Genomic DNA, 72,089 nt, shown 5'->3' with positions numbered 1-72,089 from the left:
CTATCCCTCTGGGTTGTCCTAGAGCACTAGCTTTGGGTGCCCTGCTTCATGCATCAAACTTGCACTAGTCATTTATTTTTACATATGGTGATATACATGTTTCAATGTTATTCTCTCATCTCATCTCACCCTCACCTTCTTCCACAAAGACCAAAAGTCTGTTATTTACATCTGTGTATCTTTTGTTGTCTTGCATATAGGGTCATCATTACCGCCTTTCTAAATTCCATATATATGAGTTAATATACTCTATTGGTGTTTTTCTTCTGCCTTACTTCACTCTGTATAATAGACTTCATCCACCTCATAGTTTCATTCACCTCATTAGAACCGACTAAAATGTGTTCTTTTTTATAGCTGAATAATATTCCAATGGGTATATGTACTGCAACTTCCTTATCCACTCATCTGTCAATGGACATCTAAGTTGCTTCCATGTCCCAGCTATTGTAAACAGTGCTGCAATGAACATTGGGGTACACTTGTCTCTTGCAATTCTGGTTTCCTCAGTGTGTGTGCCCAAAAGTAAGGTTTCTGGGTCATATGGCAGTTCTATTTCTATTTAAGGAATCTCTACACTGTTCTCCATAATGGCTGTACTAGTTTGCATTCCCACCAACAGTGTAAGAGTGTTCCCTTTCCTCCACATGCTCTCCAGCATTTATTTGTTGACTTTTTGATGGCAGCCATTCTGACCAGCATGAGATGGTACTTCATTGTGGTTTTGATTTGCATTTATCTGATAATGAGTGATGTTGAGCATCTTTTCATGTGTTTGTTAGCTATCTGTATGTCTTTTTTGGAGAAATGTCTGTTTAGTTCTTTGGCCCATTTGTTGATTGGGTCTTTTTTTTTTTATTATTCGTATTGAGCTGCATGAGCTGCTTGTATATCTTGGAAATTAATTATCAGTTGCTTCATTTGCTATTATTTTGTCCCATTCTGAAGACTGCCTTTTCACCTTGCTTATAGTTTTCTTTGTTGTTCCTGTCAGCTTTTGAACAGGGGTAAGCCAGAGCTACTTTCAATCCATCCCTGGAAGGAAAACCTATAAAATCCCATGTTTCAGGCTTTCTATTCCATACCTGGTTTACTCTGTTGACATGCTTCACTACACTAGTCACAGCCTCCACATAACTCTGGTACTCACAGCTTCCAACTAAAAATTAACAGAATGGGAACAAAAAATAAGGAAGAACAAAAAGCTATTTCTTTGAAATTTGCTGATTTTTTTTTAACTTGGGCAATTTGGGTACTAGCTCCTTTATTCCCTGGGTTAACTTAACCTATGCCTAGCTTGGCTTAGTTTTTGGTGGGGAAAATTAGTGAAGACGGAGATTTAAAAGGAATACATTGAATTTTCTGTACCTGGAGAAATTGGATGTTAAGAAAAGATAAATCACAGTCTGGAGGTATTCTCATACTGTTGCTTCAGAACTTGGGGGCAAAAAGTGAGATTTTAATTCACTCATGGAAATTCAGCTTATGCTATATCCATTCTAAACTGTGTGTCACTACCAGCTTCCTTATTCCAGGTGATGATGGGGTAATTCTCTCTGATACCACTCAATGATAACTCTAATTGAGAGGAAAGTTATTCTTTATGTTGAGGTGATAAAATCTATATTTCTTATGGCTTTCTAAAGTCTCCCTCTGAGAATACACAGAAAATATTTGTCTCTCCCACCTAAATATGCATCAAAAGGCAAATGGATAAACAAGATGTGGTATAAACATACAAAGGGGTATTATTCAGCCTTGTCACATGTTACATCATTGATGAAGCTTGAGGACGTTATACTAAGTGAAATATGTCAGTCACAAAAAGACAAATACTATGATTCCATTTAAATGGAATATCTAAAGTAGTCTAATTCATAGAGACAGAAGGTAGTATGGTAGTTCCTGGCATCTGGAGAAAGGGGGAAAAGAGTTGATGTTTAGTGGGGATAGAGTTCAGATTTGCAAGATGAAAAAGAACTAGTTATCTTTTTGCAACACTAACAAATTTATAAACTTTAAAATAAAAAAAGTGATAGCCTTCCAGAAATTTGCTGTCTAAGACTAAGTTCACCTAATTCTTCTCAAAAACAAATAACCACATAAACTTCAACTGTTCTTCATTAGATTTTCCTAACTACTCCTGAATGTATCCTCTCAGACTTCAAATACTGAAGCTCCACTGTGGCTATATTGAGATTAAGAAAGCAATTAAAGTTTAAGTGTGGGGGCTTGACAAAATAGGGTTAATATTCTTTTAAGAGGTCTCTCTCTCTCTCTCCCTATCTCTCTCCCTCCCTCCATTCTCCCTCTTTCACTCTCTCTCCCTGTGTGTACACACTAAGTAATGGCCATGTATGACCATTTACAATCTGGGAAGACAGGTCTCATCAGAATCAAATTGATTATGGACCCTGATCATGGACTTCTAGCTCCCACAACTGTGCAAAAATAAATTTATGGTGTTTCAGCCATTCAGTTTGTGGTATTTTGTTATAGCAGACTAAACAGACTAATACACCTTACCAGACTTGTCTCACTGCCATTTGGACAGGATTCAGTTTGTTTGTGTCCCTTTTCATGTGTGGGGTCAAGAGCTATTATGCTGATATGAACCTGATCAGTAGAAAATAGATCCAAATTAACAATATTTGTAATTAACTGCCTTTGGTATTTTGTTTTTACTTGATTCACAGTCATCTCTCTTTATACAATCCAGTCTGCCCTGTATGCCTCTCAGAGTAACCCCACCCTGATCCAAGGACACTGATTCTTAAAGCAGTTAGCCTTTCCCCCTTTCTGCTCTACTACTGTATTAAGTTATTCAATAAATAATTACTATACTGTATATTGTTGAGTTCATTTATTAAGAACAGTTTTATATTCACAGCAACAACGGTATGAAAGTACATAGATTTCTGATATATGCCCTTCTTCCCCAACACACAAAGCCTCCTTCATTATCAGCAGATGTACCAGAGTGGTATATATATATATATATATATATATATATATATATATATATATATATATATATTTCACAATTGATGAACTTCCATTGACACATCCTAATCACTGAATATTCATAGTTTACACTAGGGGTCACTCTCGGTGTTTTACTTATAAGGGTTTGAACAAATCTATAATGTCATAGTAAAAAAAAAAAAAACAAAACAGTGTATTAAAAAGCAGAGACACAACTTTGCTTACAAAGGTCCGTATAGTCAAAGCTATGGTTTTTCCAGTGGTCATGTATGGATGTGAGAGTTGGACCATAAAGAAGGCTGAGTGCCAAAGAATTGATACTTTCAAACTGTGGTGCTGGAGAGAACTATTGAGAGTCCCTTGAACAGCAAGGAGATCAGACTAGTCAATCCTAACAGAAATCAACCTTGAATATTCATTGGAAAGACTGATGCTGAAGCTGCAATAATTTGGCCACCTGATGAGAAAAGCCAATTCATTAGAAAAAACTTTGATTCTGGGAACTATTGAGGGGAAGAGGAGAAGTGGGTGACAGAGGATGAGACAGTTGGATGGCATCATCAACTCAACGGACATGACTATGAGCAAACTTGGGGAGATAGTGAAGGACAGGGATGCCTGGCATGCTGCAGTCTGTGTGTCATAAAGAGTTGGACACGACTGAGAAACTGAAGAACAGCATAATGACATGTATCTATCATTACAGTACTTCGTAGTATTTCAGCTGCAGCAAAAGTCCTCTATGCTTCACCTATTCATCCCTTCCCCCACCCTAATCTCTGGTAACCATTGATCTTTTTATTAACTTTGTTGTTTTGCCTTTTCCAGAATGTCATATATTGGAATCATGTAGTATGTAGCCTTCTAAGATTGGTTTATTTCACCAATCAGTTTCATAAGATTGGACCTTGTGAATTTAAAGTCCTGCCATGGGAGGCGGTCCTAAGATGGTGGAGGAATAGGATGGGGAGACCACTTTCTCCCCAACAAATACAACAAAAGAACATTCAAACGATGAGTAAATTCCACAAAACAACTTCTGAATGCCGGCAGAGGATATCAGGCAGCCAGAAAAGCAGCCCATTGTCTTCAAAAGGAGGTAGGAAAAAATATAAAAGGCAAAAAAAGAGACATAAGAGGTAGGGACAGAGCTCTGTCCTGGGAAGGGAGTCTTAAAAAGAGAGAAGTTTCCAAACACCAGGAAACACTCTCACTGCTGAGACTGTGGTGAGCCTTGGAAGCACAGAGGGCAACATAACTGGGAGGAAAAATAAAAATTAAAACCCACACATTACAAGCCCAACAGTAATTCCTCCAGCGGAGAAGCAGCGCAGATGTCTGCACCCGCCACTACCAAGCGGGGGCTGGGCAGGGAGGTGCAGGCTGCATTGCTTAGAGTAAGGATCTGGCCTGAATATCCCGAGGACAATCTGAGCGAACTAACTTGTGTTAGCAAACCAGACTGTGGGATAACTACCACGTGAAAAGCCAGCCCTAACCTAAGACACTGCCAGGCCCGCACACAGAACAAAGGACTGAACAGAGATAGCCGGCTGCAGACCATCCCCTTCTGGTGACAGGCAGCCAGAGCCAGAATGGGGCAATCGCAGCCCCCAGAGAGACATTATCTACAAAACTTAAGCAGGCTTCCTTGCTAACTAAGACTTCTTGGGGTTCTGGACAGTCAACATCCATCTGAGAAGGTGAGCCGGTTGTACACCCAGAAAACTGAGTAGCAGGGATGGGGGAGGTGATAAGTCGCAGCGACTGCATTCACCAAACACCTCATCACCTGAGCTGCTCGGACCTGGGACGGGCACAAAACGCAGGCCCAACCGAGTCTGCACCTCTGAGGAAAACCCGAGTGCCTGAACCTGAGCAGCTTAGACCTGGGAGGTGCATGCATCCCTGGGCTGGCCTCAGATGGTTCCCAGCAGAGCAACCTAGAGCCTGAGCTGTGTGGGCAGGGAGGGCACACGCCCCGTGAGAGAGGGCAGGTCCAGTGTGGCTGAGCCACTGCTAGAACATGCCAGTGTTATTTGTTTGCAGTGTCCCTCCCTCCCCACAGCGTGACTGAACAAGTGAGCCTAAAAAAATTGTCCACCACCACCCTTTTGTGTCAGGGTGGAAATCAGACACTGAGGAGATGAGCAATCAGAAGAAGTTAAAACAGAGGGAACCACCTTGGAAGTGACAGGTGCAATAGATTAAAACCGTGTTGTTAGTACCAACTACATAGGAAGGGGCCTATAGATCTTGAGAAATATAAGCTGGAACAAGGAACTATCCAAAAATGAACTGACCCCACACTGCCTACAACAACACCAGAGAAAGTCCTAGATATATTTTTACTATCATTCTTTTTTTATTTTTATTTTTTTACTTTTTAAGTCTCTATTACTCCATATGATTATCTCAATAGATGCAGAGAAAGCCTTTGACAAAATTCAACATTCATTTATGATAAAAACTCTCCAGAAAGCAGGAATAGAAGGAACATACCTCAACATAATAAAAGCTATATATGACAAACCCACAGCAAACATTATCCTCAATGGTGAAAAATTGAAAGCATTTCCTCTAACGTCAGGAACAAGACAAGGGTGCCCACTTTCACCATACTATTCAACATAGTTTTGGAAGTTTTGGCCACAGCAATCAGAGCAGAAAAAGAAATAAAAGGAATCCAAATTGGAAAAGAAGAAGTAAAACTCTCACTGATTGCAGATGATATGATCCTCTACATAGAAAACCCTAAAGACTCCACCAGAAAATTACTAGAGTTAATCAATGAATATAGTAAAGTTGCAGGATATAAAGTCAACACACAGAAATCCCTTGCATTCCTATAATCTAATAATGAGAAAATAGCGAAATGAAGGAAAGAGCTCCTTTCACCATTACAACGTAAGGAATAAAATATTTAGGAATATATCTACCTAAAGACCTATATATAGAAAACTATAAAATACTGGTGAAAGAAATCAAATAGGACATTAATAGATGGAGAAATATACCATGTTCATGGATCAGAAGAATCAGTATACTGAAAATGAGTATACTACCCAAAGCAAATAATTTCACAATTTGTATGGAAATACAAAAAACCTTGAATAGCCAAAGCAATCTTGAGAAAGAGGAATGGAACTGGAGGAATAAACCTGACTGATTTCAGGCTCTACTACAAAGCCACAGTCATCAAGATAGTTTGGTACTGCCACAAAGACAGAAATATAGATCAACGGAACAAAATAGAAAACCCAGAGATAAATCCACACACCTTTGGACACCTTATCTTTGACAAAGGAGGCAAGAATATACAATGGAGAAAAGACAATCTCTATAACAAGTGGTGCTGGGGAAACTGGTCAACCACTTGTAACAAAATGAAACTAGAATACTTTCTAACACCATAGACAAAAATAAAATTAAAATGGATTAAAGATCTAAATGTAAGACCAGAAACTATAAAACTCCTAGAGGAGAACATAGGCAAAACACTCTCAGACATACATCACAGCAGGATCTTCTATGACCCACCTCCCACCATATCGGAAATAAAAGCAAAAATAAACAAATGGGACCTAACTGAAATTAAAATCTTCTGCACAACAAAGGAAACTATAAGCAAGTTGAAAAGACAGCCTTTGGAATGGGAGAAAATCATAGCACATGAAGTAATGGACAAACAACTAATCTCAAAAATATACAAGCATTTCCTGCAGCTCAGTTCCAGAAAAATAAATGACCCAATCAAAAAATGGGCCAAAGCACTAAACATATATTTCTCCAAAGAAGACATAAGGATGGCTAACAAACACATGAAAAGATGCTCAACATCACTCATTATCAGAGAAATGCAAATCAAAACCACAATGAGGTACCATTTCATGCCAGTCAGAATGGCTGTGATCCAAAAGTCTACAAGCAATAAATGCTGGAGAGCGTGTGGAGAAAAGGGAACCCTCTTACACTGTTGGTAGGAATGCAAACTAGTACAACCACTATGGAGAACAGTGTGGAGACTCCTTCAGTTCAGTTCAGTCGCTCAGTCATGTCCGACTCTTTGCGACCCCATGAATCGCAGCACGCCAGGCCTCCCTGTTCATCACCAACTCCCGGAGTTCACTCAGACTCATGTCCATCGAGGCTGTGATGCCATCCAGCCATCTCATCCTAGGTCGTCCCCTTCCCCTCCTGCTCCCAATCCCTCCCAGCATCAGTTTTTTCCAGTGAGTGAACGCTTCTCATGAGGTGGCCAAAGTACTGGAGTTTCAGCTTTAGCATCATTCCTTCCAAAGAAATCCCAGGGTTGATCTCCTTCAGAATGGACTGGTTGGATCTCCTTGCAGTCCAAGGGACTCTCAAGAGTCTTCTCCAACACCACAGTTCAAAAGCATCCATTCTCCAGTGCTCAGCCTTCTTCACAGTCCGACTCTCACATCCATACATGACCACAGGAAAAACCATAGCCTTGACTAGACGGACCTTAGTTGGCAAAGTAATGTCTCTGCTTTTGAATATACTATCTAGGTTGATCATAACTTTTCTTCCAAGGAATAAGCGTCTTTTAATTTCATGGCTGCAGTCACCATCTGCAGTGATTTTGGAGCCCCAAAACATAAAGTCTGACACTGTTTCCACTGTTTCCCCATCTATTTCCCATGAAGTCATGGGACCGGATGCCATGGTCTTTGTTTTTTGAATGTTGAGCTTTAAGCCAACTTTTTCACTCTCCTCTTTCACTTTCTTCAAGAGGCTTTTTAGCTCCTCTTCACTTTCTGCCATATGGGTGATGTCGTTAAAAAACTGGAAATTGAACTGTCTTATGACCCAGCAACCCCACTACTGGGCACACACAGTGAGGAAACCAGAATTGAAAGAGACACATGTACCCCAATATTCATCACAGCACTGTTTATAATAGCCAGGACATGGAAACAACCTAGATGTCCATCAGCAGACAAAGGGATAAGAAAGCTGTGGTACATATACACAATGGAGTATTACTCAGCCATTAAAAAGAATACGTTTGAATCAGTTCTAATGAGGTGGATGAAACTGGAGCCTATTATACAGAGTGAAGTAAGCCAGAAAGAAAAAAACACCAATACAGTATACTAATGCATACATATGGAATTTAGAAAGATGGTAATGATAACCTTGTATGTGAGACAGCAAAAGAGACACAGATGTATAGAACAGTCTTTTGGACTCTGTGGGAGAGGAAGAGGGAGAGGGTGGGATGATTTGGGAGAATGGCATTGAAACATGTATAATACCATATGTGAAATGAATCACCAGTCCAGGTTCGATCCATGATACAGGATTCTTGGGGCTGGTGCACTGAGATGACCCAGAGGGATGGTACGGGGAGGGAGGTGGGAGGGGGGTTCAGGATGGGGAATATGTGTACACCCGTGGCAGATTCATGTTGATGTATGGCAAAACCAATACAATATTGTAAATTAAAAGTAAATAAATAAAAATACTTCTGTTATTAAAAAAAAATCCTCATCAAAATTCTAGCAAATGGAATCCAATAACACATTAAGAGCATTATATACTGTGATTAAGTGGGCTTTATCTCAGGGATGCAAATATTCTTCAAAATACACAAATTGATCAATGTGATACACCATATTAACAAACTGAAAAAACAAAAACAAGTGATCTTCTCAAGAGATGTAGTAAAAACCTTCAAAAAATTCAATATAGATTTATAATAAAAACTTTACAGAAGGCAGACATAGTAGGAATTTACATCAACATAATAAAGGTCATATATAAGAAATCCATAACAAATATTAATTATAATGATGAAAAATTTTAAGCATTTCTTCTAAGATTAGGAACAAGACAAGGGTGCCCACTATCACCACTATTATTCAACATGGTTTTGGAAGTCTCAGCCATGGCAATCAGAGAATAAAATAAATAGATAAACAGAATCCAGATTGAAAAAATCATAAAACTATCATTGTTTGCTGATGACATGATACTATACATAAAAAACCCTAAAGATGCCACCAAAAAGTTACTAGAACTATTCAATGAATATAATAAATTTGTAGGATATGAAATTAATACACAGAAATCCCTTGCATTCCAATACACAAACAGCAAAAAGAAATCAGAAAAAGAAATTAAGAAAATAATCTTATTCAACATAAATTGCAACAAAAATAATGAAATACCTAGAAATGAACATACTTAGAGAGACAAAAGCCTTGCATGCAGAAAAATAAAAACTCTGAAGAAAGAAACCGAAAACAAACAAACAGATGGAGAGATACACCATGTTCTTGGATTGGAAGAGGCAATATTGTGGACTTCCCTGGTGGCTCAGACGGTAAAGCATCTGTCTACAATGTGGGAGACCTGGATTTGAGCCCTGGGTTGGGAAGATCCTCTGGAGAAGGAAATGGCAATCCACTCCAGTACTATTGCCTGGAAAACCCCATGGACAGAGGAGCCTGACAGGCTGCAGTCTATGGGATCACAAAGAGTCAGACACGACTGAGTGACTTCACTTCACTTCACTTCACTTCAACTATATTACTGAAAACAGTTTACAGATTCAATGCAATCCCTATCAAGCTACCAATGGTATTTTTCACAGATAGAACAAAAATTTTCAAAATTTGTATGGAAACACAAAAGACTCCAAATAGCTAAAGCAATCTTAAGAAAGAAAAAAACAAAGATCAAGGAATCAACCTTCCTGACTTAACACTATGTTACAAAGCTAAAGTCATTAAAACAGTATGGTACTGGCACCAAGACAGAAAAACAGGCAAGTGGTACAAGATAGAAAGTCCACAGATAAACTCATACACCTATGGGCACCTTATTTTTGATAAAGGAGGCAAAAGTATACAATGAAGAAAAGACAGCCTCTTCAATAAGTGTTGCTGGGAAACCTGGACAGCTACATGTTAAAAAAAAAAAAAAAAGAAGAAGCTAGAACACTGCCTAACATCATACATAAAAATAAGCTCCAAATGGATTAAAGACTTAAATGTAAGGCCAGAAACTATAAACCTCTTAGGGGAAAGCATAGGCAGTACACTCTGACAGAAATCACAGCAAAATATTCTTTAACTGACCCCTTAAAGTAATGAAAATAAAAACAAAAGTAAACAAATTGGATATAATTAAAGTTATGCCATCAAGGAAATAATAAACAAGATTAAAATACAACCCTTAGAATGGGAGAAAATAAGTTCAAACTAAGCAATTGACAAATGATTAGTCGACAAAGTATACAAGCAGATCACCTAGCTGAATATCAGAAAAAGAAAGAGCCCAATAAAAATGGACAGAAGACTTAAAAAGAGATTTCTTCAAAGAAGACATATGAGTGGCAAATAAGCCCATGAAAAGATGCTCGACACTGCTCATTATTAGAGAAATTCAAGTAAAAACTACAATGAGTTATCATCTCACACCAGTCACAATAGCCATCATCAAAAAACCTACAAACATTAAATGCTGGAGAGGATGTAGAGAAAAAGGAACCCTCTTGCACTGTTGGTGGGAAGGCAAATTGATACAGCCGTTAGGGAGAACAATATGGAGACTCCTTAAAAAAAAAAAAATCTAGGAAAATAACTACTATAGGACCCAGAAATCCCACTAATGGCCACAATTCTGAGAAAACCACAATTCTAAAAGACACATGTACCCCAATGTCCATTGCAGCACTATTGTAATTAGCCAAGACATGGAATCAACCTAGATGTCCATTGACAGATAAATGGAAAAAGAAGATATGAAACGTACCTACTATGGGTTATTTAGAATATTACTGTGCCATGAAAAGTAATGAATTTGAGAGAGTTGTAGTGAGAAAGAGAAAAAAACAAATATCATGTTAACGCATACACATGGAATTTAGAAGTAGATATTGATGAACCTATCTTCAAAGAATGGAGATGCAGATGCAGAGAACAGATTTGTGCACCCATTGGGGGAAGGAAAGGGTGAGATGCATGGAAAAAGTAGCATTGACATATGCAGACTATCATGTGTAAAATAGATAGCTGGTGGGAAGTTCCTATAAAACACAGGAAGACCAATCTGGCACTCTATGAAGAACTAGAAAAGTGGAATGGGGGGATGAGAAGGGAGGCTCTATAAGAAGAGGATATACACATATTTACCCCTGATTCACATTGTTATACGGCAAAAACCAATAAAATATTGAAGAGCAATCTTCCTGCGTTTAAAAACTAAATTGAAAAAAATCGCACTTTTAACCATAGTTCAGTTCAGTTCAGTTCAGTCGCTCAGTCGTGTCTGACTCTTTGCGACCCCATGAATCGCAGCACACCAGGCCTCCCTGTCCATCACCAACTGCCGGAGTTCACTCAGACTCAGGTCCATCGAGTCAGTGATGCCATCGAGCCATCTCATCCTAGGTCGTCCCCTTCTCCCCCTGCCCCCAATCCCTCCCAGCATCAGAGTCTTTTCCAATGAGTCAACACTTTGCATGAGGTGGCTAAAGTACTGGAGCTTCAGCTTTAGCATCATTCCTTCCAAAGATATCCCAGGGCTGATCTCCTTCAGAATGGACTGGTTGGATGTTCTTGCAGTCCAAGGGACTCCAAGAGTCTTTTCCAGCACCACAGTTCAAAAGCATTCATTCTTTGGTGCTCAGCCTTCTTCACAATCCAACTCTCATATCCATACATGACCACAGGAAAAACCATAGCCTTGACTAGACGGACATTAGTCGGCAAAGTAATGTCTCTGCTTTTGAATATGCTATCTAGGTTGGTCATAACTTTTCTTCCAAGGAGTAAGCATCTTTGCATTTCATGGCTGCAGTCACCATCTGCAGTGATTTTGGAGCCCCAAAAAATAAAGTCTGACACTGTTTCCACTGTTTCCCCATCTATTTCCCATGAAGTGATGGGACCAGATGCCATGATCTTTGTTTTCTGAATGTTGAGCTTTAAGCCAACTTTTTCACTCTCCTCTTTCACTTTCATCAAGAGGCTTTTTAGCTCCTCTTCACTTTCTGCCATAAGGGTGGTGTCATCTGCATATCTGAGGTTATTGATATTTCTCCCGGCAATCTTGATTCCAGCTTGTGTTCCTTACAGTCCACTGATTCTCATGATGTACTCTGCATATAAGTTCAATAAGCAGGGTGACAATATACAGCCTTGACGTACTCCTTATCGTATTTGGAACCAGTCTGTTGTTCCATGTCCAGTTCTAATTGTTGCTTCCTGACCTGCATACAGATTTCTCAAGAGGCAGGTCAGGTGGTCTGGTATTCCCATCTCTTTCAGAATTTTCCAGTTTCTTGTGATCCACACAGTCAAAGGCTTTGGCATAGTCAATAAAGCAGAAATAGATGTTTTTCTGGAACTCTCTTGCTTTTTCCATGATCCAGCAGATGTTGGCAATTTGATCTCTGTTTCCTCTGCCTTTTCTAAAACCAGCTTGAACATCAGGGAGTTCACGGTTCATGTATTGCTGAAGCCTGGCTTGGAGAATTTTGAGCATTACTTTACTAGCATGTGAGATGAGTGCAGTTGTGAAGTAGTTTGATCATTCTTTGCATTGCCTTTTTGGAATTGGAATGAAAACTGACCTTTTCCATTCCTGTGGCCACTGCTGAATTTTCCAAATGTGCTGGCATGTTGAGTGCAGCACTTTCACACCATCATCTTTCAGGATTTGAAACAGCTCGAGTGGAATTCCATCACCTCAATAGCTTTGTTCTTAGTGATGCTTTCTAAGGCCCACTTGACTTCACATTCCAAGATGTCTGGCTCTAGATTAGTGATCACATCATCATGATTATCTGGGTCGTGAAGATCTTTCTTGTACAGTTCTTCCGTGTATTCTTGCCACCTCTTCTTGATATCTTCTGCTTCTGTTAGGTCCATACCATTTCTGTCCTTTATCAAGCCCATCTTTGCATGAAACCATAGTTGCTGTACTGTATATAACATCCCTAGGACTTATTTATTTTGTGACTTGAAGTTTGTACACTTTGATAACTTTCATCATATTTCCCCTCCCCCTACTCTTGCCTCTGGAAGAGACAGGAATATCAGACCACCTGACCTGCCTCTTGAGAAATCTGTATGCAGATCAGGAAGCAACAGTTAGAACTGGACATGGAACAACAGACTGGTTCCAAATAGGAATAGGAGTACGTCAAGGCTGTATATTGTCACCCTGCTTATTGAACTTATATGCAGAGTACATCATGAGAAACGCTGGACTGGAAGAAACACAAGCTGGAATCAAGATTGCCAGGAGAAATATCAATAACCTCAGATATGCAGATGACACCACCCTTATGGCAGAAAGTGAAGAGGAGCTAAAAAGCCTCTTGATGAAAGTGAAAGAGGAGAGTGAAAAAGTTGGCTTAAAGCTCAACATTCAGAAAATGAAGATCATGGCATCTGGTCCCAACACTTAATGGCAAATAGATGGGGAAACAGTGGAAACAGTGTCAGAATTTCTTTTTCTGGTCTCCAAAATCACTGCAGATGGTTATTGCAGCCATGAAATTAAAAGACGCTTACTCCTTGGAAGGAAAATTATGACCCACCTAAACAGCATATTCAAAAGCAGAGACATTACTTTGCTAACTAAGGTCCGTTTAGTCAAGGCTATGGTTTTTCCTGTGGTCGTGTATAGATGTGAGAATTGGACTGTGAAGAAGGCAGAGCGCGGAAGAATGGATGCTTTTGAACTGTGATATTGAAGAAGACTCTTGAGAGTCCCTTTGACTGCAAGGAGATTCAACCAATCCATTCTGAAGGAGATCAGCCCTGGGATTTCTTTGGAAGGAATGATGCTAAAGCTGAAGCTCCAGTACTTTGGCCGCCTCATGCGAAGAGTTGACTCATTGGAAAAGACTCTGATGCTGGGAGGGATTGGGGGCAGGAGGGGAAGGGGACGACCTAGGATGATATGGCTGAATGGAATCACTGACTCGATGGACGTGAGTCTGAGTGAACTCCGGCAGTTGGTGATGGACAGGGAGGCCTGGCGTGCTGCGGTTCATGGGGTCGCAGAGAGTCAGACACGACTGAGCAACGGAACTGAACTGAACTGAACTTCTCTTGCCTCTGTTTTTTAGCCACTTAGTACTGTCTGACTCTTTGCCACCCCATGAACTGCAGCAAACCAGGCTTCCCTCTCCTTCACTATCTCCCAGAGTTTGTTCAAATTCATGTCCATTTAGTCACTGATGCCATCCAACCATCTCATTCTCTGTTGCCCCTTTCTCCTGCTGCCCTTTATCTTTCCCAGCATCATGGTCTTTTCCAGTGAGTCAGCTCTTTGCATCAGGTGGCAAAAGTATTGGAGTTTCAGCTTCAGCATCAGTCCTTCCAATGAATATTCAGGACTGATCTCCTTTAGGATGGACTGGTTGGATCTCCTTGCAGTCCAAGGGATTCTCAAGAGTCTTCTCCAACACCACCGTTTAAAAGCATCAATTCTTCTTAATGGTCCAACTTTCACATCCATACATGACTACTGGAAAAAATCATAGCTTTGACTAGATGGATCTTTGTAAACAAAGTGATGCCTCTGCTTTTTAGTATGCTAAGTTGATCAATGCTATCTTACAAAGAAGCAAGTATCCTTTCATTTCACGGCTGCACTCAGCATCCACAGTGACTGGAACCCATGAAAATACTCTGTCATTGTTTCTGTTGTTTCCCATCTATTGGCCATGAAGTGATGGGGCCAGATGCCATGATGGTGTTTTAAGCCAGTTTTTTCACTCACCTCTTTCGCCTTCATCAAGAGGCTCTTTAGTTTCTCTTCACTTTCTACTATTAGGGTGATTTCATCTGAATATCTGAGGTTATTGATATTCTCCTGCAATCTTGATTCCAGCTTGTGCTTCATCCAGTGCAGAATTTAGAATGATAAACTCTGCATGTTAAATAAGCAGGGTGACAATATACAACCTTAATGTTCTCCTTTCCCAATTTTGAACTAGTCCATTATTCCATGTTTGGTTCTAACAGTTGCTACTTGACCTGCATACAGTTTTCTCAGAGTGCAGGTAAGGTGACCTGGTATTCCCACCTGTAAGAATATTTCACAGTTTTTTTTTTCACAATTTTTCACTGTAATCCACAAAAAGGCTTTAGCAGAGTCAAAGAAGCAGAAGTAGATGCTTTTCTTGAATTCCATTGCTTTTTCTATGATCCAATGGATCTTTTGGAGAAGGCAATGGCACCCCAATCCAGTACCCTCGCCTGGAAAATCCTGTGGATGGAGGAGCCTGGTAGGCTGCAGTCCATGGGGTCGCTCAGAGTTGGATATGACTGAGCGACTTCACTTTCACTTTTCACTTTCATACATCGGAGAAGGAAATGGCAACCCACTCCAGTGTTCTTGCCTGGAGAATCCCAGGGATGGGGGAGCCTGGTGGGCTGCCGTCTATGGGGTCGCGCAGAGTTGGACATGACTGAAGCGACTTAGCAGCAGCAGCAGTAATGGATCTTTGGCAATGTGATCTCTGGTTCAGTTCTTGGCTTATGTATTGTTGAAACCTACCTTGAAGGATTTTGAGCATTACCTTGCTAGCATGTGAGATCAGTGCAATTGTGTGGTAAGTTGAACATTCTTTGGCATTGCTCTTTTTTGAGAATGGAGTGAAAACTGACCTTTTCTATTCCTGTGGCCACTGCTGAGTTTTTCAAATGAGCTTGCATATTGAGTGCAGCACTTTAGCAGCATCACATTTTAGGATTTGAAGTAGCTCAGCTGGAGTTTTATCACCTCCACCAACTTTGTTCATAGTGATGCTTCCTAAGACCCACTTGACTTTGCACTCCAGGATGTCTGGCTCTAGGTGAGTGATCACATCATTTAGCAGAGTAAGGTGATTACATACCACATAACATTAGCACTGTGGTTATGTAGTCCATTAAGACCTTTTTTCTACAGTTCTTCTGTATATTCTAGCCACCTCATCTTAATATATTCTGTTTCTGTTAGATCCATATCGTTTCTGTCCTTCATTGTGCCCATCTTTGCATGAAATGTTCCCTTGATATCTCTAATTTTCTTGAAGAGATCTCTAGTCTTTCCCATTCTAGCTTTTCCCTCTATTTCTTGACCCTGTTCACTTAAGAAAGGTTTCTTTTCTTTCTATTCTTTGGAACTCTGCATTCAGATGGGTATATCTTTCTTTTCTCCTTTGCCTTTCATTTTTCTTCTCAGCTATTGGTAAGGCCTCCTCAGACAACCATTTTGCCTTGTTGCATTTCTTTCCCCCTTCCCTCTGCTAAGCATAAATCTTATTTCTTTTTATATACTTTGTGTTTCAGATGCCACAAATAACTGAGATCATGTAGTATTTGTCTTTCTCAATCAAGCTTACTTCATTTAGTATAGTGCACCCCAAGGTTCACCCATATTGTGGCAGATCATAAGATTTTTTTTTTTTATGGTTGAATAATTTTGTTGTTCCTCATGCAAAGAGTTAACTCATTGAAAAAGATTCTGATGATGGGAGAATTGGGGGCAGGAGGAAAAGGGGACGACACAGGATGAGATGGCTGGATGGCATCACCGACTCGATGGACGTGAGTTTGAGTGAACTCTGGGAGATGGTGATGGACAGGGAGGCCTGGCATGCTGCGATTCATGGGGTCATAAAGAGCGACAAGACTGAGCGACTGAACCTAACTGAACTGAATTTTATTGTTCAGTGGCTAAGTAATGTCTGACTCCATGACCCCATGGATTGCAGCATGCCAGACTCCTTTATCCTTCACTATCTTCTGGAGTTTGCTCAAATTCATGTCCATTGAGTCAGTGATGCTATCTAACCATCTCATCCTCTACCACCCATTTCTCCTTTTTCCTTTAATCTTTCTCATCATCAAGGTATTTTCCAATGCATTAGCTCTTCCCAACAGGTGGTCAAAGTATTGGCACTTCAGTCATCATCAGTCCCTCCAGTTCAGATTTGATGTCCTTTAGGATTGACTGGTTGATCACTTTGCAGTCCAAGGGACTTGCAAGAGTCTTTTCCAACACCACAATTAGAAAGCATCAATTTTTCAGTGCTCAGCCTTCTTTATGAACCAACTCTCATATTTGCACATAACTACTGGAAAAACCATATGGCTGAATAGGTTTCCATTGTATATTCTACAAGTTATTTGCTCATTCCTCCATCAGTAGACACATAGACTATTTCCATGTCGCTGCTGTTGTAACTCGTGCTGCTGTGAACATGAGTGGGGATATCTTTTCAACATAGGTTTTGTTTTTCTTGGATATATTGCAGAAGTGAAAGTGTTAAATCATATGGTTATACTATTTTTAATTATTGAGAAACCTCCATATTCTTTTACCTGGTGACTGTATCAATTTCCAATCCCACAAACAGTGTAAAAGTCTTCCCTTTTCTTCACATCCTCACTAACTTTTGCTATACCCCCTCTTTTTTTTTTTTTTCAATTATAGCCATTCTAACAGATCTGAGGTGATATTGTAGTTTTGATGTATATTTACCTTATGATTACTGATGCTGAGCAACATTTCACGTTCTTGTAAATCCATTTTATGACTTCTTTGAAAAATGGCTGTTAACATATTTTAATCATTTTTTGAAATTAGATTGTTTGATTTTGCTACTGATTACTATGAGATATTTATATATTTTTTGTATTAACCCCTTAGAAGATACGATTTGCAAGTAATTTCCCATTCTGTAGGTTGTCTTTTTCTTTTGTTGATCACTTCATTTTGTTGGACAGAAACTTTAGCTTCCAATTTAAAAAAAAAAAATTTTGTACTTTGGGCATTGTCCAAAAATCATGGCCAAGACCCACATCAAAGAATTTCTTTTCTATGTTTTGTTTAGGGGTTTTGTTTTCCAGTTCACTTTTACAGCTTTAAACCATTTTTAATTAAAAAAAATTAATTGTGTAAGATGAGTCTAGTTTCATTTTCTTAAATGACAATATCCAATTTTCCCAAGTTCATTTATTGAAGAGACTGTAATTTCTCCACTGAGTGTTCTTGGCTCCATTGTCAGGTGTCAGTTGGCTGTATAATACATGGAATTTTCTGGCCTCTCGATATTATTGTATTTGTGTGTGTGTGTGTGTGTGTGTGTGTCTGTCTGTCTGTCTGTCTGTCTGTTTTTATGCCAGTAGCATACAGGTTTGGTTACTGTAACTTAATATGACTTGAAATCAGAAACTGTAATGTCTTCTCTCATTTCATTTTTATTTTTCAGAATTGCTTTTACTATTTGGTATCTTTTGTGGTTCCATATAAATTTTAGGATTTTTTTTTTACTCATGTGAGAATGGCCATTGGACTGTTGATAGGGATTTCATTGAATCTATTCATGGCTTTGGACAATATTAATTTTCCAGTACTTGAGCATGGAATATCATTCCATTTATTTTGAGTTCCCTTCAATTTCTTTTATCAATGTCTTATGACTTTTCAGTGTACAAAAAATTTTCATCACCTCGGTAAAATTTATTTCTAAGTATTTTATTATTTTTTATGGTATCGTAGATGGGATTTTTTCAGCTTCAGATAATTCATTGTCAAGTTATAGATATGCCAGTAATTTTGTATGTTAATTTTCTATCCTGCAACTTTACTGAATTTGTTGATTATATCTGAAAAGATTTTGGGAAGGGAATCTTTTGGATATTCAATAAATAAAATTATTTCATTTGCTAATAGAGCCAACTTTAAAATTTCCTTTACAGTTCTGATGGCTTTTATCACTATTTCTATTTCTTTCCTGATTCCTTTGTCTAGGACTTGCAGTACTATTAACAGGTTGAGTAGGAATCTTGAGAGCAAGCACTCTTGTCTTTTTCCTTATCTTGGAGGAATATACTGCAAACTTTCACCACTGAATAAGATGTTGGCTGTGAACTCAACATATATGGTCAATATTATGTTGAAGCAAATTCCTTTTATAAACCATTTGTTAAGGGTCTTTATCATGACCTCATGATGAAAGTTTTTCAGATGCTTTAACTTCATCTATTGAGATTATCTTTCAATTTTTTTAATCTTTTATTTTATTTATTTATTTATTTTTTATTTTTACTTAATTTTACTTTACAATACTGTATTGGTTTTGCCATACATTGACATGAATCTGCCATGGGTGTACATGAGTTCCCAATCCTAGACCCCCCTCCCACCTCCCACCCCATATCATTTCTCTGGATCATTCCTGTGCACCAGCCCCAAGCATCCTGTATCCTGTATTGAGCATAGACTGGCGATTCGTTTCTTACATGATAGTATACATGTTTCAGGGCCATTCTCCTAAATCATCCCACCCTCTCCGTCTCCCTCAAAGTCCAAAAGTCCGTTCTATACATTTGTGTCTCTTTTGCTGTCTTGCATACAGGGTTATCATTACCATCTTTCTAAATTCCATATATATGATTTTTTTTTTAATTCTATTGATGGGATCAGTTCAGTTCAGTCCAGTCACTCAGTCATGACCGACTTGTTGCAAACCCATGGACTGTAGCATGCCAGTCTTCCCTGTCCATCAGCAAATCCCAGAGCTTGCTCAAACTCATATCCATTAACTTGGTGATGGCATTCAACCATCTCATCCTCTGTCATCCCTTTCTTCTCCTGCCTTCAGTCTTTTCCAGGTTTTTTTTTTCCAGTGAGTCAGTTCTTCCCATTAGGTGGCCAAAATATTGGAGTTTCAGCTCCAGCATCAGTACTTCCAATGAATATTCAGGACTGATCTCCTTTAGGATGGACTGGTTTAATCTCCATTCTGTCCAAGGGACTCTCAAGAGTCTTCTCCAACAACACAGTTCAAAAACATCAATTTTTTGGTGCTCAGCTTTCTTTATAGCCCAACTCTCACATCCATACATGACTACTGGAAAAACCATAGCTTTGAATAGATGGACCTTTGTCAACAAAGCAATGTTTCTACTTTCTAATAGGCTGTCTATGTTGGTCATGCTGTCTTTGCCAACAAAGGTCCGTCTAGTCAGGGCTATTGTTTTTCCAACCAGTCCATCTTAAAGGAGATCAGTCCTGGGTGTTCATTGGAAGGACTGATGTTGAAGCTGTAACTCCAATACTTGGGCCACCTGATGTGAAGAGCTGACTCATTTGAAAAGTCCTGATGCTGGGAAAGATTGAGGGCAGGAGGAGAAGGGGACGACAGAGGATGAGATGTTTGAATGGCATCACTGACTCGATAAACATGGGTTTTGGTGAACTCTGGGAGTTGGTGATGGAAAGGGAGGCCTGGTGTGCTGCGGTTCATGGGGTCGCAAATAGTTGGACACGACTGAGTGACTGAACTGAACTTGGCTGGTCATAACTTTTCTTCCAAGGAGCAAGCGTCTTTTAATTTCATGGCTGCAGTCACCATCTGCAGTGATTTTGGAGCCCAAGAAAATAAAGTCTGACACTGTTTCAATTGTTTCCCAATCCATTTACCATGAAATCATGGGACAGGATGCCATGATCTTAGTTTTTTGAACGCTGAGTTTTAAGCCAGCTTTTTCACTCTCCTCTTTCACTTTCATCAAGAGGCTCTTTAGTTTCTCTTCACTTTCTGCCATAAGGGTGGTTTCATTTGCATATCTGAGGTTATTGATATTTCTCCTGGCAATCTTGATTCCAAGTTGTGCTTCATCCAGCTCAGCATTTCACATGACTTACTCTGCATAGAAGCTAAATAAGCGGGGTGACAATACATAGCCTTGACATACTCCTTTCCCAATTTCGAACCAGTCTGCTGTTCCATGACCAGTTCTCCCTGTTGCTTCGTGACCTGCATACAGATTTCTTAGGAGGCAGGTCAGGGGGTCTGGTATTCCCATCTCTTGAAGAATTTTTCACAATTTGTTGTGATTCACACAATCAAAGGCTTTGGCATAGTCAATGAAGCCAAAGTAGATGTTTCTCTGGAATTCTCTTGCTTTTTCTATGATCCAGCAGATGTTGGCAATTTGATCTCTGGTTCCTCTGCCTTTTCTAAATACAGAATGAACATCTGGAAGTTCATGGTTCACGTATTGTTGAAGAACAACTTGGAAAATTTTGAGCATTACATTGCTAGCAGTGGAGATGAGTGCAATTGTGCAGTAGCTTGAATATTTTTGACATGGCTTTTCCTTGGGACTGGAATGAACTGACCTTTCCAGCACTGTGGCCACTGCTGAGCTTTCCAACTTTGCTGGCGTACTGAGTGCAGGACTTTCACAGCATCATTTTTTAGGGTTTGAAATAGCACAGCTGGAATTTGATCACTTCCACTAGCTTTATTTGTAGTGATGCTTCCTAAGACCAACTTGGCTTCACATTCCAGGACGTCTGGCTCTAGGTGAGTGATCACACCATAGTAGTTATCTGTGTCATTAAGATATGTTTTGTAGAGTTCTTCTGTATATTCTTGTCACCTCTTCTTAATATCTTCTGCTTCTGTTAGGTCCATAACATTTCTGCCCTTTATTTTGTCCATCTATTCATGAAATTTTCCCTTGGTATCTCTAATTTTCTTGAAGAGATCTCTAGTCTTTCCATTCTATTGTTTTCCTCTATTTCTTTGCACTGATCACTGAGGAAGGCTTTCTTATCTCACATTGCTATTCTTTGGAACTCTGCATTCAAATGGATATATCTTTCCTTTTTTCCTTTGCCTTTCATTTCTCTTCTTTTCTCAGCTATTTGTAAGGCCTTCTCAGACAACCATTTTGCCTTTTTCGCATTTATTTTTCTTGGTGATGGTCTTGATCACTATCTCCTGTATAATGTGTTGAACCTCCAGCCATAGTTCTTCAGGCACTCTATCAAATCTAATCGCTTGAATCTACTTGCCACTTTCATTGTATAATCATAACAGCTTTGACTTAGGTCATACTAGAATGGTCTAGTGGTTTTCCCTACTTTCTTCAATTTAAGTCTGAATTTGGCAATAAGCAGTTCATTATTTGAGCCACAACGGCTCCCCATCTTGTTTTTGCTGTCTATATAGAGCTTCTCCATCTTTGATTGCAAAGAATATAATCAAGTTGCTTTTGTTATTGACCATCTGGTGATGTCCATGTGTAGAGTCCTGTGTTGTGGAAGAGGGTGTTTGCTATGACCAGTGTGTTCTCTTGTTAAAACTCTGTTATGCTTTTCCCTGCTTCGTATTGTACTCCATGGCTGAATTTGCCTGTTATTACAGGTATTTCTTGACTTCCTTTTTTTGGGGGGGGGGGGGTGTTAGTTCTAAAAGGTCTTGTAGGTCTTCATAGAACTGATCAAATTCAGCTTCTTCAGCATTACTGGTTGGGGCATAGACTTGGATTACTGTGACATTGGATGATTTGCCTTGGAAACGAACAGAGATCATTCTGTCGTTTTTGAGATTGCACCCAAGTACTGCATTTCAGACTCTTTTGTTGACCATGATGGCTACTCCTTTTCTTCTGAGGGATTCCTGCCCACAGTAGTAGATATAATGGTCATCTGAGTTAAATTCACTCATTCCAGTCCATTTTAGTTCACTGATTCCTAGAATGTCGATGTTCACTCTTGCCATCTCTTGTCTGACCACTTCCAATTTGCCTTGACTCATGGACCTGACATTCCAGGTTCCTATGCAATATTGCTCTTTACAGCATCGGATCTCGCTTCTATCACCAGTCACATCCACAGCTGGGTATTGTTTTTGCTTTGGCTCCATCCCTTCATTCTTTCTAGATTTATTTCTCAACTGATCTCCAGTAGTGTGTTGGGTATCTACTCAGCTGGGGAGTTCCTCTTTCAGTATCCTATCATTTTGCCTTTTCATACTGTTCGTGGGGTTCTCAAGGCAAGGTACTGAAGTGGTTTGCCATTCCTTTCTCCAGTGGACCACATTACTAACATCCAAAAAAGATGTCCTTTTCATTCTAGGGGACTGGAATGCAAAAGTAGGAAGTCAAGAAACACCTGGAGTAACAGGCAAATTTGGCCTTGGAATACAGAATGAACCAGGGCAAAGACTAATAGAGTTTTGTCAAGAAAATGCATTGGTCGTAGCAAACACCCTCTTCCAACCACACAAGAGAAGACTCTACACATGGACATCACCAGATGGTCAACACCAAAATCAGATTGATTATATTCTTTGCAGCCAAGAATGGAGAAGCTCTATACAGTCAACAAAAACAAGACCAGGAGCTGACTGTGGCTCAGATCATGAACACCTTATTACCAAATTCAGACTTAAATTGAAGACAGTAGGGAAAACCACTAGGCCAATCAGGTATGACCTAAATCAAATCCCTTATGATTATACAGTGGAAGTGAGAAATAGATTTAAGGGCCTAGATTTGATAGATAGAGTGCCTAATGAACTATGGAATAAGTTTCATGACATTGTACAGGAGACAGGGATCAAGACCATCCCCATGGAAAAGAAATACAAAAAAGCAAAATGGCTGTCTGGGGAGGCCTTACTAATAGCTGTGAAAAGAAAAGAGGCGGAAAACAAAGGAGAAAAGGAAAGATATATGCATCTGAATGCAGAGTTCCAAAGAAGAGCAAGAAAAAATAAGAAAGCCTTCCTTAGTGATCAATGCAAACAAATAGAGGAAAAGAACAGAATGGGAAAGACTAGAGATCTCTTCAAGGAAATTAGAGATACAAAGGGAATGTTTCACGCAAAGATGGGCTGATAAAGGACAGAAATGGTATGGACCTAACAGAAGGAGAAGATATTAAGAAGAGGTGGCAAGAATACACGGAAGAACTGTACAAAAAAGATATTCATGACCCAGACAATCACGATGGTGTGATCAGGAATCTAGAGCCAGACATCCTGGAATTTGAAGTCAAGTGGGCCTTAGAAAGCATCACTATGAACAAAGCTAGTGGAGGTGATGGAATTCCAGTTGTGCTATTTCAAACTTTAAAAGATGATGCTGTGAAAGTGCTGCACTCAATATGCCAGCAAATTTGGAAAATTCAGCAGTGGCCACAGGACTGGAAAAGGTCAGTTTTCATTCCAATTCTAAAGAAAGGCAATGCAAAAGAATGCTCAATCTACCGCACAATTGCACTCATTTCACATGCTAGTAAAGTAATGCTCAAAATTCTCCAAGCCAGGCCTCAGGAATACGTGAACTGTGAATTTCCTGATGTTCAAGCTGGTTTTAGAAAAGGCAGTGGAACCAGAGATCAAATTGCCAACATCCGCTGGATCATGGAAAAACCAAGAGAATTATAGAAAAACATCTATTTCTGCTTGATTGGGTATGCCAAAATCTTTGACTGTGTGGATCATAATAAACTGTGGAAAATTCTGAAAGAGATTGAAATAGCAGACCACCTGACTTGCCTCTTGAGAAATCTGTATGCAGGTTAGGAAGCAACAGTTAGAACTGGACATGGAACAACAGACTGGTTCCAAATAGGAATAGGAGTACGTCAAGGCTGTATATTGTCACCCTGCTTATTTAACTTCTATGCAGAGTACATCATGAGAAATGCTGGACTGGAAGAAACACAAGCTGGAATCAAGATTGCCGGGAGAAATAACAATAACCTCAGCTATGCAGATGACACCACCCTTACGGCAGAAAGGGAAGAGGAGCTAAAAAGCCTCTTGATGAAATTGAGAGAGGAGAGTGAGAAAGTTGGCTTAAAGCTCAACATTCAGAAAACGAAGATCATGGCATCCAGTCCCATCACTTCATGGGAAATAGATGGGGAAACAGAAGAAACAGTTTCAGACTTTATTTTTTTGTGCTCCAAAATCACTGCAGATGGTGATTGCAGCCATGAAATTAAAAGATGTTTACTCCTTGGAAGAAAAGTTATTAGCAACCTAGATAGCATATTCAAAAGCAGAGACATTACTTTGCCAACTAAGGTCCGTCTAGTCAAGGCTATGTTTTTGCTGTGGTCATGTATGGATGTGAGAGTTGGACCGTGAAGAAGGCTGAGCGCCGAAGAATGGATGCTTTTGAAATGTGGTGTTGGAAAAGACTCTTGAGAGTCCCTTGGACTGCAAGAACATCCAACCAGTCCATTCTGAAGGAGATCAGCCCTGGGATTTCTTTGGAAGGAATGATGCTAAAGCTGAAACTCCAGTAGTTTGGCTAGCTCATGTGAAGAGTTGACTCATTGGAAAAGACTCTGATGCTGGGAGGGATTGGGGGCAGGAGGAGAAGGGGACGACCGAGGATGAGATGGCTGGATGGCATCACTGACTCAATGGACATGAGTCTGAGTGAACTCCGGGAGTTGGTGATGAACAGGTAGGCCTGGCGTGCTGCGATTCTTGGGGTCGCAAAAAGTTGGACACAACTGAGGGACTGAACTGAACTGAAGTGAACTTGACTTCCTACTTTTGCATTTCAGTTCCCTATGATGAACAGGACATTTTTTTGTGTGTGTTAGTTCTACAAGGTCTTGTAGGTCTTCATAAAACCATTCAACTTCAGCTTCTTCAGCATTACTGGTTGTGATATAGACTTGGATTACTGTGATATTGAATGATTTGATTGGAAATGAACAGAGACCTTTCTGTCATGTTTGAGATTGCACCCAGGTACTTTATTCAGACTCTTTTGTTGACTATTAAGGTTACTCAATTTCTTCTAAGGGATTCTTGCCCACATTAGTAGATGTATCATAATAGTAGATGTAGCAGTAGTGGTATTGATGGGATATATCACATTTAGTGATTTTCATATGTTGAAGCTTTTTTGCATCTCGCAAATATATCTCATTTTGTCATGGTGAGTGATCCTTTTAATGAACTGCTGAGTTTGGTTTAATAGAACTTAAATGAGAATTTTGCCTCATATTCATCAGGGTAATTGCCCTGTATTTTTATTTTCTTGTAATGTATTTTTCTGGTTTTGATATCAGGATAAGGCTAGCCCCATGAAGTCAGTTTGAGAGTGTTCCTTCCTCTTTTATTTTTTGAAAGAGTTTCAGAAGGATTAATGTTGCTGCTTCATATATTTGGTAAAATTTACCAGTGAAGCCACCTGGTTCTATGCGTCTATTTATTGAGAGACATTTGATTGTTGATTCAGTCTTTTTACTGGTAATTTGTTGTTCAGAATTTTTAGGTCTTTCTGGGTTAATTTTGGTATGTTTCTAAAAACTTTTCCTAGGTTGTCCTAATTTTTTGCGCATAATTATATATGATTGTTTTTATTTCAGTGGTGTGAGATGTAATACCCCTTTTCACATTTTAGGTTGTTTATTTGGGCCTTCTCTCTTTTTTCTGAATTTAGTGTAGCTAAAATTTATCAATTTTGGTTATCTTTGCTGAGAAATATATGTTAGCTTTGTTAGTATTTTCTATTATTTTCCTGTTTTCTATTGCATTTATGTGTGCTTGATCTTTATTATTTTCTTGTTTCTGTTAAATTTGAGTTTTTTTGTTTTTTCATTAATTTATTAAGGCCTGTGTGTGCATGCTAAGTTCCTTCTGTCATGTCCAACTCTTTTTTGGACAACTCTCTGTAGCCCACCAGGCTCCTCTGCCCATTGGATTGTTCAGACATGAATACTTGAGTGATTTTACATGCCCTCATACAGGTGATCTTCCTGGCCCAGGCATCCAACCTTCATCTCTTACATTTCCTGCACTGGCAGGTGGGCTCTTTACCACTAGTTCCAACTGGGAAGACCTCATTAAGGCTTAGAGTTAGGTTATTTGAAAACTTTTTTTCTTAATATAGGCATTTATTACTATTAGTGTCTTCCTTACAACTGCTTTTGCTGCGTCCCAACAACCTGGTGGGCTACAGTCCATGGGGTCAGAGAAGAATTAGACATTACTTAGCAACTAAACAATAACAATGAGTCTTGGCATTGTGTTTCCATTTTTAATTTCAATATGCTATTGATATTTCACCATCCTTTTGATTTCTTCCTTGATCCATTTGTTGTTAAGGAGAGTTGTTTTATTTTCATGTATTGTAATTGCTCCAATTTTTTCCCCTGCTATTAATTTCTAGTTTCATACCATTGTGGTCACAGAAGATATTTGATATGATTGCAATGTTCTTGATTTTGCTAATACTTGTTTTGTGCCCTAACAAATCATCTGTGCTACAAAATGTTCCATGTGTCCTTGAGAAGAATGTGTATTCTGCTTTTGTTGGATTGAATGTTCTATATATGTCTCTTAATTCCTTTTTATCTATAGCATTGTACAAATCCTCTGTTCCTTTATTGATTCTTTCTCTGGATAATATATATTCATTATTGAGACTAGGTTGTTAAATTCTGAAACTATTCTCACATTGTCATTTATTTCTCCTTTTAGCTCTGTTTATTTTTGCTTTATATATTTAAGTGTTCCAATGTTGAGTGCACAAATATTTGCAATTGTTGTATCTTCTTGAGAGAGTGACATTTTTAATCATTATATAATGACCTTCTTTGACTCATTTTACTATTTCTAGTTTAAAGTCCAGTTTTCCTGATATAAGAAAACTACCCTTGTTTTTTTTTTTTTTCCTGTGTGAGAAATATTTACTTGAAATAACTTTTGCATACTTTGACTCTCAAGCTGTATGTGTCTTTAAGGGTAATGCGAGTCTCCTGTAGGCAGAATACTTTTAGATCTTTTTTGTTAAAATTCATTCAGTAATTTAATATTATTTGACTGCATAAATTGATCTATTTTTAACTTGTTTATAGGTTTCTGCCCATTTTTAATTGGGTTGTTTGGGTTTTTTGATGTTGAGTTGTATGAGCTGATTATATATTTTGGAAATTAACCCTTTTCTGGTCATATCATTTGCTAACACTTTTTTTCTTATTCAATAGATTGTCTTTTTATTTTGTTGATGATTTATTTTGCTCTGTAAAATATTTTATGCTTAATTAGATGCAATTTATTTATTTTTGCTTTTATTTCCTTTGCTTTAAAAGACAGGTTAAAAATATTACTACAATTTATGTCAAAGAGTGTTCATGTATGTTTTCCTTTAGGAATTTTAATCCCTTCCCAAGTTCGCTGACCAAATTATGTCACTGACTATGTTATGCAAATGACCAGCTCTACCTGCTGTATTTTCTTTAAATGTTGCTAAAGGTACACATGAGAGGCTTCCCAGGTAGCTCAGAGGGTAAAGTGTCTGCCTGCAATGCGGGAGACCCGGGTTCAATCCCTGGGTTGGGAAGATACCCTGGAGAAGGAAATGGCAACCCACTTCAGTACTCTTGCTTGGAAAATTCCATGGACAGAGGAGTCTTGTAAGCTACAGTCCATGGGGTCGCAAAGAGTCGGACACGACTGAGCGACGTCACTTCACTTCAAAGGTTCCATCTGTGCTAACCCTGCAGGGTCAGGAACTATGCTTAGCAGTGAGCAAGTCTAACTCATCTTCCTTGTCCTGGCAAGGGAAGACCAGACTCCAGGGTCAAGAAGGCTCTAAGTTTGAGGACATCAATCAAGCAGACCTGCACCATGCCAAATTTCCTGTTCACACTGTACCACTGCCTTTGCTCTGCAGATGAGCCAAGCTGCAGTTTGTGACTGCTACTTGGACACTGCAGGTAAAACTTGGTCTGCCAAGATCCAAGTTCTGGTTGTTAAAAGTCATTTCTCTGTTACAATCAGATGTCCAGAGGTCAAGTCCCACAGATTATTCTGCAATTTCCATAGACTGAAACTGGGGCTTGCAAAACTGGCAATACTAAGAGAGTTGGATATTTCATCTTGTGTTTGCCTTTCTTACTGGAAAACCTATCGCCTCAAAAGAGGCCTCTTAATATGGTGCTGCATTGGCCTTGGGGGGTGGGGGGAGGGAGTTCATTCAGCATACAGCTACTTTTCTTACCCTTCTAATGCAGTGGATTGGACTCTGTTGCTCTAAGGAGTGTTTCCACCTCAGCCCTGTGTTCCAGGATGTTTACGGTGTTGGTTTGGTCATGAGTAGTTGTTAGTTGTTCTTGTGGAGGCAGTGAAGCCAGGAATTCCCTATTTGCCATCTCTCTTGAGTATGTTTAGTTTTGTAAGAGCTAATTGAACTGTCTTACAAGTGGGTTGTACCACTTTGTATTCTCATCATGAATAAATGAGAGCTCCTGCTGCTCCACATCCTTGTGAGCATTTGTTGTTGTCAGTGTTTTGGATTTTGATCATTCTAGTAAGTGTGTAGTGGGTTCATTGTTCTTTTACTTTACATTTCTCTTGTTCCATATGGTATGGAGTATATTTTCATATGCTTAATTTGTTGTCAATATATCTTCTTTAGTGAGGTGTCTTTTAAGGCCTTTGTCCCATTTTATCTGTTGGATCTTTATTTTTATACAGTGAGTTATAAATATTTTTGGTATAATTTGGTAATAGTCCTTTATTAGATGTGCCTTTTTCAAAATTTTCTCCAAGTCTATGATTTAACTTCTTATTCTCTTGTTAGTGCCTCTTGCATATAACAAGAGTTAGCTTTAATAATGTCCAGCTTATCATTTTTTCACAGATTATGCCTTTAATTGTTGTATCTAAAAAATCATTTATATACCTAAAGTCATCTAGATTTTCTTCTGTTATCTCATAGAAATTGCATAATTTTGCATTTTACATTTAGGCCTGTGGTCTATTTTTAGTTTATTCTTGTGAAGAATGTAAGGTATATATATACTTTTAAAATATCCAGTTGCATACTTTTTGATGTCCAAATTTTCCAGCATCATTTGCTGAAAAAACCATCTCTACCACATTATATTATCTTTGTTCAGTTGTAGAAAATGAATTGACTGCAATCATATGCATCTCTTTCTGGGCTCTCTATTTTGTTCCTTTTATCTATATGTCTTTTGTTTCAACAATATCACACTGTCTTTATTACTGTAGCTTTATATTAATATTGTTTTGACACTGTTACTAATACTAATTAATAGTGTCAGTCATATAACTTGTTTTCCATATTGTGTAGACTCTTCTGAGTCCACTTCTTCTCCATATAATCTTTATAATCAATTTCTCCATATCCAAAAAAATAAGTTGCTTGAATTTTTATTGGGATTGCATTGAATCTATAGATTAGATGGGAAAAAAACTTACATCTTGACCATATTGAGTCTTTCTAGCCATGAACATGAAATAACTCAATCTATTTAGCTTTTGTGTTTATGTTCACCAGTGTTGTCATTTTCCTCATATAGATCTTATACATATTTGGCTAGATTTATACGTAAGTATTTCATTTTGTGTGCTAAGTCACTTCAGTCATGTCCAACTCTTTGCAACCCCATGGACTATAGCCTGCCAGTCTCCTCTGTCCTTAGGATTCTCTAGGCAAGAATAATGGAATGGATTGCCATGCCCTCCTCCAGGGAATTTCATTTTAAGGGGTGCTAATGTAGATTTTTTTTTTCTTAATTTCAAATGCCCGTTGTCCATTGTTGGTATATAAAGCAATTAACTTTTGTATATTAACTTTGTATCCTGTCACCCTGCTACAATCAATCATTAGTTCCAGGAATATTTTGTCTATTGAATTTTCATGTAATCTGTGAACAAAGATAGTTTTATTTCTTCTGAATTTGTATACCTTTTATTTCCTCTTCTTTTCTTATTACATTAACAAGTATGTCCAGTATGGTTTTCAAAAGGAGTGATCAGAAAGGGCATCTTTATCTGTCTTCTATTAATAGTGGGAAAGTGTCTGGTATCTCACTATTAAAAATGATGTTAATTGTAGATATTTTGTAGATACTCCTCATCAAATTGACAAAGTACTTCTTTATTCAAGTTTACTGAGAGCATTTTTAAAATCATAAATAAGTGCTTGATTGTGTCACATGCTTTTCCTGAATCTATTAATATGATTATGTGAGTTTTCTTTTACTATCTTGTTGATTTGATAGATTGTGTAAAATGATTTTCAAAAGTTGAACTGGTCTTGCATACCAAGCATATGTCCCTCTTGGTCCTGATATACAATTATTGTGTGTGTGTGTGTGTGTGTGTGTGTGTAATTTGATTTGATTTGTTAATAATTTTTAGGATTTTTGCATCATATTCATGAGAGATATCTTTTTAGTTTTCTTTTCTCGTGTGTCTATGTTGATTTTGGTATCAGAGTCCTACTTACCTCATAGAATGAGTTAAGAAGTATTCTCTCTACTTCTGTCCTCTGAAAGATTAAGAGTATTGGTGTAATTTCTCCCTTAAAGAGTTCAGTGAACACATCTGGACATGGTGCTTTCTGTTCTGGAAGGTTATTACTTAGTAATGCAGGTTTCTTAATAAACATAGGCTTATTCAGATTCCCTTTTACCTTTGTGGATTTTCAGGAAATTGTGTCTTTCAAGTAATTGATCCATTTCATCTAGGTTATCAATTGGGTGAACACAGAGTTGTTCAGAGTATTCCTTTATTATACATTTAAAGCTGATAGTATTTGGCACAATGTTCTATCTTACATTTCTAATATTAATAATTTGTGCCTATTTTTTCTCTTGATTAGTCTGACTAGATGCTTATCATTTTTTTCAAATAACCAGACATTGATTTTATTGACATTTTTCTATTGAGTTTGTTTTCAATGTCATTGATTTATGCTCTAATTTCTTACTATGTTTTTCTGCTTACTTTGAATTTAATTTTTTCTTCCTAGTTTATGAAGTTGGGAACCTAGATTACTGATTGTAGCTCTTTCTTCTTTTCTAATATATGCATTTACTACTATAAATTTCCCTAAAACCACTGCTTTTGTTGGAGCCCACAAATTTTATAAAGTTTTGTGTTTATTTTCATATAGCTTAAATTTTCTATTGAGATCTCTTCTTTGTATTATTTAAAAATGCTGTTTTAAAATATTTTTCAATTGTCCAGTTATCTGTAACTGATTTCTATTTAATTCCACTGTGGTCTTAAAACAGATATTGTATGATTCATATTGTTTTATATATGTTAAGGTGTCTCTTATGGCCAGAATATGATCTGCCTTAGTGAATATATCATATGAACTTGAAAAGAATTTATATTCTGCCATTCTTTGATGAAAGAACCATTCCCTTTTCCAGGAGAACGTCCCAACCCAGGGATCACACCTGCATTTCCTGCATTGCAGTCACAGTCTTTTCTGTATGAGCCACCAGGGAAGCCCAAAATAGCTTAAAGATGTCAATTACATACTGTTACTTGTTTGTTTTGTTGAGTTAAACTATGTCCTTTACGGTGAGTCTGTCCGTTTCTGACAGAGGGATATTGAAGTCTTCAACAATGATAGTCGCTACATCTGTTTTTTTTTTTTTTTTTTCCTGAAGATATAGCAGTTTATCCTTCATATAGTTTGGTGCTCTGTTATTTGGCACGAGGCACATATATATTCAGTTAAGTTTAGTTCAGTTCAGTCACTCAGTCGTGTCCGACTCTTTGCTACCCCATGAACTGCAGCACGCCAGGCCTCCCTGTCCATCACCAACTCCCAGAGTTCACTCAGACTCACATCCATCGAGTCAGTGAGGCCATCCAGCCATCTCATCCTCGGTTGTCCCCTTTTCCTCCTGTCCCCAATCCCTCCCAGCATCAGAGTTTTTTCCAATGAGTCGACTCTTCACATGAGGTGGCCTAAGTATTGGAGTTTCAGCTTTAGCATCATTCCTTCCAAAAAATTAACAGGGCTGATCTCCTTTAGAATGCACTGGTTGGATCTTCTTGCAGTCCGAGGGACTCTCAGGAGTCTTCTCCAACACCACAGTTCAAAAGCATCAATTGTTCGGTGCTCAGCTTTCTTCACAGTCCAACTCTCACATCCATACGTGACAATTGGAAAAACCATAGCCTTGACTAGACAGAACTTTGTTGGCAAAGTAATGTCTCTGCTTTTGAATATGCTATCTAGGTTGGTCATAACTTTTCTTCCAAGGAGTAAGCGTCTTTTAATTTCATGGCTGCAGTCACCATCTGCAGTGATTTTGAAGCCCCCCAAAATAAAGTCTGACACTGTTTCCACTGTTTCCCCATCTATTTCCCATGGCGTGATGGGACCAGATGTCATGATCTTTGTTTTCTGAATGTTGAGCTTTAAGCCAACTTTTTCGCTCTCCTCCTTCATTTTCATCAGGAGGCTTTTTAATTCCTCTTCACTTTCTGCCATAAGGGTGGTGTCATCTGCATAGCTGAGGTTATCAATATTTCTCACGGCAATCTTGATTCCAACTTGTGCTTCTTCCAGCCCAGCATTTCTCATGATGTACTCTGCATAGAAGTTAAATAAGCAGGGTGACAATATACAGCCTTGACGTACTCCTATTCCTATTTGGAACCAGTCTGTTGTTCCATGTCCAGTTCTAACTATTGTTTCCTGACCTGCATATAGGTTTCTCAAGAGGCAGGTCAGGTGGTCTGGTATTCCCATCTCTTGAAGAGTTTTCCACGGTTGATTGTGATCCACACAGTCAAAGGCTTTGGCATAGTCAATAAATTAAGAACTGTTATACCTTCTTGGAGAATTGACCCCTTTATCATAATGTAATACCTTTCTATATTCCTGATACTTTTCCTTGCTTTGAAGTTCACTGTGTCTGAAATTAACAAAATTACTCCAGTACACTTTTTTTAGAAAAATGTATAGTCAGTTTACAATATTATATTAGTTTCTGGACTTCCCTGGTGGCTCAGACGGTAAAGCATCTGTCTACAATGCGGGAGACCTGGGTTCGAATCCTGGGTTGGGAAGATCCTCTGGAGAAGGAAATGGCAATCCACTCCAGTACTATTGCCTGGAAAACCCCATGGACAGAGGAGCCTGACAGACTTCAGTCTATGTGGTCACAAAGAGTCGGACACGACTGAGCGACTTCACTTCACTTCAGGTAAACAAACATAGTGATTTAATTATACACACTTATATTGACTGTATTCCTTGTGCTGTACAAGTGCATCTTATTTATTTTTTACATAGTAGTTTGTACTTCTTAATCCCCTATCACTGTCTTATCCTTAACCTTTTCCTTTCCACACTGGTAACCACTAGCTTGTTCTTCATATCTATATTTCTGTTTCTATTTGTTATATTTTATTAATATGTTTTATTTTTTAGATTCCACATATAAGTGATAACATACAGAATTTATGTTTTTCTATATGACTTATTTCACTAAGTATAGTACCCTTCAGGTCCATCCATTTTGTTCCAAATCCTGTATCCTTTTGATTAGTGTTAGTATAGTATATTTTTGTTCTTAAATTTTCCTTTTACCTACATGTGTCCTTATATTTATCATGGGTTTCTTATACACAACATATAGTTGAGTCTTCTAATATACTAACCTCTGTCTAACCTCTGTCTTTAATTGACACAGTAAGACTATTGATACTCAAAGAGATTATTGATATAATGGGATTAATATCTAAAATATTTTACTGTTTTGTTTACCATTGTCTTGTTCCTTGTTCTTATTTTTGTCTAAAATTTTTGCCTTTGTGATTTAATTCTTTTATATACTTTAATTTCCTCTCCATTTTTACCAGATGATATTTAAAATATTTTAGTGGATACCCTAGACTTTGCAATGTATATTGACAACTAATCCAAGTCCACTTTCAAATAACACCATGCCACTTAATGGGTAGTGTGAGTAACATATAATAATGAAAGAACTCTAAATCGTTTCTCTTTCATGCCTTGCATCATTACAGTAATTCAATTTAACAATGTGATGGTACTATGTGAGGCTAGAGAAGCATTCTATACACCTATGAGTAGATCTCAGTCTTTTTATGAGATCATGCCTCTGAATTAAGTATCTGAGTTTTTCGCCCCTATGTTAGAGAGGGTGGCTAGAGTTGACTGGAGTTGCATATTTCTATTTCCCCTGGTCAGTTAGACTCTGACAATACCCCAGTAGGTTAAGCTGTGGTTAAATAAGTGTTTCTGAGGGCAAGTCTTGTCAAGAAGAATAAAGTGCTCTGGTGTATATACATATATTATTTATATTATATATTTTTATTATATATATATATAATTTCTATTTTAAAAAGTAAATATCCTTTAAAAAATCTACTAAAAAAGAAATTGGAATTTTAAATAACGTTCACTTCAGTTCAGTTAATGCTCAGTCGTGTCCGACTCTTTGCGACCCCATGAATTGCAGCACACCAGGCTTCCCTGTCCATCACCATCTCCCGGAGGTCACTCAGACTCACGTCCATTGAGTCCGTGATGCCATCCAGCCATCTCATCCTCGGTCGTCCCCTTCTCCTCCTGCCCCCAATCCCTCCCAGCATCAGAGTCTTTTCCAATGAGTCAACTCTTCGCATGAGCTAGCCAAACTACTGGAGCTTCAGCTTTAGCATCATTCTTTCCAAAGAAATCCCAGGGCTGATCTCCTTCAGAATGGACTGGTTGGATCTCCTTGCAGTCCAAGGGACACTCAAGAGTCTTCTCCAACACCACAGTTCAAAAGCATCCATTCTTCGGCACTCAGCCTTCTTCACAGCCCAACTCTCACATCCATACATGACCACTGGAAAAACCATAGCCTTGACTAGACGGACCTTAGTTGGCAAAGTAATGTCTCTGCTTTTGAATATGCTATCTAGGTTGGTCATAACTTTTCTTCCAAGGAGTAAGCGTCTTTTAATTTCATGGCTGCAATCACCATCTGCAGTAATTTTGGAGCTCCCAAAAATAAAGTCTGAAACTGTTTCTTCTGTTTCCCCATCTATTTCCCATGAAGTGATGGGACTGGATGCCATGATCTTCGTTTTCTGAATGTTGAGCTTTAAGCCAACTTTTTCATTCTCCTCTCTCACTTTCAACAAGAGGCTTTTTAGCTCCTCTTCACTTTCTGCCGTAAGGGTGGTGTCATCTGCATAGCTGAGGTTATTGATATTTCTCCCGGCAATCTTGATTCCAGCTTGTGTTTCTTCCAGTCCACCGTTTCTCATGATGTACTCTGCATATCAGTTCAATAAGCAGGGTGACAATATACAGCCTTGACGTACTCCTATTCCTATTTGGAACCAGTCTGTTGTTCCATGTCTAGTTCTAACTATTGCTTACTGACCTGCATACAGATTTCTCAAGAGGCAGGTCAGGTGGTCTGGTATTCCCATCTCTTGAAGAGTTTTCCACAGTTGATTGTGATCCACACAGTCAAAGGCTTTGGCATAGCCAATAAACCAGAAACAGATGTTTTTCTGGAACTCTATTGCTTTACCGATGATCCAGTGGATGTTGGCAATTTGATCTCTGGTTCCTCTGCCTTTTCTAAAGCCAGCTTGAACATCAGGGAGTTCACGGTTCACATATTGCTGAAGCTTGGCTTGGAGAATTTTGAGCATTACTTTACTAGCATGTGAGATGAGTGCAATTGTGTGGCAGTTTGAGCATTCTTTTGCATTGCCTTTCTTTAGAATTGGAATGAAAACTGACCTTTTCCAGTCTTGTGGCCACTGCTGAGATTTCCAAATTTGCTGGCATATTGAGTGCAGCACTTTCACACCATCATCTTTCAGGATTTGAAATAGCTCAACTGGAATTCCATCACCCCCACTAGCTTTGTTGGTAGTGATGCTTTCTAAGGCCCACTTGACTTCACATTCCAAGATGTCTGGCTCTAGATTAGTGATCACATCATCATGATTATCTGGGTCCTGAAGATCTTTCTTGTACAGTTCTTCCGTGTATTCTTGCCACCTCTTCTTAATATCTTCTGCTTCTGTTAGGTCCATACCATTTCTGTCCTTTATCAAGCCCATCTTGCATGAAATGTTCCCTTGGTATCTCTAATTTTCTAAAGAGATCTCTAGTCTTTCCCATTCTGTTTTTTCCTCTATTTCTTTGCATTGAGCACTGAAGAAGGCTTTCTTATTTCTTTGTGCTATTTTTTGGAACTCTGCATTCAGATGCTTATATCTTTCCTTTTCTCCTTTGCTTTTTGCCTCTCTTCTTTTCACAGGTATTTGTAAGGCCTCCCCAGACAGCCATTTTGCTCTTTTGCATTTCTTTTCCATGGGGATGGTCTTGATCCCTGTCTCCTCTACAATGTCACGAACATCTTTCCATAGTTCATCCGGCACTCTATCTATCAGATCTAGGCCTTTTAATCTATTTCTCACTTCCACTGTAAAATCATAAGGGATTTGATTTAGGTCATACCTGAATGGTCTAGCGGTTTTCCCTACTTTCTTCAATTTGAGTCTGAATTTGGTAATAAGGTGTTCATGATCTGAGCCACAGTCAGCTCCTGGTCTTGTTTTTGTTGACTGTATAGAGCTTCTCCATCTTTGGCTGCAAAGAATATAATCAGTCTGATTTTGGTGTTGACCATCTGGTGATGTCCATGTGTAGAGTCTTCTCTTGTGTTGTTGGAAGAGGGTGTTTGCTATGACCAGTGTATTTTCTTGGCAAAACTCTTATTAGTCTTTGCCCTGCTTCATTCCGTATTCCAAGGCCAAATTTGCCTGTTACTCCAGGTGTTTCTTGACTTCCTACTTTTGCATTCCAGTCCCCTAGAATGAAAAGGACATCTTTTTTGGGTGTTAGTTCTAAAAGGTCTTGTAGGTCTTCATAGAACCTTTCAACTTCAGCTTCTTCAGCATTACTGGTTGGGGCATAGACTTGGATAACTGTGATATTGAATGGTTTGCCTTGGAGATGAACAGAGATCATTCTGTCGTTTTTGAGATTGCACCCAAGTACTGCATTTCAGACTCTTTTGTTGACCATGATGGCTACTCCATTTCTTCTGAGGGATTCCTGCCCACAGTAGTAGATGTAATGATCATCTGAATTAAATTCACCCATTCCAGTCCATTTTAGTTCACTGATTCCTAGAATGTCGACGTTCACCCTTGCCATCTCTTGTTTGACCACTTCCAATTTGCCTTGACTCATGGACCTGACATTCCAAGTTCCTATGCAATATTGCTCTTTACAGCATTGGATCTTGCTTCTATCACCAGTCACATCCACAGCTGGGTATTGTTTTTGCTTTGGCTCCATCCCTTCATTCTTTCTGGAGTTATTTCTCCAGTGATCTCCAGTAGCATATTGGGCCCCTACTTACCTGGGGAGTTCCTCTTTCAGTATCCTATCATTTTGCCTTTTCATACTGTTCATGGCGTTCTCAAGGCAAGAATACTGAAGTGGCTTGCCATTCCCTTCTCCAGTGGACCACATTCTGTCAGATCTCTCCACCATGACCCACCCGTCTTGAGTTGCCCCACAGGCATGGCTTGGTTTCTTTGAGTTAGACAAGGCTGTGGTCCTACTGTGATTAGATTGACTAGTTTTCTATGAGTATGGTTTTAGTGTGTCTGCCCTCTGATGCCCTTTGCAATACCTACCATCTTATTTGGGTTTCTCTTACCTTGTGTGGGGGTATCTCTTCACGGTTGCTCCAGCAAAGCACTGCCGCTGCTCCTTACCTTGGACAAGGGGTATCTCCTTATAGCCGCCATTCCTGAACTTCAATGTGGGATATCTCCTCTAGGCCCTCCTGTGCCTGTGCAGCCAGCGCTCCTCGGGTTGCTCCTCCCGGCCACTGGCCCTGGCCTCGGGCTCGAGGTGGCTCCTCAGGGTCACCGCCCCTGGCCTCAGGCACAAGGTGGCTTCTCCGGGCTGCCCCTGGCCTCGGACGCTGGGTAGTTCCTCCCGGCCGCCGCCCTGACCTCGGACGCGGGGTGGCTCCTCCTGGCCATTCCTGCGCCGTCACAGCCTGGCACTCTGGGCCGCTGTCCCTGACTTCGGATGTGGGTTAGCTCTTGGCCGTGCTTAGTGCGCTGGCCCGCCGCCACGACCTGCACTTAAATATTACCTATTTTAGGTATTTCCTATATTTGAAGGCTTGTATGATATTGTTTCATATACCCATTATTATGTGTATTTTTAAAAACTTTATATTATGTAGTGGGGTATAGCCAATTAACAATGTTGTGATATTTTCAGGGGAACAGTGAAGAAACTTAGCCACACATATACATATTCATTCTCCCCTAAACAACCCCCCCCCCCCCCCCGCATCGACACTGCCACATAATTTTGGGCAGAGTTCCATGTGCTATACAGTAGGTCCTTTTTGGTTATCCATCTTAAATATAGCAGTGCATATATGTCCACCTCAAACTCTCTAACTATCCTTTCCTCCCATCCTTCCCCATGGGACTCATAAGTTCATTTAAGTCTGTGAGTCTGTTTCTGTATTATAAGTAGGTTCATTTGTATCATTTCTTTTTAGATTCTACATATAAAATATGCCATTTAATATTTCTCCTTCTCTGACTTAATTCAATTCACTCAGTATGACAGTCTCTAGGTACATCTATATTGCTGCAAATGACATTATTTCATTGTTTTTAATGGCTGAATAATATTCCATTGCACGTATGTATGACATCTTTATGCATTCCCCTGTTGATAGGCATTTAAATTGGTTCCCTGTCTTAGCTATTGTAAGCAGTGCTACAATGAACATAGAGGTGCATATATTCTTTTGGATTATGTTTTTCTCTGGATATATGCTCAGGAGTGGAATTGAAGCATCATGTGGTAGCTCTATTTTTAGATTTCTAAGGAACCTCCATGTTGCTCTTCATAGCAGGTGTACCTATTTACATTCTGACCAACAGCATAGGAAGGTTCTCTTCTCTCCATACCCTGTCCAGGATTTATTCTTTGTGGATGATTTGGTGATAGTCATTCTGACAGATGTGAGGTTATATCTCATTGTGCTTTTGATTTGCATTTCTCTAATAATTAGTGATGTTGAGCATCTTTTAATGTGCCTTTTGCCCATCTGTTGTCTTTGAAGAAATGTTGGCTTAGGTCCTCTGCCCATTTTTGAGTGGGTTTTTTGCTTTGATGCTGTTAAGAATCATGAGCTGTTTGTAAGTTTTAGAGACTAATCCCTGGTTGGTTACATCATTTGCAGATATTTCCCCCCAATATGTGGGTTGTCTTTTTGTTTTGTTTATTGTTTCTTTTTCTGTGCAAAAGCTTTTCAGTCTAAGTAGGTCCCATTGGCTTACTGTTGCTTTTATTTCCATTATTCTGGGAAACAGATCAAAAAAAGATATCACTGCAATTTATGTCAGAAAGTGTTTGGTCTACATTTTCCTCTAGGAGTGTTATAGTGTTTGGTCTCACATTTAGGTCTTTAATCATTTTGAGCTTATTTTTCTGTAAGACTTTAAAGGATGACCTAATTTAGTGTTTTTTTTTTTTTTTTTTTAATCTAGCTGTCTAATTTCCCCAGCACCATTTGTTGAAGAGTTTGTCTTTCCATCATTGTGTAGTCTTATCTTTTTGTCATAGATTAATTTACCATAGATGCATAGTTTTATTTCTGAGTTTTCTATCTTCTTTCATTGATCTATATATCTATTTTTGTGCCAATACTATACTGTTTTGATGACTGTAGCTTTGCAGTAGAGTCTGAGTCAGGGAGCCTGAATCCTCCAGTTTAATTTTTCTTTCTCAAGATAGCTTTGGCTACTTAGAGTCTTTTGTTTCTCCCTACAAATTTTAAGATTTTTTGTTTGTTTGTTTGTTTGTTTGTTTTAGTTCTGTGAAAAATGCTATTGGTAATTTGGGAGGGATTACGTTGAATCGGTAGATTTCCTTGAGTAGCAGAGTCATTTTGACAACATTGGTTCTTCCAATCCACAAACATGGTATATCTTATTTCTTTGTGTCTTCTTTGATTTCTTTCATCAACATCTTAGAGTTTTTGAAGTATATATCTTTTTGTGTCCTCAGGCAGTCTTGTTCCTTAGTATTTTACTCTCCTTGATGCAATAGTAAATGGAATTGTTGCTTGAATTTCTATTTCTGATCTTTAGTTATTAGTGTAGAGAAATGCAACAGATTTGTGTGTATAATTTTGAACCTACAACTTTACCAAATTTATTGATGAGTTCTAGTAGTTTTCTGGTAGTATCTTTAAGATCTTCTATGTATAGTATCATGTCATCTGCAAATAGTGACAGTTTTACTTCTTTTCCAATTTGGATTCCCTTTACTTTGTTTCCCCTGATTGCTGCATCTGGGACTTTCAAAACTATGCTGAATAAAAGTGATGAGAGTGGACATTTTGTCTTGCTCCTTATCTTAGAGGAAATGTTTTCAGCTTTTCATCATTGAGTATGATGTTAGCTGTAGGTTTGCTATATATGGCCTTTATTATGTTGAAGTATATTCCCTCTATGCCCACTTTCTGGGGAGCTTTTATCATAAATGAGTGCTGAATTTTGTCAAAAGTTTTTTTCTGCATGTATTGAGATGTTGATATGGTCTTTATTCTTCATTTTGTTTATGGGGCTTATCACAGCAATTAATTTGTGGATATTAAAATCCTTGCATCTCAGGATGAATCCCATTTGATCGTGGTGTATGATCTTTTTTTTTAATTTTTATTTTTACTTTATTTTACTTTACAATACTGTATTGGTTTATGATTTTTTAAATGTACTGTTAGTTTCAGATTGATAGAATTAATATTTTTTGTGGATTTTTGCATTTATGTTCATCTGTATTACTGACTGGTAGTTTTCTTCTTTTGTGGTATCTTTGTCTGGTTTTGGTAATATGGTGATGGTGCTCTCAGAATGAGTTTGGAAGTTTTCCTTCCTCTGGAATTTTTTTGAACAGTTTCAGGAGGATAAGTGTTAACTCTTCCCTAAATGTTTTATGAAATTTGCCTGTGAAGCCATCCATTCCTGGACTTTTGTTTATTGGAAATTTTAAAGTCACAGTTTCATTTTCAGTGCTTGTGATTGGCATGTTCATATTCCCTATTTCTTCCTCGTTCATACTTTGGAGATCGTGCCTTTTTAAGAATTTGTCCATTTCATCCAGGTTGTTCATTTTATTCACATATATTTGCTCATAGTAGTCTCTTTGTAGTACTACTACAAAAGTAGTACTTTTATGAAGTCAGTTATAAATTTTCCTTTTTCATTTTTCATTTTATTGAGTTGAATCCTTTCCTATTTTTGTAGATGAGCCTAGCTAAAGGTTTATAAATTTTGTTTATATTTTCAAAGAAACAACTGTCAGTTTCACTGATCTCTAAAATTTTGTCTCCAGTTCATTTCTTCTGCTCTCTAAAATTTTCTTTGTTTCCAGTTCATTTCTTCTGTTCAGATCTTTCTTTCTTTCTTTCTACTAACTTTAGGTTTTGCTTTTTCTTCTTTATCTAGTTGTTTTAGGTGCAATGTTAGGTTGTTTATTTGAGATTTTTCTTGTTTCTTGAGGTAAGATTGGATTGCTATAAACTGTCTTAGAACTACTTTCTGCATTCCATAGGTTTTGGACTGTTGTGCTTTCATTTTCATTTGTTTCTAGGTATTTTTTTATTTCCCCTTTGATTTTTTCAGTTAGCAATTGGTTTTTAATAGCATATTGTTTAGCCACCACATGCTTGTGCATTTTGCTTTTTTTCTTGAGGTTATTTCAAATCACACACCATTGTGATTAGAATAGATATAGATACTTGACATAATTTAAATTTTCTTATATTTTCTAAGGCTCAACTTGTGGCCCAGCATGTGATCAATTCTGGAGAATGTTCTGTGTGCACTTATGGAGAATGTGTATTCTGGCCCAGAGGTTTCTAAGTCAGTCTTCGTTTGCTTTGAATGGAGTGTCCTATGAATACAAATTAAATTTATTTTATCTAAAGGGTCATTTAAAGCCTGTGTTTCCATATTAATTCCTGTATGGATAATTTTTCCATTGATGGAAGTGGGGTGTTAAAATCGTCCACTCTTATTGTATTAATAGTACTGCTGATTTATCCCTTTACAGTTTGAGAATATGCCTTACTTATTGTGGTGCTCCTATATTGGGTGTATATATATTTATAATTATTATGTCTTGTGGGAGTGAACCCTTGATCATTATGTAGTGTCCTTGGTTTCATCTTATAACAGTCTTTGCTTTAAAGTTTATTTTGTCTGTTATGAGTATTCCTACTCCTATTTCCTTTGATTTCCATTTGCATGGAATATCTTCTCCCATCCTCTTATTTCAAGATTGCAAATATCTATAGGTCTGAGATCGGTCTCTTGTAGACAGAGCATATATAGGTCTTACTTTTGTATTTATCCAGCCAGTCTATGCTGTTTGGTTGGTGCATTAATCCATTTACATATAAGGTACTTATTGATATGTATAACCCTATTACTATTTTCTTAGTTGTTTAGTGTCTATTTTTTGTTGGTCTTTTCCTTCTCTGTGTTTGTCTAGAGAAGTTCCTTTAACATTTGTTGCAAAGTTGGTTTGGTGGTGCTGAATGGTTTTAATTTTTACTTGATTGAAAAACTTTTGATATCTTCATCAAATCTGAATGAGAGTCATGCTGAGTAGAGTATTTTTGGTTGTAGAGTTTTCCCTTTCATCATCTAAAATGTATCATGTAATTCCTTTCTTGCTTGTAGAGTTTCTGTTAAGAAATCACTGGATAACCTTATGGGAGTTCTCCTGTATGCTATTTGTCACTTTCCACTTGCCACATTTAATATTTTATCTGTTTTTAATTTTAGTTGGTTTGATTACTATGTGTCTCAGTGTGTTTCTCAATGGATTTATCCTGCTTGGGGCTCTATGTTCTTCCTGGACTTGGTTGAATCTTCCCTTTCCCATGTTAGGGAATTTTTCAGCTATTATCTCTTCAAGTATCTTCTCGAAGCCACCCCCCTCTCTTCTTCTGAGACATGTATAATGTGAATGTTGGTGCATTTACTGTTGCCCCAGAGGTTTCTTAGGCTGTCTTTGTTTTCATTTTTTCTTCTATATTCTTCTCTGCCACAGTGATTTCCATCATCTTGCCTTAACCACTTTTATGACCCAGTTATTCTGCTCTTGATTCCTATTGTATTCTTCATGTCTATTTGTCTGGTTTTTTAGTTCTTCTAGGTCTTTGGTAAACATTTATTGAAACTTCTTCATTCTTTCTCCAAGAACCTGGATCATCTTCATTATCATTATTCTGAATTCTTTTTTTCTGGAAGATTGCCTATCTTCACTTCATTTAGTGGTTTTTTTTTTCTGGAGTTTTATCTTGTTCCTTCTTCTGGGACATACTCCTCTGCCTTTTCATTTGATTAACTTTTGTGATTGTATTTTCTTTTCCTGGTTGCTGTTTTTGCTCAGTCTCTAAGTCATGTCTGACTCTTTTGTGAACCCATGGACTGTAGCCTGCCAAGCTCCTCTGTCTGTGGGATTTCCCAGGAAAGAATACTGAAGTGAGTTTCCATTTCCTTCTCCAGGGGATTTTCCCGACTCAGAAATTGAACTCTCATTACTTGCATTGGCAGGCTGATTCTTTACCACTGAGCCACCAGGGAAGCACTTGTTCTGGAGTCTTGGGAATTGAAGTTCTTCCTTCTTTTGTCTGCTCTCTGGTTGATGAGGCTAAGAGGCTTGTGAAATGTTCCTAATGGGAGGACTGGTAGTGGGAAAAACTGAGTCTTGCTCTCATGATCAAGGTTGTGTTCAGTAAAACTTTAATCCAATTTTCTGATAACGTGTGAGGCTGTGCTCCCTTCCTGTTATTTTTTTTGGCCTGAGGCAACCAAGCCTGGAGTCTGCTGTTTCAATGGTAGGGCTAATGGTGAAGTTTAAAAGGACTCCTGCCAAGGGGCACCTCCCTGGACTGCTGCTGCCAGTGCTGCCATCCCTGCAGTGAGCCACTGCTGACCCAGGTGTCCGCAGGAGACCCTCCAACAATTGCACGCATGTGTTTCATTCTCCTGTGGGATCATTGTGATACTCCTTTTCCCTGGGTCCTTTTTCACATAAGATTTTGTTTGTGCTCTCTAAGAATGGAGTCTCTCTTTCCCCCAGTCCTGTGAAAGTCCTACAATCAAATCCCAGCAGGCTTCCAAGTTAGATTCACTTGGGATTCCTAGTCCCTTTGCCAGATTCCTAGGCTGGGAAGCCTGTTGTGGGGCTCAGAAACTTCACAACAGTGAGAGAACTTCTTAGGTATTATCATTCTCCAATTTGTGGGTCATCCAGCTTTGGGGTATATTATTTGAGTTTATCATGATTATGTCCCTCCTACCATCTTTTTGCAGCTTGTCTTTTGACTTTAGTATGGAGTACCGTTTCCTTTTGGTGGGTTTTAGCATCCTCCTGTCAATGGTTGTTCAATAGCTTGTTGCTATTTCAGTGCTTTCACAGGAAGAGTTGGGTTCATGTTTTTTATTTTTCCATCTTGAACCAATATCTCTGGTATATTTTTAAATAATTTACTTTCTCTTTATTGTTGATAACAGGAGGGGATTGTTTTTTTCTAGATTTACTGAATTATAATTGACATATAACATTGCAAATTGAGGATGCACACTGTGATAATTTGATTGTTGTTATTTAGTCTCCAAGTCAAGTCTGACTCTTTGAGACACCATGGATTGCAGCATGCCCGGCCTTCCTGTCCTTCACCATCTCCCGGAATCTGCCCAAGTTCATGTCCATTGAATCAGTGATGCTATCCAATCAACTTATCCTTGGCAATCCCCTTCTCCTCCTGCCCTCAGTCTTTCCCAGTATCAGGGTCTTTTCCAATGCGTTGGCTCTTCACATCAGGTGGCCAAAGTATTGAAGCTTCAGCATCAGTCCTTCCAATGAGTATTCAGGACTGATTTCCTTTAGGATTGACTGGTTTAATCTCCTTGCTTTCCAAGGTATTCTCAAGAATCTTCTCCAGAATCACAGTTTGAAAGTATCAATTCTTTGGTGCTCTGCCTTCTTTATGGCCCAATTCTCACATCCGTACATGACTACTGGATAGACCATAGCCTTGACTATATGGACTTTTTTCAGCAAAGTGATGTTTTTGCTTTTTAATACACTGTCTAAATTTGTCATAGCTTTCCTGCCAGTAAGCAATTGTCTTCTAATTTCATGGTTTCCATCACCATCTACAGTGATTTTAGAGCCCAAGAAGAGGAAATCTATCACTGTTTCCACCTTTTCCCCTTCTACTTGCCACAAAGTGATGGGACCAGATACCATGATCTTAATCTTTTTTAATATTGAGTTTTAAGCCGGCTTTTTCATTCTCCTCTTTCACCCTCATCAAGAGGCTCTTTAGTTCCTTCCCTGACACATAACATTCTAAGTTAAAGGGGTGATGGGTGGTGGTTTAGTCACTAAGTTGTGTCCAACTCTTGCAAACCTGCCAGCCTCCTCCATCCATGGAACTCTCCAGGCAAGAATACTGGAGTGGGCTTCCATTTCCTTCTCCAGGGTAAAGGTGTACATTGTGATGATTATATATATATATATAGAGAGAGAGAGAGAGGGAGAGAGAGAGCTTATATATATATATATGCACATATATACATAGAAAGAGAGAGAAAGATTAAGACATTCTTTATTACAGATAATTACCATTATTGGTATGATGAGAAGATTAAAGATCCACTCTCATACAACTATAATTGTATAATGTAGTATTATTAATTATAGTCACCATGATATGTATTAGATTCCCTAGAACTTATTAATCTTTTAACTAAACTTTCTACAATTTGATCAGCATCTCCCTATTTCCCACATGCCTCAAGTTATGGTAATCACCATTTTACTCTCTGTTTCTATGAGTTTGATGTTTTTAGATATCACATGTATGTGAGATAATTATTTGTCCTCCTCTGTGTGACATTTCATTTAGCATAATGCAATTGAACCCCATCCATGTTGTCATAAAAGGAAGGATTTCCTTCTTTCTGTAGTTGAATAATATTCCAGGGCTGTGTGTGTGTGTGTGTGTGTATCCTACATACATACATACATATATATATATATATATATATATATATATATATATATACACACACATATACACACACACAAACATATATACACATATATGTATATATATGTATGTATATGTGTATGTATGTATGTGTGTATATATGCATGTATATGCATATAGATACATGATAATATTCCAGGGCTACACACACACACACACACACACACACACATATATGTATATACATCATGAATGTATGCATGTATGCATGTATGTACATACATATATGTGTATACATGTATATATGTGTAGGTATACATGCATATACACACATATGTACATGTGTATAAATGCATGTGTACATATATGCACATGTACATGTGTGTACATACATGTGTGTATGCATGTATTGTGTGTGTGTGTATACACACACATAATAATATTCCAGGGCTGTGTGTGTGTGTGTATATATATGTAGGGGTGTGTGTGTATGTGTGTGTGTGTGTATATATATATATATATATATATATGTACATATGTATGCATGCATGTATATGTATGTATATGTATGCATATGTATATATATGTATGTATTTGTATGTATATATACACACATATTATTTACACACACATACATATTTTATTTCTCCATTTATTTGTTAATGGACACAAGTCATTTCATGTCTTGGCTATTGTGAATAATGCTGCAATAAACAAAGAAGTGCAGATAGCTCTTTGAGATAGTGATTTCATCTTCTTCAGATTTACACCCAAAAGTGAGACTGTCAGATCATATGACAATTCTATTTTTAATTTTTAAAAAAATCTCTTCAATTCACATTCCAAACAACAGTGAGTTCACAAATGTTCCCTTTTTTCCACATCTTTACTAGAACTTATTATGTCTTTTCTTTTTGATAATATCCTTTTTAACAGTTATGAGATAGTATATCATTTGTGATTTTTATTTGCATTCTTCTGATTAGTGATATTGAGCTCTTTTTCATGTACTTGTTGGCAATTTGTATGTCTTCTTTGAAAAAATGTCTGTTCAAGTCTTCTGCCCTTTTAGAAAATCAAGTTGTTTGCTATTTTGCTGTTGAATTGTATGAATTGCTTATTAAGTTTGAATAGAAACAGCTTATGGGACATATGATTTGCAATTTTTTTTCTTTCATTCCATAGGTTGCCTTTTCATTTTGTTGACTGTGTCTTTTCTTGAGCAGAAATTTAGTTTGATGTAGCCCCACTTGTTAATTTTTGCTTTTATGTTATGATTTTGGTATCATATCCAAGAAAGCATTGCTGAAATGAATGTCAAGAACTTTCTCCATTTTTTTCTTCTAGAAATTTTAAAGGTGTAAATCTTATGCTAAGTCCTTAATCCAAGTCAAATTTTTTGTGAGTAGTGTAAGATTGGGCCAAATTTCATTCTTTTGCAAGTAGATATTCAGTTTTCCCAATGCCATTTATTTATTGAAGTGATTATCCTTTTCCATTGAGTATTTTTTGCTCTCTTGTCAAATCTCAGTTTACCATATATGTGTGGGTTTATTCCTAGGATTTCAATTCTGTTTTGTTAGGAAAATTTTTTTCCATTATTTACTGTGTGAACCTGGTTGACTAAATTTCACAAAATCATGTACCCCTGCTCCCAAGTCCTTCTGAAGTGTTTAACTGTAAAAGTTGGCCACACAGAGCTTTCAGCAAATTGTCAATAACAGTTCCAGTTTCCTTATGTTGGCAATGATTCCTGTCAGTTGTATTGTGAAGCTCTGCTTTAGTAAGCTATGATTCTCTATATTTGCCTTTCTCTCCTATTGTGCTGGCGACAGTTTTTTCTGTGTCCTCCCCTCTTACAGATTCAAGAAGAGCTGATCTTTCAGTGTGTTCAGCTTTTTACTCATTAGGGCCAAGTGGAGACTTCTAACGTCCTTACATGTAAAAATAGATCTAATATATGTTCTAATATTCATACAGTAAATGTTGCTATTATCTGCCAACCAGTGCTCTGGAAACTGAATATAGAGCCCTAAACAAGGCAGATGCTTTCCTTCTCTACTTATATTCTAGTGGGAGGAAACTGATAATAAAAAGCTGTTTTCATGCCTCTTGGCAAGAAAATAATAGTGGTCAGCCAGAGTCTTAAAGAGATACTTGTAATACTTCTGCGTCAGAACTCAGACTTAACAGAGTTCTTCTCATGCTTGAGGGAGCCAAGATTTCTCCTGATCCTCAAATGGGTCTATGGAATTTCAGCTGGACTGCAAACTAAGGGCTGGTAGCCTGAGTCCTGTGATAGTCTCAAAAACTTCCTTGGATCCTAGGAGCTGGAGGAACCCATACTAAAGAAAAGGAACATAAGTACTTATAGAGGTTTCTCTTAAGGGCTTCAAGCCTTCAAGGATGAAAATCCCACAGCAATATATTGCTATGGTTATCATTAATAAATATTATAACATTATGAATATTATTACAATATTATTAATTAATAATGAACAGACACCTCAGGCCAGCTCTGGTGTTTGGAGAGCATCCCAACCTATTTTTCCACATGTTTGGGGTTCAATGTTAGTCCCTCTATTTTGCCCCAAGTCCTTTACTCTGAGGTTGAGGGGAGGGAAATACATGCCTCTGTACTTTAAGGCAATTGCAGCCTGTATATTCAATTCATCTTCATTTAAATAACTTGAGATGGTCTCTTATAAGAATGTGCTTGAATCCAGGAAGGATTTGAATCTTTGAAATAAATTTTCTTGGTTATTTTCCCCCTTTCCTTAAAAATAGTAAATTATCTTCAACTGGGGCACATACTGGGGTTAGATGAGGGAGACTGTGGAAATATACTATATTCTGAAGTTTCATTCTGAAGAAAAACAGGATCTCTTCTTACAACTATTATGTTTCAAGGTGTTTAAATTTTTTTAAACTGTGGTCTTATTTTTCAATGTAGCTGAATCTAGAATAAGTCCAATACGAACCTTGCAGGTACAATTTCAGGATATAATAATAAGATAGCAGGGAGATAGAAATCATTGGGTCAGTAGTGTATAAAAAATACCCCAGTCCAGATGGTGGCAACAACAAGAAAGGAAGTTACTGCCACTTCAGGCTCCAAGACTGATCAGTTTCCAAGTTGATCTATACTCCTCTGCCACAATCTTAAATTTTTACTTTTTTTTTTTTTTTGGCTACTATAATGTACTATAATGAAGCAGTGAAACTGTGCTTTGGAACTACGCTGATCTGGGTTCAAATCACAGCCTCATCTTCTGTGTCACACAGCTTGTGGCCTTAGGCAAGTTAGTGAACACTCTGAACCGTGCTGTCATTGCCTATTACATGGGTTGCTGTCAGCAGGTAATGAAGACATGCCTTCAATGGGCTCAACTTCTTTGATCTTCTTCAGCAATTTCATTTTTGTTTAAAGTTCAAACACCCTTTACATCAATTGCCACAGGAAGTCACATCTCTTACCAGAGCTTCCTCCCCAGGTTATTTCTGGCATTTGCTTAGGAAAGAGCACATATTATACAGGTATATTCTGGTATTTTTCTTCTGATAGCCTCAGCCAACATTCTCACTCCAGACCACTACTCTACTCAAAGTTTGTCTTTTCTTGCTCTCTCTATTGCTTTCTCCAGTCTACTGATAGTCCTTGTTGTGATGATTTCAAGTTCTACTTCCCATGACACCCTCAAAGATATATTTAAGCCTACTGAAGATTTTGTGTAGATTTCAAAGGTTCCAGAGACAATTTAGAAGGTGATGAAGGTCAGAGAACCTGAGATTCCTATTTTCTGAGGAGTCTTTATGACACAAAAGTACTTAAGCCTATGGCCTAAGCCTGTAGGTCCAAAGCTGATACAGGAGGAAAGAAAAGCTTCCTCTCTCTGTCAAAACAAATCTCAAAGAATGTGACTATTTTTATTCTGGTTCTAGATGAAACGTATCTGGCATATCTTTGTTGGCACTAGGGCAGGCACAGAGAAAAAGAATGGAGACATCCAGAGAGAAGTAATACATATTCCCAAATGCAGAATCTTGTAGGGGAGGAAAACATATTTGCAAGTGAAATATGCATTTGCAAAATTGTCTTTGCATTGGAAACCTGAGTTACATTGTAGATAGAAAGAGTATCAAGTTCTTCCATTTGCCCTCTGCGGAAATAACCCTGATTAGACTTTTGACTGGCATGCTTGCTGATATCACCCATGCTTTTTAAAGTCTTCTTGTGTCTGAAGATCTCCAATTTGCTAAGATCTTTTGCATGTCTCCTCTAGATTGCTATTTTGACTCAAGGAGAAGGATATTCCAATCTCAGGACCCCAAAGGTCCTGAAAAACATTATCAGTACATAAGCTCTGTTTCTGAAAAACCTTTAGCTTTAAGCTTTCCCATAATATTTCCTTGAAATAATGGCCTTTACAAGATACCACTATGCCACTGCACCTTTCCTGGCAGAACCATTAGGCCAAGCAGGAAAAATATCTTCTGAACAGAGCATTTATATTCTTCTTGTTTCTATATAATAAAGGACCACAAACTTAAAGAACTAAAACCACATCCATTTATTAGCTCACCATTCTTCAGCTAAGAAGTATGGTAATTCTACAGCAGGGTTCTCTGCTCAGAGTATTATCAAACTAGAAGTGGCAGCTGGGCTAAGTTTTCATCTGGAGGCTCTAGGGAAAGATTCCCTTCCAAGTTCATTCTCATATTTAGAAGAATTCAATTTCTTATCATCATAAGACTGTTGAAGGACTATTTTATTCCCTGCTGTTAACCAGGGGCCAGTCTCAGCTTCGTCCATTTTATGCCAGCAAGAGCACATCAAATAAATCTTGATTTTAAAATTTTTCTTTCTTTTCTACCACTAGTTGAAGAAAATTCTGCTTTCAAAGATTCATATCATGTCTCCCTGGATAATCTCCCTACCTTAATGTAAACTAATTTAGGAAAGCAACTAATAATAAAATTCCTTTTCAGTATGACCTAAGTTAGTGTTTTATTGAATACACCAAAAGGATTTTAAATAGCTCAACTGGAATTCTATTACCTCTATTAGCTTTGTTCATAGTAACACTTCCTAAGGACCACTTGACTTCACACTTCAGGATATCTGGCTCTAGGTGAGTGACTGCACCATTGTGGTTATTTGGGTCATTAAGACCTTTTCTTGTACAGTTCTTCTGTGTATTCTTGCCACCTCTTCTTAATCTCTTCTCTTCTGTTAAGTCCTTACCATTTCTGCCCTTTTTTAAAATAATATAAATTTATTTATTTTAATTGGAGGCTAATTACTTTACAATATTTTATTGGTTTTACCTTACATCAACATGAATCTGCCACGGGTGTAGGTGTGTTCCCCATCCGAACCCCCCTCCCACCTCCCACCTCCCTCCCCATACCATCCCTCTAGTGCCATTCGTTGCATGAAATATTTCCTTGCTATCTCCAATTTTCTTGAAGAGATCTCTAATCTTTCCCATACTACTGTTTTTCTTTGCATTTTCACTTAAGAAGGCTTTCTTATCTCGCCTTGCTTTTCTTTTGAACACTGCATTCACTTGAGCATAAAGTGAAGTGAAGTGAAGTCGCTCAGTCGTGTCCAACTCTTTGCGACACCATGGACTGCAGCCTACCAGGCTCCTCCCTCCATGGGATTCTCCAAGCAAGAATACAGGAGTGGGTTGCCATTTCCTTCTCCAAGGGATCTTCCCGACCCAGGGATCGAACCCAGGTCTCCTGCATTCCAGGCAGATGCTTTAACCTCTGAGCCACCGGAGAAGCCCATCCATTTTACCCTTGCTTTTCACTTCTCTTCTTTACTCACCTGTGTGTAAGGTCTCCAGACAACAACTTTGCCTTCTTCCATTTCTTTTTTGGGATGGGGGATGTACAGCCTCCTATACAATGTTACAAACCTCTCTCCACAGTTTTTCAGTCACTCTCTCTACCATATCTAATCCCTTGAATCTATTCATCATCTGTATAATCATAAAGGGTTTGATTTAGGTCATATCTGCACAGATGTGAGGGATGAAACATAAAGAAAGCTGAGCATTGAAGAATTGATGCTTTTGAACTGTGGTGTTGGAGAAGGCTCTTGAGAGTCCATTGGACAGCAAGGAGATCCAACCAGTCCATCCTAAAGGAAAATACTCCTGAATATTCATTGGAAGGACTGACTCTGAGGCTGAAGCTCCAATACTTTGGCCACCTGATGCAAAGAACTGACTCATTGGAAAAGATCTTTAGCTGGGAAAGATTGGAAGTGGGAGGAGAAGAGGAAGACAGAGCATGAGATGGTTGGGTGGCATCACTGACTCAATGGACATGAGTTTGAGTAAGCTCCAGGAGTTGGTGATGGACAGGGAAGCATGGCATGCTACAGTCTATGGGGTTGTAAATAGTCAGACACGACTGAGCGACTGAACTGAACTGAACTGAATGGCCTAGTGGTTTTCCCTACTTTCTTCAATTTAAGGGTGAATTATTCAATGAGGAGCTAATCATCTCAACCACAGTTAGATCCAGCTCTTGTTTTTGCTGACTGTATAGAGTTTCTCCATCTTCAGCTGCAAAGAATAAATTCAATCTGATTTCAATATTGACCATCTGGTGATGTCCTTATGTACAGTCGTCTCTTCTATTGTTAGAAGAGGGTCTTTGCTATTACCTACTGCTGAGTTCTCTTGACAAAGCTCTGTTAACCTTTACCCTGCTTCATTTTTTCCTCCAAGGGCAAACTTGCCTGGTACTCCAGTTATCTCTTGGCTTCCTATTTTGCATTCCAATCCCCTATGATGAAAAGGATATCTTTCTTTGGTGATAGTTCTAGAAGGTGTTGTTTGGTGTTTGTTCTAAAAGATCTTCATAAAACAGGCATAGACTTGGATTACTCTGGTTTTGAATGGTTTGCCTTGGAAGTGAGCTGAGATCATTCTGTCGTTTTTGAGATTGCACCATAAGTGCTACATTTCAGACTCTTTTGCTGACAGATTTTATTTTCTTTGGCTCCAAAATCACTGTGGATGGTGACTTTAAATGAAATTAAAGGATGCTTTTTCCTTCGAAGAAAAGCCATGACAAACCTAGACAGTGTACTAAGAAGTAGAGACATCACTTTGCCAACAAAGGTCTGCATAGTCAAAGCTTTTCTTTTTTTTTCCAAAAGTCATGTACAGAGGTGAAAGTTGAACCACAAAGAAGGCTGGGCACTGAGGAATTGATGCTTTTAAACTGTGGTGCTGGTAAAGACTCTTGAGAGCCCCTTGGATGGCAAGGAAATCAAACCAGTCAATCCTAAACAAAATCAGTCCTGAATATTCATTGGAAGGACTGATGCTGAGGCTGAAGCTCCCGTATTTTGGCTGCCTGATGTGAAGAGCTGGCTCATTGGAAAAGACCTTGATGCTGCAAAAGATTGAGGGCAGGAGGAGAAGGGAACAGCAGAAGATGAGATGATTGGATAACATCACCAACTTAATGGACATGAATTTGAGCAAACTCTGGGAAATATTGAAGGACAGGGAAGCCTGGCATGCTACAGTCCATGGAGTCACAAAAAGTCGGACATGGTTTAGCAACTGAACAGCACCACCACCAAAAGACAGTAATCTTTGTAGGCCATTTTGGAATTTTCTCTTCCACAAATATCAATTTTATTAGACATTTCAACATTGGGACTACCACATTGAACAACATACCTAAAAATCATGACTTTCAAGGATTTTGTATTCTAGCACAATGGAATAGACAGTATGTAAGTGAATAAGAAATATGTAGTATCCCAGATGGTGATAAATAGTATAGAAAAAATAATGCAGAAGAGAAGAATTGGGAATACCTGGCAAACATATCATTTCTATTATAAATGAAAGTTCTCACTTAAAAATATCACATTTAAGCAAAGATCTTAAGGAACTGAAGAGCAAAGCCTGAAAATATCTAGGGGAAGAACATTCCAGGCTTAAAGAACAAGCCCAAAGGCTGTTTGCAGGAAAACAAAATTCTTATTCTGTCCTCATCCCTGGCTCCTGTTTCTCTCTCTAGATTCATCCAGTCTGATAACTCCTCATTTTCTGAGCTTCAGTATAATTCCTCTCTTTCTTTTAATACTCTTCTCCAGGTTCTTACTTGGCTAGCTTTTCTTTCAGACATTGGCTCATGGGATTACTTGGTAGTCCAGTGGTTAGAACTCTGTGCTTTCACAATAGGAGGCACAAGTTTGATACCTGGTCAGGGAACTGATATCCTGCAATCATTCAGCACAGCAAAACAAACAAGCAAGCAAACAAACATAAAACAAGAAAAGTGCAGATATTGGCTCCTGTAATTTCCCTGTTCCATCGTCTTGCTTTGGTTTTTAGACATTTGGACACATATATTTAATATAGATTATTTCATGTTGTGAAAGCTTAGTATTTACTTACTGCATAAGATAAGCACAATTTTTCCCAATTATGCTCAGATCTATATAAATCACTATATCTATTTTTTATATTTAATAAATTTTTGAGTACTTTTCAAAAAACAAAACAAAAAAAAAACTTTGAGCTGTGATGAGTATACAAAACTTTGTTAATTTTTAACGTATACAACTTGGTGAATTTGATGATAAGTATATATCTGTTAAATCACCACTACAATCTATGCTATGAATATACTCATCACTTCCAAGTTTTTCCCTCTTTCTTCATTTATTACAATTGTTTTGTGATTAGAGCACAACATAAAATCTACCCTCTTAGCATTTTTTTGTGTGTGAGAATGCTTTCTCTACTGGATGGTAAATTTCATTTGTATATGGGCCAGATCTGCTTTGTGTTCCACTATGTTCCCTGTATTTAGTAGAGTGCCTGTCACATGAGTTGTGCTCCACTGGATAAGGTAAACAAAACACATTTCAGGGATACATTGGTTATGTAGTTTAATATACAACTGATATCAGCAAATCCTAATTTAAAATGCTTCTGATCATCCAGAAAATCCATGACTTAATTATTGAATTGGTATGTAAACACCACACTTTCATCTATAAAAATATAAATAAATAAATATAATAATAAATAACTATAATAAATAAATAAAGATAAATATAAGAATATAAATAAATAAATAAATATAAATAAATCAATGACTTCCCTGGTGCCTCAGACAGTACAGAAATTGCCTGTAGTGCAAGGGACCTATATCATTCATTTTTTATACAGTTATTTTTTGGTAAACTTTGAATAAAGACATCTGTTATACAAAAAATGTTTCAAAACACTGCTTTTACCCAACCACTTAATTATACAAGATGGGAAACAGACCACAGAGGGAAAGAAAAAATTTGTTCAGAGTTATATGGTTAGTCAGTAGTAGTATTAACCTCCTGAATCAGGTTCTCTAATTCCTTGTCTTGTTATCTCCCTTCTTTATCCTCTGAGTATATTCAAGTGAAATGTGACATAGTAGGAGACATGAAGGAAAGGGTTTAAGATGATAGCTGAGCTCCTCTGAGCATCTTGACTCAGAAGCAGGCAGTGGGAAATATGGCCGAAATAAAAATGGAACCTGTAAATCCAGACTGGAACCCAGAGCAAAGTGTTCAAAGACTCCAGAAATGGATTGCATAACTGCACCCTAGTCCCAAGAGTGTGTGTGTTTTTTCTATAACATGATTTGTTCACTTAACCATATACTTTAAAGCTCTTTTCAGATCAGTGTGTACATAAAATTGTTTTATTTTTAAAAACTCTATAATAATCTCCAGAATTGCTGTTTTTTGATTCTTTATACCTTCCCTCTGGTGAAATTTCAGAGCTCACCCTATTGTACAGAGCTACTCTTTTGGCTTTCTTTCTTTCTTTGAAGTTCACTCAGCCCTTAGCTGCTATGAAATATTTTCTGTATTGCTAGAACTTTGAGAGCTAGTGTGAAGCTGTATAGAGGCTTGTGCCTAGAAAGGTAGTGAGATAAAAATCTTTGGAGTTGTTAAAAATTTTGGACAATCACTGAGCAAAGATAATATGTAAGAATGGACTATACATAATGGCTTGGACTGACCTCTATCATAGTTCTTGTCACACTTCCTTTCTGTTTGTCTATCTAATTACTAGATTATGATTTCTTTGAGAGTAGGGACCCAGTGTTGTTCAATATTGTATCCCCAATACCCAACATGGTGTCTTGACACTAAGTCAACACTCTATCAATATTTATGAATTCATGATCTATATAATATTAAAATTTTGATGATCTTGTCTGCAAATATCCTGAAAAGAAGAACCCAGCTCTACAGAAACATTAGAATCCACCACACTGTTCAAGTACAATGAACATATGACTATACATTCAGAGAACTTTGATGATTTTCATTTCCCTGATAATTAATGTTGAGCTCCTTTCATACATATAAATTAGCTAATAGGATGTCTTCTTTGCAGAAATGTCTGTTCAAGTCTTTTACTTATTTTTATTGGAGTTATTTGAGAGTTTTTGATATTGAATTATAGGAGTTCTTTATATAATTTGGAAATTAACCTCTTTTCAGATATATACTTTGCAATTTCACATTCTGGAGATTGCCTTCTCATTCTGTTGATTGTTTCTTTTGCTGTGCAGGAACTTCTTAGTTTGATGTAGTCCCACTTCTCTACTTTTGAATTTGTTTTCTGTGTTTTGGTATCATAAGAAAGAAATCCTTGCTAAAATCAATAGCAAGAAACTTCTTCCTTTGTTTACTTCTAGAAAGTTTAGTTTCTAGTCTCATAGTTCAATCTTTTATTAATTTTGAGTTGGTATTCTGTGTATGATGGAAAGTAGCAGGCCATTTTTTTTGTTTGTTTTTTTTTCACGTTGTTATCCAGTTTTCCCAATACCATTTGTTGAAAAGGTTAACTTTTCCCCTTTGTGTATTCTTGAAACCCTTGTCAAAGATTGGTTGACTATACATGTGTGAGATTGTTTCCAAGCTTTCTTTTTATTGGAATATAGCTGATTTACAATATTGTGTTCATTTCATGTTTACAGCAAAGTGATTCAGTTATTTCATTCATACTATATTCCATTACAGATTATTATAGGACATTGAATATAATTCCCAGTGCTATACAGTAAATCTCTGTTTTTTTATTTATTTCATGATTAGTATTTTATATTTGTTAATACCATGCCCTTAATTTGTCCCTCTCTCCCTCTTTCTTATGGTAATCATGTTTACCTTCTAGGTCTGTGAGTCTGTTTCTTTTTTATATGCAAATTAATTTGAATTAGTCTTAGATTCCACATGTAAATGATATCATATAGTATTTTCTTTCTCTGATTCTCTTCACTAAGTGTAATATTATCTAGTTCCATCCATGTTGCTATAATCAATAATGCCTCATTATTTCATTATAGTTGGGCAATATTTTCTTAAGCCAATCAATCATCTTTTGATAGATACTTGGGTTGCTTCCATATCTTAGTTATGTTAAGTAGTGCCATTATGAAGTTGGGGTGCATGTATCTTTTGAAAATAGAATTTTCCATTTTTCTGAATATATACCCAGGAGTGGGATAGCTGGCTCACCTCTAATTTCAGTTTACTAAGGAACTTCTTTTCTGTTTTCTATCATAGTATCTGCACTAATTTACATTCCCACCAAAGTGTACAAGGATTCTCTTTTTCCACACCCTCTGTAGCATTTATGATTTGTAGACATTTTGATGATGACCATTAGCACTAGTGTGAGGTAATACTTCAGAGTGGTTTTGATTTGTATGTCCTCTAATAATTAGAGATTTTGAACATTTTTCATGTGCCTATTGGGCACCTGTATGTCTTCTTTGGCAAAATGTCTGTTGAGGTCTTCTGCCGAGTTCTGATTGAATTATATGAGCTGATTGTATATTTGGGATATTAACCCCTTGTTGGTTGCATTATTTGTCAATATTTTCTCCTAGGCTGTAGGTTTTCTTTTGTGTTGATGATGGTTTACTTAGCTGTGCAAAAACCTTTAAGCTTCATTAGATCACATTTGTTTATTTTTTCTTTTGTTTATTTTGCCTTGGGAGATTGACCCAAGAAAATACTGTTATTAATATGATTTATACCAGAAAATGTCTATGTTCTCTTCTGGGAGTTTTATTATATCATGTCTTATATTTAGGTCTTTAAACGGTTTTATTTTTGTCTAAGATGTGAGGGAGTATTTTAATTTAATTGATTTGAATGTAGCAGTCCATGGGACTTCCCTGGAGGCCCAGTGGTTAACTCTCCATTCTTCTACTGCAGGGGGCAAGGCTTTGATCCTTGGCCTGGGAATTAAGGTTTCACATGCTGTGCTGTGCAACCAAAACAAACAAACAACAATAACAACAACAACAAAAAAAAAAAAAAACATGAGGCTGTCCAGTTTCCCCAACACAACTTGTTGAAGAGACTTATCCATTGCATATTCTTGCTTCCTTTGTCTAAGATTAATTGGCCATAAGTGAGTGCATTTATTTATAGGCTCTATATTCTGTTCCATTACTTTATATATTTATTTTTATGAAAACACCATGTCGATTTGATTACTGCAGCTTTGTAATAGAGTCTTAAGTCTGAAAGAGTTATGTCTACAGTTTTGTTCTTTTTTACCCAAGATGGCTTGGCAATTCTTGATTTTTGGTGCTTCCATATAAATTTTAGGATTATTTGTTTTGCTTCTGTGAAAAAAAAAGTCATGGGTAATTTAATAAGGATTATATTATATGCATAGATGTTTTGGGTAGTATGACCATTTTAACAATATTAATTCTTCCAATTCAGGAGCATTTTCATTTATTTGAATTATATTTAACTTTCCTATCAATGTATTATAATTTTCAGCATATAGATCTTTCACCTTTTTGGTTAAGTTTATTCCTGGGTTCTCTTTGATGTGATTTTAAATGAGATTGTTTTTAAAATTCTCTCTGTTATTTCCTTATTAGTACAAAGAAATGCAACAGATTGTTGTAAGTTAATCTTAAATTTGACCACTTTTTAAAATTCTAACAGTTTTTGTGTAGTGATTTTGTTGTTGTTGTTGTTGTTGTCATTCAGTTGCTAAGTTGTGTCACTCTTTGCAACCCATAGACTGCAGCGCATCAAGCTCTTCTGTCCTCTATCTCCCAGAGTTTGCTCAAATTCATATCCATTGAACTTGTGATGCTAACCATCTCATCCTCTGCCATCCTCTTCCCTTTTTGCCTTCAGTCTTCCCAGCACCAGGGTCTTTATCAATGAGTCAGTTCTTCATATCAGGAAGCCAAAGTATTGGAGCTTCAGGTTTAGCAACAGTTCTTCCAAAGAATATTCAGAGTTGATTTCCTTTAGGATTGACTGGTTTGATCTCCTTGAAGTTTAAGGCACTCTTAAGAGTCTTCCCCAACACAACAATTCAAAAGCATAAAGAAGGTGCTAAGACTTACCTGTGGTCCAATTTTCACAACCATACATGACCTCTGAAAAAAATCATAGCTGTGACTAGATGGACCATTATCAGCAAGGTGTGTTGTTTCTGTTTTTCAATACACTAAGTTTGTCATGGCTTTACTTCTAAATTTCATGGGTGTGATACCATCTGCAGTGATATTGGAGCCCAAGAAAATGAAATCTGTGATTGCTTCCACTTTTCCCCCTTATATTTGCCATAAAGTGATGGAATCAGATGCCATGATCTTAATTTTTTGAACATTGAGTTTCAAGCAAGATTTTTCACTCTCCTTTTTCATCTTCATCAAGAGACTCTTTAGTTCCTCTTCACTTTCTACCATTAGAGTGGTATCATCTGCATAATTGAGGTTTTTTATTCCAACTGCAATTATTCCAGCTCGTGATTCAACCAGCCAGGATTTCCCATAATGTTCTGTTTAGTCGCTCAGTCGTGTCCGACTCTTTGAAACCCCATGGACTGAAGCAGGCCAGGTCTCCCCATCCATCAACTCCTGGAGCCTACTCAAACTCATGTACATTGCATCCGTGATGCCATCCAAACATCTCATCCTATATCGTCCCCTACTCCTCCCGCCTTCAGTCTTTCTCAGCATCAGGTTCATTTCCAATAAGCCAATTCTTTGAATCAGGTGGACAAAATATTGGGGTTTCAGCTTCAACCTCAGTCCTTCCAATGAGCATTCAGGACTGATTTCCTTTAGGATTGACTGGATGGATCTCCTTGCAGTCCCAAGGAACTCTCAAGAGTCTTCTCCAACACCACAGTTCAAAAACATCGATTCTTCACCGCTCAGCTTTCTTTATAGTCCAACTCTCACATCCATACATGAATACTGCAAAAACCGTAGCTTGACTAGACGGACCTTTGTTGGTAAAGTAATGTCTCTGCTTTTTAATATGCTGTCTAGGTTAGTCAAAGCTTTTCTTCCAAGGAGCAAGTGTCTTTTAATTTTATGGCTGGAGTCACCATGTGCAGTGATTTTGGAGCCCCCCAAAATAAAATCTGTTACTGTTTCCATTGTTTTCCCATCTATTTCCCATGAAGTGATGGGACCAGATGCCATGATCTTAGTTTTCTGAATGTTGAGCTTTAAGCCAACTTTTTCACTCTCCTCTTTCACTTTCATCAAGTGTCTCTTTAGATCGTCTACACTTTCTGCCATAAAGGTGGTGTCGTCTGTGTATCTGAGGTCACTGATATTTCTCCCAGCAATCTTGATTCCAGCTTATGCTTCATCCAGCCCAGCATTTCGCATGATGTACTCTGCATATAATTTAAATAAGCAAGGTGGCAATATACAGCCTTGACATACTCATTTCCCAATTTGGAACCAGTCTGTTGTTTCATGTCCAATTCCAACTGTTGCATCTTGACTTATATACAGATTTCTCAGGAGGTAGGTCAGGTGGTCTGATAATCCCATATCTTTAAGAATTTTCCACAGAGTCAAAAGATTTGGCATAATCAATAAAGCAAAACTAGATCTTTTTCTGGAACTCTCTTGCTTTTTCGATGATCCAGCTGATGTTGGCAAGTTGTGGATGTGATGGGTGATGGAAGTAAAGTCTGATGCTGTAAAGAGCAATTTTAAATAGGAACCTGCAATGTTATATCCATGAATCAAGGCAAATTGGAAGTGGTCAAACAGGAGATGACAAAAATGAACATTGACATTTTAGGAATCTCTAAACTAAAATGGACTGGAATAGATGAATTTAATTTAGGTGACCATTCTATCTACTACTGTGGGCAAAATCCCTTAGAAGAAATGGAGTAGCCATCATGGTCAACAAAACAGCCCAAAAAGCAGTACTTGGATGCAATTTCAAAAACGACAGAATGATCCCTATTCATTTTCAAGGCAAACCATTCAATATTACAGTAATCCAATTCTATGCCTTGACCAGTAATGCTGAAGAAGCTGAAGTTGAATGGTTCTATGATGACCTACAAGACTTTCTAGAAGTAACACCCAAAAAAGATGGCCTCTTCATTATAGGGGAGTGGAATGCAAAAGTAGAAAGTCCAGAGATAACTGGAGTAACAGGAAAATTTGGCCTTGGAGTACAATATTAATTGGGGCAAAGGCTAATAGAGTTTTGACAAGACAACACACTGGTCATAGGAAATACCTTCTACCAAAAACACAGGAGAAGACTCTACACATGACATCACCAGATGGTCAATACTGAAATCAGATTGATTATGTTCTTTGCAGCCAGAGATGGAAAAGCTCCGTATAGTCAGCAAAACCAAGATTGGGTGCTGACTGTGGCTCAGATCATGAACTCCTTATTGAAAAATTCAGACTTAAATTTAAGGAAGTAGGGAAAATCACTAGATCATTAAGGTATGAAATAAATCAAGTCCCTTACAATTATAGAGTGGAAGTGACATGTAGATTCAAAGGATTAGACCTGATAGACAGAGTGCCTGAATAACTATGGACAGAGATTTGTTACATTGTACAGGAGTCAGAGATCAAGAATATCCCCAAGAAAAAGAAATGCAAAAAGACAAAATGGTTTTCTGAAGAGGCCTTACAAATAGCTGAGGAAAAAAGAGAAGCTAAAGGCAAAGGAAAAAAAGGAAAGACATACCCATTTTAATGCAGAGTTCCAAAGAATAGCAAGGAAAGGTAAGAAAGCCTTCCAAAGTGAGCAATGCAAAGAAATAGAGGAAAACAGTAGAATGGGAAAGACTAGAGATCTGTTCAAGAAAATTAGAGATACCAAGGGAACACGTCATGCAAAGATGAGCACAATAAAGGACAGAAATGAATGGACCTAATGGAAGCAGAAGATATTAAGAAGAGGTGGCAAGGATACAGAGAAAAGCTATACAAAAAATATATTAATGACTCAGATAACCACGATGGTGTGATCACTCACTTAGAGCCAGACATCCTAGAATGTGAAGTCAAGTAGGTTTTAGGAAGCATCACAAGAACAAAGCTAGTGGAGGTGATGGAATTCCAGCTGACTTATTTCAAATCCTAAAAGATGATGCTGTAAAAGTACTGCACTAAATATGTCAGGTAATCTAGACAACGCATCAGTGGCCACAGGGCTGGAAAAGGTCAGTTTTCATTCCAATCTCAAAGAAAGGCAATGCCAAATAATGTTCAAACTACCACACAATTGCACTCATCTCACATGCTAGCAAAGTAATACTCAAAGTTCTCCAATCCAGACTTCAGTGGTATGTGAACAATGAACTTCCAGATATTCAAGCTGGATTTACAAATGGCAAGGAACCAGAGATGAAATTGCCAACATTTGCATGATGTACTATGAATATAAGTTAAATAAGCAGGGTGACAATATATAGGCTTGAAGTACTCTTTTCCTTATTTTGAACCAGTCCACTGTTCCATATCCAGTTGTAGTTGCTGCTTCTCATCCCACATACAAGTTTCTCAGGAGACAGGTAAGGTAATCTGTTATATAAATCTCTAAGTATTTTCCACAGTTTGTTATGATCCACACAGTCAAAGGACTTAACATAATCAATGAAGCAGATGTAGATGTTTTTCTGAAACTCCCTTGCTTTCTCTATGATCCAACAAATGTTGACAATTTGATCTCTTGTTTCTCTGGCTCTATGAAACCCAGTGTGTACATCTGAAATTTCTCAGTTTACTTACTGTTGAATCCTAACTTGAAAGATTGTGAGTATAACCTTGCTAGCATGTGAAATGAGTGCAATTGTATGATAGTTTGCATTTTTTGGCATTACCCTTCTTTAACATTGTAGTGAAAGTGACCTTTTCTAGTCCTGTGGCCACTGCTGATTTTTACCAATTTGCTGACATATTGAGTGCAACACTTTAAAAACATCAACTTTTAGGATTTGAAATAGCTCACTGGAATTCTGTCACCTCCATTAGCTTTGTTCATAGTAATGCTTCCTAAGGCCCACTTGACTTCACACTCCAATATGTTGTGCTTTATTTATTTGTGGTTTCTCTCTTTTTTCCTTGGTGTGCCTGACTAGAGGTTTTTCAATTTTTTAAATCTTTTTAATAAAATAGATCTTAGTTTTACCGATCATTTCTCTTTCTTATTTTATGTATCTCTTCTCTTATTTCTTATTACTTCCTTCCTTGTGTTGGCTTTGGGTTTTATTCTTCTTTCTCTAGGTGTTGGCATAGGTTGTTTATTTAAATTTTTCTTTCTAATTTGAAGAATGCTTGATTTTTCTGAACTTCTCTCTCAGAACTTCTTTAGTTGTCTCTCATAGGTTTTGTGATCTGTGTGCTTTCATTTTTCTCAATATATTTTCTGATTTCTTCTTTGATTTTATTGTTGACCCCCTTTTTTCAGTGATCAAAGGTTTCAGTGAGATTTTATTATAAAAAAGGAAATGATGAAACTAAACTAAAGGGCTTCATTGAGGTTGTATTTTACAAATGAAATTGTGAAACTGTGCATAATACAAAATTATTGGTATATTTTTCATAGCATGTTGTTTAACCTCTACGCGTTTGTTCTTTCGTCATTTTTTTCCTATGGATAATTTCTAGTTGTATAGTGTTGTAAGCAGAAAAGATACTTGAGATAATTTCTAACCTCTTAAATTTGTTGAGAATTTCTTTGTAATATAATATGTGGTCTACCGTAGAGAACATTCTCTGCTTGAAAAGAATTTTTCTTCTTCTTCTTATTATTATTATTTTTTTAATGTAGTGTCCTGTAGATATCAATTGCATCCAACTGAATTATTGTATCATTCAGGACCTCTGATGACTTATTGATTTTCTGTTTGGATGATCTGTGCTTTGCTGTAAATGAAGTGTTAAATTTCCTTACAATTATTGTACTTTGTCAGCATTCCCCTTTTTGTCTGTTAGTATTTGTTTCTATATTTATGTTCTCCTACTTTCACTGCATATATGTTAATGAATGTAATATTCTTTTTCTCTATTGGTCACTTTATGTTTATATAATGCTTTTCTTTGTCTTCCTTATGGCTTTTTTTCTTTTAAATTTTAGTCATTTGTTTATTTTGGCTATGTTGGGTCTTTGTTGCTGCAGCAAGCTGGGCTGCTCTTCATTGAGGTGTACAGGTTTCACTGTAGTGGCTTCACTTGTTGCAGAATTAATACTCAGTAATTGTGGCACATAGGCTTTGCCCCAGGGCTGTGGGATCTTCCATGACCAGGTATCAAACCTGTGTTCCCTGCATTGGCAGGCAGATTCTTAACCACTAGACCACGAGGGAAGTCTCTGGCTTTTTTATTAAAGTCTATTTTGCCTGATGTGAGCTTTGCTACCACTGCCTTTTTTGTCATTACCATTTGCATGAAACAATTTTCCTTTCAATCAGATTCAGTCTGTGTGTGTCTTTCAACCTGAAGTGAGTCAACATACTGTAGGTTCTTGTTTCTTATCCAATATACAACTCTATGACTTTTTTTTTTCCTTTAATAATGTTGTTTTTATTTTTTTATATTTAAAACTTTTTCATTTATTTCTAACTGGAGGATAATTATCTTACAATAGTGTGATGGCTTTTGCTATACATCAACATGAATCAACCATAGGCATACATGTGTCTCCACCCTCTTAAGCCTCCCTCCCACCTCCTTCCCCATCCCACACCTCTATGTTGGAACAGAGCACTGACTTCGGGTTCCCTGTGTCATACAAAAAATTCCCACTGGCTGTCTATTTTACATATGGCTATATACATGTTTTGATGCTATTCTCTCAAATCATCCAACCCAGTCCCTCCATCACTGTGTCCAAAAGTCTGTTTTCTATGTCTGTATCTCCACTGCTTCCTTGTAGATAGGGTCATCAGTATCGTCTTTCTAGTTTCCAAATATATGTGTTAATATATGATATTTGCCTTCCTCTTTCTGACTTACTTCACATTGCATTAATTTCTATTTTTGTGCCAGTACCATACTCCCTGGATGACTGTAGCTTTTTAGTAAAGTATGAAATCAGGAAGGTTGATTCCTCCAGCTCTTCTTTTTCAAGATTACTTTGTCTATTCAGGGTTTTTGTTTCCATACAAAGTGTGAAATTATTTGTTCTAGTTCTGTTAAAGATACCATTGGTAGTTTGATATGGATTGCATTTAATCTATAGATTGCTTTGGGTAGTATAATCATTTTCACACTATTGGTTCTTCAATCCAAGAACTTGGTATATCTCTATATCTGCTTGTGTTGTCTTTAATTCCTTTCATCAGTGTCTTATAGTTTTCTGTATACAGGTCTTTTGTCTCTTTAGGTAAGTTTATTCCTAAGTATGCTATTCTTTGTGTTTTAATGGCAAATGAGATTGTTTCTATAATTATTCTTTCTGATTTTTCGTTATTAGTGTATAGGGATGCAAGGGATGTCTTTGCAACTCTATGTCTTTTGATTTGAGCATCTAGTCCACAGACATTTAAAGTAGCTATTGATTGGTATTTAATTATTGTCATTTTAATCCTTGTCTTCAAGTTGTTTTTGTAGTTCTTCTCTGTTAATTCCTTCTTTTTTTTCCCCCTTTTGTTGTTAGATTATTCTCTCTTGCAGTATGCTTGAGTTCCTTTCTTTTCAGTTTTTGTGAGTCTATTGTATACTGTTTATTTGTGGTTACCAAAGAGTTCAAATATGTTGACCCATAACTACATCTATCTGATTTAAACTGATAGTCATTAACGTTCAAATATATTCTAAAATATTAATATATACATTTGTATATGCTTCTACTTTACATTTTGTGGTTTTATGTCCCATTTTACATCTTGCTCATTCTTTAACTGTTAATTGTAGCCATAACTGATTTTATCATTTTATTTTTAATCTATGTATCTTCTTCCTATCTTCTATGTATCTTCAGTTGTGCTCAAAAGCAGCCTGAACTTGTGTTTTTTTCTGTGTTTCTTTTTTGTCCCAGGTCTAGAGCTTGGCTGTAGTGTGGAGTTGACTGCGACTTGTGTGGGGAGGGGTTGGGGGGAGCATCAATGCTTTGTAAATGCAGGAATTGAGGTGGCTGCATTGCTACCTGATTTCTTGGATGCCTCTGTGGCAAATTTTTCTTAGGACCTGTTTGACCCTTACACAGCACTAAGTTGCACTGTGGAGTGGGAGGAGCTAAGGCATTTTTGCTAAGAAAGGAATTGGTGTGTATTTCTGCACATAAGAACACTGGACATCACCACATCACCTGGGCTATGCTATAGACTATCAGGCTGTCTCTAGTTAGCTAGGCAAGTCCTCTCTCAGGGCCTGTATGCCCAGGATTTAGTGCTTAGACTCTGCAGCTCTTGTGGGAGCCCCTCCATATATATCTTGATACCTCCCATTTCTGTACCCACTGCTCTGTGCAGCCAACTGACAATAGCCTCTGCAGCTCCATCTGGATTACATACCTGGAGCCCTGGACTGTCTCTGTGCAGTAAGACAGTATCTGCAGGGATCTTGTTCCAGACTTGATGTGGAGTGATTGGGGCCAGAGTGTTCAGTCTTTTGGATTGTGAAGTGCAGTGTGGCAGCAGCCACCAGTGTTAAGTTATCTCAACCCTGATTGTCAGCAAGTCAGCATGGACACACTCCTTGCAAGTAGAGTCTACGTTGCTCTAGCCCTTCCATCTGTCTCAGCAGGTTTCCAAGCAGGCAAGTAAGCCTGTGCCCTGTGGGCAGGATCCCAGGACTCAGATGCCCCACTAACTACCAAGGAGAGGGCCCATCAATTCAGCCCTCTCATGTTTAGTTCTATTCATTTATTTGTTTTAATTTTTTATGTTCCACTCTAAGTGAAAGCATACAGTGTCTTTCTCTGAAATACTCCACTAATAATGTTTGTCCAGCTTTATCAATGTTGTTGCAAAAGGCATAATTTCATTCTTTTTTTATGGCTGAGTAATATTCTAATGTATAGATATACCTACACTACATCTTCATATTCATTTATCTATGATGGAAATTTAAGTAGCTTCCATATCTTGGCTATAGTAAATAATGCTGCTAAAACATTGAGGTGCATACTGCTGCTGCTGCTTAGTCACTTCAAACTATCTGACTCTGTGAGCCTATGGACTGCAGCCCACCAGGCTCCTCTGTCCATGGAATTCTCCAGGCAGGAGTATACTACAGTGGGTTGCCATGCTCTCCCAACTCAGATCAAATCAATGTTTCCTGTATTGCAGGCAGATTCTTTACCACTGAGCCACCAGGGAAGCCCAATTGAGGTGCATATGTCTTTTCAAATTAGTCTTTCTGTTTTCTTTGGATATTCACCCCCAAAGTGGGATTTACTGAATCACATGATAGTGCTCTTTTCAGTTTTTTGAAAAATTTCCATATTATTTTTTGTAAAGTTTATAACAATTTACATTTCCACAAAGGTTGTTTTTTTTTTTCTACATCCTCAAAGATATTTACTATTTGTTATTGTTTCATGATATTTTTTCTGACAAATCTAAACTGATATCTCATTTTATTTTAATTTACACTTCTTTAATGATGAGTAATGTTGAACATCTTTTCATGTGTCTGTTGTCCACCTCTATGTCTTCTTTGGGAAAAATGTCTACTCGCATCTCCTGCCAACATTTTAAAAATTGTGTTGTTGGCTTCACTGATATAGAGTTATGTGAGCTCTTTATATACATTGAATGTTAACACATTTGCAAACATCTTCTCCCATTCATTAGGTTGTCTTTTCATTATGTTGATGGTTTCTTTTAGGGGTTTCTTTTGCTATGTGAAACTTTTTAAGTTTACTTAGATTCCTTTGTATATTTTTGCTTTTCTTTCTCTTACTTGAAGAGAAAAATTTAAAAAATATATATTCCTAAGACTCGTGCCAAAGCATATTGTTTATGTTTTCTACTAAGAGTTATATGGTTTCTAGATTTACATTTAGGTCTTTAATCCATTTTGATTATATTTTTGTGTGTAGTGTGAGATTTTCTAATTTCATTCTGTTACATGTCCAGTTTGCCGACACCACTTTTGAAGAGATCAATCTATGTGTTTGTTTTTGTGCTGGAATTATATTGTTTTGGTAACTATAGCTTTATATTAGAGTCTGAATCAGAAATGGTTATGCCTCCAGCTTTTTTTTCCCCCTTAAGATTGCTTTGGCTACTTGTGGTCTTTTTGTTTCATACAAATTTTGGGATTCCATATAGTTTTCAGGATAGAGGTCTTCGGTTTTAAATATGTTTATATTCAATTGTTTCAAAGTGAAGAGGAACTAAAGAGCCTCTTAATGAAGGTGAAAGAGAAGAGTGAAAAAGTTGGCTTAAAAGTCAACATTCAAAAAACATAGATCATGGCATCTGGTACCATCATTTCATGGCAGATAGATGATAAAACAATGGAAACAATGACAGACTTTATTTTCTTGGGCTCCAAAATCACTGTAGGTGGTGAATATAGCCATGAAATTAAAAGATGCTTTCTCCTTGGAAGAAAAGCTATGAACAACCTAGACAATGTATAAAAAAGGAGAGGCATTACTTTGCCAACAAAGGTCCATCTAGTCAAAGCTATGATTTTTCCAATAGTCATGTGTGGATGTGAGAGTTGGACCATAAAGAAGGCTGAGCACTGAAGAATAGATGCTTTTGTACTGTGATGTTGGAGAAGACTTGTGAGGGTCCCTCAAAATGCAAGGAGATCAAATCATTCAATACTAAAGGAAATCAGCCCTGAATATTCGTTGGAAGGACTGATGCAGAAGTTGAAGCTCCGATTCTTTGGCCATCAGATGTGAAGAGCCGGCTCATTAAAAAAGACCCTGATGCTGGTAAAGATTAAAGGCAGGAGAAGAAGGGGATGACAGAGGACAAGATGGTTGGATTACATCGCTCACTGAGTGGACATGAGTTTGAGCAAGCTCCAGGAGATAGTGAAGGACAGGGAAGCCTGGCATGCTGCAGTCCATGGGGTCACAAAAAGTCAGACACCACTGACAACTGAACAACAACAATATTTGATTGTAAATGGGGATAGACTTACTGATTTCTCTTTCTGATAGTTCATTATCAGTGTATCAAAAAACATATTTATATATTTTAATATTTTAACTTGAAACTTTCTGAATTCATTTATCAGTTCTAGTATTTTTTATAGTGAATTTACAGTTTTCTCTATATAGTATCACGGAGGAGGCAATGGCGCCCCACTCCAGTAATCTTGCCTGGAAAATCCCATGGACGGAGGAGCCTGGTAGGTTGCAGTCCTTGGGGTCGTGAAGGGTCGGACACGACTGAGCGACTTCCCGTTCACTTTTCACTTTCATGCATTGAAGAAAGAAATGGCAACTCACTCCAGTGTTCTTACCTGGAGAATCCCAGGGACGAGCGAGGCTGGTGGGCTTCCGTCTATGGGGTTGCATGGAGTTGGACACAACTGAAGCGACTTAGCAGCAGCAGCAGCTATATGGTACCATGCGATCTATAAAGCGTGGTAGTTTTAATACTTTTTCAAATTGGATGCCTTTAATTTCTTTTTCCAGTTTGAATTCTTTGACTCTAACTACCAATGCTATGTTAAATAAAAATGGTGAGAGTGAGAACCCACATTTTGTTCTTAATTTTAGAGGAAATGTCTCACTCTTGTGAGGGTCAGGAAATCTTGGTGTTTTGCAGTCCATGGGTTGCACTGAACAACAACAACTTCAATTTTTCACTCTTGAGATTTATGTTAGGTGTGATTTTTACCAAAAGGGCCTTTATCATTTTGGGATATGTTCCCTCTGTACCAAATTTATTTAGCATTTTTAAAATTATAAATGTCATTGAATTTTATCAAATGCTTATCTGTATGTATATTGTGATTACATGTAATTTTTATTCCTAGATTTTTTTTCTTGGCTTGAGGGTCACATTGCTTGATTGGAAACATTAAAGCATCCTTGCATTGTGGTTTTGATTTGCATTTCTGTGATAATGAGTGACGTTGAGCATCTTTTCATGTGTTCGTTAGCTATCTGTATGTCTTCTTCGGAGAAATGTCTGTTTAGTTCTTTGGCCTATTTTTTGACTGGGTCGTTTATTTTTCTGGAATTGAGCTACAGGAGTTGCTTGTATATTTTTGAGATTAATTCTTTGTCAGTTGCTTCATTTGCTATTATTTTCTCCCATTCTGAAGGCTGTCTTTCACCGTACTTATAGTTTCCCACACCATGGAAACCAGAATTGAAAGAGACACATATACCCCAATGTTCATCGCAGAACTGTTTATAATATCCAGGACATGGAAGCAACCTAAATGTCAATCAGCAGACGAATGGATAAGAAAGCTGTGGTACATATACACAATGAAATATTACTCAGCCATTAATAGTTTTTCTCCTGTAATTGAGATCTACTCTTAAAGCATTGTGGTCAGAAAAGATGCTTGGAATGATTTCAATTTTTCTGAATTTACCAAAGCTAGATTTATGGCCCAGGATGTTATCTATCATGGAGAAGGTTCCGTGTGTGCTTGACAAAAAGGTGAAGTTCATTGTTTTGGGGTGAAATGTCCTATAGATATCAATTAGGTCTAAGTGGTCTATTGTATCCTTTAAAGTTTATGTTTTTTTGTTAATTTTCTGTTTAGTTGATCTATCCATAGGTGTGAGTGGGGTATTAAAGTGTCCCACTATTATTTTGTTATTGTTAACTTCCCCTTTCATACTTGTTAGCATTTGTCTTACATATTGCGGTGCTCCTATGTTGGGTGCATATATATTTATAATTGTTTTATCTTCTTCTTGGATTGATCTTTTGATCATTAAGTAGAGTCCTTTGTCTCTTTTCACAGACTTTATTTTAAAGTCTACTTTATCTGATATGAGTATTGCTACTCCTGATTTCTTTTGGTCTCTATATGCATGGAATATCTTTCTCCAGCCCTTCACTTTCAGTCTGTATGTGTCCCTTGTTTTGAGGTCAGTCTCTTGTAGACACCATATATACAGGTCTTGTTCTTGTATCCATTCAGCCAGTCTTTGT

Source organism: Budorcas taxicolor, chromosome X (assembly GCF_023091745.1).
Source record: "Budorcas taxicolor isolate Tak-1 chromosome X, Takin1.1, whole genome shotgun sequence".
Classification (NCBI taxonomy): domain Eukaryota; kingdom Metazoa; phylum Chordata; class Mammalia; order Artiodactyla; family Bovidae; genus Budorcas; species Budorcas taxicolor.
Note: the sequence above shows the minus strand (reverse complement) of the source record.